The sequence below is a fragment of the Schistocerca gregaria genome, chromosome 2, assembly GCF_023897955.1.
Source record: "Schistocerca gregaria isolate iqSchGreg1 chromosome 2, iqSchGreg1.2, whole genome shotgun sequence".
Classification (NCBI taxonomy): Eukaryota; Metazoa; Arthropoda; class Insecta; order Orthoptera; family Acrididae; genus Schistocerca; species Schistocerca gregaria.
In genome coordinates, this window is record NC_064921.1 from 584272138 (window position 1) to 584344226 (window position 72089).

A 72089-nucleotide genomic window follows, 5' to 3' on the forward strand; every position below is an offset into this window, starting at 1 on the left:
TAAAGATAGTACATAGAAAGGTCAAGGTAAATACACACACATTTCAGATGAAATAGAGAGTTATGTTGCAAGAATGAAGTACCTGATAGATTGCTGAACGAAGAGAATGATTTCTCCGACGACTCCTACTTCAACAATATAACCAATTGATCTGACGATCGCTGCACCTCATTCTTGACATTTGTATGTTTATCCTTGTGACTGGAGGCTGGGGGACTCCGGCCGTTATATTACGTAAGAAAATGAAACACCTACAGCCATGTGATGTCATTTATTGTATGGCTACCAGTTTCGGTGCTTCAGTGCACCGTCTTCAGGCCTTGGCTGATGCTGAGAGGGATAACACTATTCGTATACACGATGCACCAGTGGTTAACACCTATAACTGGTTTTCGCAGACTACCTACAACAGTAATGTTGTCTCTCCACCCGTCAACCATCAGTTGACTGCAGATCAGGCAGGTCGCCCTTTTGTCGTAGATATATATTTGGCAATGAGTAGTGGACAAAGACACTGGTAAAAAGTTCATCCTAAACCACTGGAAAGATTTCATCCGCATTTGGTACGCGTTTTAGTTAAAATCTGGAATGAAATAGTGTGGGGGTAAGAACCACTTGTCTGCCATTCGGGTGAACGTAATAACGCGGAGAGAGAAAGGAGGAGGAGAAGATGGACAGAAGTGAGGGGGAAGAAGGAGGTGGGCACAGATCGGAGGAGGAGAAGATGGACAGAGAGAGAGAGGAGAGGAGGTGATGGACAGTGATGCAGGGGGGAAGAGAGAGGCAGAGAAAGGGGGGAGGAGGGGATGAACAGACAGAAGGGAAGGAGGAAATGGACAGAGAAAGGGAAGAGTAGTAGTTTCTATATGACTAAAACTACTCTTAGTAGTTGTAAAGGAAGTATTCTGAACACTAAATTAAGAAAGAAAAAGTACTAAGTGTTGGTGAAATGCGCATGAACCATCTTCGTTGTGCTGTCCACTACTAGTACACATAAACACCAATAAAGAGAAGAACTTAATACAATCAACTTCAGACTAGCCCTGGAAATCAGTTACAATATGTCTCATATCAGGTAATCAAAAAGCAAATTTAATGATCTCGAGTACGAATTATTTACAGCACGCACAGAGGCGTTTAAGCAAACATTCTTCCTGTGTTCCATAAGTGAATGGTACGGTAAGAAGTATTAATTTTTTTAAAGGTGGAATGGGCAGCGCCATGCTCTCCATAGTTGTTTGCAAAGTATGGATATAGACGTAGTGGTAATGTAGTTGCAGACAGATGTCGCTTCAGTTCATTAATTTTTGTATTTAGAGAAGTGGAAACAACGACCGAATGGACAGAAAAGAAATGAACTGAAGAGTAGAAATTCCCATTGTGTTTAAAACAGAAGTTTGCAAAATGTATTATAAATTTTGACTTTTGGCAAGGAAACATGGTCTTAAGTACGAAAATCATTTCAAAAAACCATACCAAAAATTCAAGGTTACCCACAGAGCAATGAAGACATAGATAACAGGAATTAATGAAAGTAAATAAAAAGTGAAGACAGGCCATTTGACCACGGGAAAGATTCAGTCGGAAGTCTTCATTATTTCTCTTTTATTTATTTACTTAATCTGGTCAACTTAGGAGCCAAAACAGTCTCTTATATGGCATACGGAGCGTTTCACATCACGGGGTCATTGTATAATGATAATAATAATAGTTTTGTGCATACTACTATCACTTTTATTAATGGTAATAAGTAAGCGTACTTTTGTTTTAGCACAAGTTGTGCTACTTTGTTTGAAGAATTCTGACAGGTATTCGTGCAGCAGTTTGTTCGTCATTAACTTGACGATACATCGGTGAAGGACTTGGACAACTTAGCAGGTTTGGTCTGCGCCAGAAGAATTCAGAGAGAATGGTTCAAATGGCTCTGAGCACTATGTGACTTAACATCTGTGGTCATCAGTCCCCTAGAACTTAGAACTATTTAAACCTAACTAACCTAAGGACACCACACACATCCATGCCCGAGGCAGGATTCGAACCTGCGACCGTAGTAGTCACGCGGTTCCGGACTGAGCGCCTTAACCGCGAGACCACCGCCAGACAGAATGCTAGAGGGTGCTGTAGCAGTGTCGTTGTTGTATAATTGTTTGATGAGTCTGTTCTTCCAAGTAACTGAGAAAACTTTTGCTGACAAGTTGTGGTCGAACAGGTAATACGTTACTACGGATGGTAGTGGATCAGTAATAAGTCTGATCATACGCACTAAGTTTTCATTATGCCCTGATGAACTGATACGATAGATGTTTTTGACGGCATTGTCAATAACATGCTCAAGAAAGAATTTTTCGTAGCTACCCCGCGAAATAATTAATAAATCATATTTTTGTTTACGGTGCAATGTTGATTGTCGATAAATTGAAATAACAATTAATTTTCAGTGCACAGACAGGGGAATAAACTGCATCTTTTACTTTGACTATCCCTAGACCACGGTGATTTTTTCACACGACAGCTAGTCTGTGTCTGAACTATAACCTTTTTTGCTAACTGACTACTGCGCACCTGCTTGTAAGCAGTAAGTTTTTCCACGATGGAAATTCTTTTGTAAGCCAACTGTGCAGCGTCTCTGACAATTAATTTGCCGAGCAGCAGTTTTCTTCTCATTCCTCTGGGGGAGCATTTTTATCATATACCCGACTAAGTCTGTCAGTAAATCAACGTAGTTTGCCGTTAATGTGCAGTACGAACGGTGGAAGTCATCTCTCAATTTATCTCCTGCGCTCCTGCCACAAGTTCGGCCCTTAAATTCTCTGCCAGTTGATTCTCGGGTATTGTAGCAGGTATGTCATGAAAATTATGTCCAGGGCAGACGCACCGGACGCGGGACGTATGAATTATTATGTTTGGCGCTTTCGTAGAAAACCTTACCTTCGTGGCTGTGACTATTTTCTTTGTGAATGTATCTATAAGATAAAGGAGCAACGCATTTACATTTGTGTAACTTCCTGAATTTACGGCTGTGGGGAAAATGGAACGGAGATTGTAACACCATCACTTTATACTGTTACTGCATATGTTGCAGTGTTATTAATGTCTGTTAAAAAAAATACGTATTTTTTCTCTAATTGTAGTAATGAAGAATATTTTATGTGTGGTTATGTATTTTCAGTAGTTGCAGGGGCAACAGTCTGGATGATTGACTGATCCGGCCTTGCAACATTAACCAAAACGGCCTTGCTGTGCTGGTACTGCGAACGGCTGAAAGCAAGGGGAAACTACAGCCGTAATTTTTCCCGAGGACATGCAGCTTTACTGTATGATTAAATGATGATGGCATCCTCTTGGGTAAAATATTCCGGAGGTAAAATAGTCCCCCATTCGGATCTCCGGGCGGGGACTACTCAGGAGGATGTCGTTATCAGGAGAAAGAAAACTGGCGTTCTACGGATCGGAGTGTGGAATGTCAGATCCCTTAATCGGGCAGGTAGGTTAGAAAATTTAAAAAGGGAAATGGATAGGTTAAAGTTAGATATAGTGGGAATTAGTGAAGTTCGGTGGCAGGAGGAACAAGACTTCTGGTCAGGTGACTACAGGGTTATAAACACAAAATCAAATAGGGGTAATGCAGGAGTAGGTTTAATAATGAATAGGAAAATAGGAATGCGGGTAAGCTACTACAAACAGCATAGTGAACGCATTATTGTGGCCAAGATAGATACGAAGCCCACACCTACTACAGTAGTACAAGTTTATATGCCAACTAGCTCTGCAGATGATGAAGAAATTGAGGAAATGTACGATGAAATAAAAGAAATTATTCAGATAGTGAAGGGAGACGAAAATTTAATAGTAATGGGTGACTGGAATTCGAGTGTAGGAAAAGGGAGAGAAGGAAACATAGTAGGTGAATATGGATTGGGGCTAAGAAATGAAAGAGGAAGCCGCCTAGTAGAATTTTGCACAGAGCACAACTTAATCATAGCTAACACTTGGTTTAAGAATCATGAAAGAAGGTTGTATACGTGGAAGAACCCTGGAGATACTAAAAGGTATCAGATAGATTATATAATGGTAAGACAGAGATTTAGGAACCAGGTTTTAAGTTGTAAGACATTTCCAGGGGCAGATGTGGACTCTGACCACAATCTATTGGTTATGACCTGTAGATTAAAACTGAAGAAACTGCAAAAATGTGGGAAATTAAGGAGATGGGACCTGGATAAACTGAAAGAACCAGAGGTTGTACAGAGTTTCAGAGAGAGCATAAGGGAACAATTGACAGGAATAGGGGAAAGAAATACAGTAGAAGAAGAATGGGTAGCTCTGAGGGATGTAGTAGTGAAGGCAGCAGAGGATAAAGTAGGTACAAAGACGAGGGCTGCTAGAAATCCTTGGGTAACAGAAGAAATATTGAATTTAATTGATGAAAGGAGAAAATATAAAAATGCAGTAAATGAAGCAGGCAAAAAGGAATACAAACGTCTCAAAAATGAGATCGACAGGAAGTGCAAAATGGCTAAACAGGGATGGCTAGAGGACAAATGTAAGGATGTAGAAGCTTATCTCACTAGGGGTAAGATAGATACTGCCTACAGGAAAATTAAAGAGACCTTTGGAGAGAAGAGAACCACGTGTATGAATATCAAGAGCTCAGATGGCAGCCCAGTTCTAAGCAAAGAAGGGAAGGCAGAAAGGTGGAAGGAGTATATAGAAGGCTTATACAAGGGCGATGTACTTGAGGACAATATTATGGAAATAGAAGAGGATGTAGATGAAGACGAAATGGGAGATACGATACTGCGTGAAGAGTTTGACAGAGCACTGAAAGACCTGAGTCGAAACAAGGCCCCCGGAGTAGACAACATTCCATTAGAACTACTGACGGCCTTGGGAGAGCCAGTCATGACAAGACTCTACCAGCTGGTGAGCAAGATGTATGAGACAGGCGAAATACCCTCAGACTTCAAGAAGAATATAATAATTCCAATCCCAAAGAAAGCAGGTGCTGACAGATGTGAAAATTACCGAACTATCAGTTTAATAAGCCATGGCTGCAAAATACTAACACGAATTCTTTACAGACGAATGGAAAAACTGGTAGATGCAGACCTCGGGGAGGATCAGTTTGGATTCCGTCGAAATGTTGGAACACGTGAGGCAATACTGACCTTACGACTTATCTTAGAAGAAAGATTAAGAAAAGGCAAACCTACGTTTCTAGCATTTGTAGACTTAGAGAAAGCTTTTGACAATGTTGACTGGAATACTCTTTTTCAAATTCTAAAGGTGGCAGGGGTAAAATACAGGGAGCGAAAGGCTATTTATAATTTGTACAGAAACCAGATGGCAGTAATAAGAGTCGAGGGGCATGAAAGGGAAGCAGTGGTTGGGAAAGGAGTGAGACAGGGTTGTAGCCTCTCCCCGATGTTATTCAATCTGTATATTGAGCAAGCAGTAAAGGAAACAAAAGAAAAATTTGGAGTAGGTATTAAAATTCATGGAGACGAAGTAAAAACTTTGAGGTTCGCCGATGACATTGTAATTCTGTCAGAGACGGCAAAGGACTTGGAAGAGCAGTTGAACGGAATGGACAGTGTCTTGAAAGGAGGATATAAGATGTACATTAACAAAAGCAAAACGAGGATAATGGAATGTAGTCAAATTAAATCGGGTGATGCTGAAGGAATTAGATTAGGAAATCAGACACTTAAAGTAGTAAAGGAGTTTTGCTATTTAGGAAGTAAAATAACTGTTGATGGTCGAAGTAGAGAGGATATAAAATGTAGACTGGCAATGGCAAGGAAAGCGTTTCTGAAGAAGAGAAATTTGTTAACATCGAATATAGATTTATGTATCAGGAAGTCGTTTCTGAAAGTATTTGTTTGGAGTGTAGCCATGTATGGAAGTGAAACATGGACGATAACTAGTTTGGACAAGAAGAGAATAGAAGCTTTCGAAATGTGGTGCTACAGAAGAATACTGAAGATAAGGTGGATAGATCACGTAACTAATGAGGAGGTATTGAATAGGATTGGGGAGAAGAGAAGTTTGTGGCACAACTTGACTAGAAGAAGGGATCGGTTGGTAGGACATGTTTTGAGGCATCAAGGGATCACAAATTTAGCATTGGAGGGCAGCGTGGAGGGTAAAAATCGTAGAGGGAGACCGAGAGATGAGTACACTAAGCAGATTCAGAAGGATGTAGGTTGCAGTAGGTACTGGGAGATGAAGCAGCTTGCACAGGATAGAGTAACATGGAGAGCTGCATCAAACCAGTCTCAGGACTGAAGACAATAACAACAACATGTATGAAGAATAGTGGTCCTGTTACTGATTCATACACAGGGTTCGATAGCTAGAAATGTTAGAGAAGGTAAAGCTGCAGATAAGTCCCTCTGTCTACAAGGTGTCTCTCCTTAGTCATCAGGCACATTTTCTCTGATGTTTCGACAAATATATGCAATTTCGTTTTTTTGCAATGTGTAGCTGGAATCCACCCAAACAAATACAACTTCTCGTGTCTAATGTTTCTTTCTCGTTACAAACAAAATAATTTATAAAGCAGAGCCGGCCGGTGTGGCCGTGCGGTTCTAGGCGCTTCAGTCTGGAACCGCGTGACCGCTACGGTCACAGGTTCGAATCCTGCCTCGGGCATGGATGTGTGTGACGTCCTTAGGTTAGTTAGGTTTAAGTAGTACTAAGTTCTAGGGGACTGATGACCACAGATGTTAAGTCCCATAGTGTTCAGAGCCATTTGAACCATTTAAAGCTGAATTTTGTGTGTGTGTTTGACAGAGAGGTCCCAGATTAGCCTAGTGCGGTATTGGCCTTTTAGGTATGTGTTCACACGACGAGCAAAATACAAATTATAACCAGTAATTCAGCAGGAACTGAGAAGTGCTTTTGTATGCCGGTAGCAGATAGTGCGGCGCAACACTACTCGGTCTTTGCTGCAGTACTGGTTATTCGTATTTTGTTCTTCGTATCAACACCTTTTGAATAAACGTATGTCGCACTAGACTAATGTGGAACTCCTCTGTCGAATGGACGCATAAAATTCTGCTTTAAAAATAGTTTTGTTTGTAACGGGAAACTAACTGACGCTTTCTGCTGACACTGGGCGTTGCTTGAATGTCGTGACGAGCACTATTTGATTGGCCTGTCTTAAGATACACAGGGCAGAAACAAAATTGCAAATATCTACCGAAACACTAGAGAAAATGCAACTGACGACTCTTAGGGCAGACTACCGGTATAAGAAGTAGTGCGCCAAAGTGGAAAGATTAAGAGCGCATAGTTATTGCACCAAGAGACGAACGGCAATCAGTGAGTAGCTAGCCTCTAGTTTAGACCAGGGGCGGCCAAGGACTCGGCTGGCGAGACGTGGCCTACCATGAGTGCCATATCACTCAGCCTCCCGCATATTTCACTCACTACTGTCTGAGTGTATGGAGAGGGAACAGGGATAACTGCGAACGAGCCACATTTTAATGCCAGTGCACTCGCACTGTATACGACTTGGTTTTATATTTCACATTTCTCAACAACACTGATCAGAAAAACAAGTTTTCATTATTATTTATTTATTTTTGGCATGCTGAAGACATAATAAAATTTTTATCTGAGACGCACTGCCTATGGATAGATGTAGACAATTTCACAGATTTTGGCACTCAGGTTGCCATATAATCGTGACTCTTAGTATCATAATCGAGAAAAGGGTCTTTCACGCAGATTCATTATGGAGACGTGAAAACTCTATCTAAGGAAAACAACGTAGACGTCATGGACAGTTCTGACGCAAGAGGATTTGTCTTTAAAACGAGAAATACCTTGCACATCATTCAGCAATATCCGCATAGGCTGAAACAGCAAATGGTCTCGAAAATAGCTTGAAAACCGATGGAAATGTGTGGTAAGTTTCTATGCGACCAAACTGCTGAGGTCATCGATCGCTAGGCTTATACACTAATTAATATAAGTTTAACTTACTCTTAGAACACACACACCCACACTCGAGGGAGGACTCGAACCTCCGAAGGGGGAAGCCCGCAAATCATGGCAAAGCGTCCCTGACTGCACGGCTACCCCGCACGGCGAAAACAGATGTAAGAGTGGCAGTGTCCTCAAAACGTTTAGGAAACTTTCCTTGTATTTCTTTCAAGGCCACAATGAACTACTCAAACCTCGCGTTTTCTTTAACGTGAGCTTCGGGAACAGGGCTGTACTTGTCAGAACAAGTCCCTTCAGCAAAGCGATTTTCTTTTTAAATGCATTCCAATTAACCCACAACAGTGTTGTTTCTCACCTTGCAACATGTTACTGTGGACAGTGTGGAGTCAAGCCCACTTAAAGTGTGCAGTCTGAAATCCATTCAGGGTGTTCTAATTTTCGACCTGCGGTCATTTTGCCTTCATTAATTCAACAATAGGGAGTGCCGTATCGAAAAATCGTTGTAGGCATGCTCCGTCAACGAAGCCCATCTGGTCAATCGTTGTAGTTTTTCGCTCCTTCTTTGTCAGCTAAATCTTTATATTTTTTCTACATTGTATTGTAATGTCTTTTCATATCACATTTCCAGTACCCTTTGCTTATGCGACTTCAATATATACAGGGCGTCCCAGTTATCTTGTCCACCCAAAATATCTCTGGAACAATAACGGCAATTGGAAAACGACTTTCACCGGTATAAATGTAGGGCTGGGGCCCATGAATGTACGTATTGGGAAACGTTCTAAAACGAAAGCATAAGTGTTTTTAACACAAACTTACGTTTTTTTAATGGACCTCCTATATTTTTTCTTCAACAGTACATTGCATGACAAAGCACATACACAATGGCGTTGATTGCATCGCAATATTCCCATTAAATCCCGAGATATTGAGACGCGAAGTTGACGCTTGAAACACCGGACATGCGCTGCTAGCGCACGTCCTGAGGCTCAGGCGTGAACCCCATGCTGCCCGTAATCGCGATGTGATTGACATGAGTAATCACACTTCCATACTTATCAAGAGGTCCGAAACGAATAATACGGTCTGCTGACATCCTGCATTAACGTCGTACATTCCAGCAGGTATTTATCCCATAGGCTAGGGGTAAAACGGTTCTGTAACATATCTGTGTACCGCAACGTTAGTCACAAAGTTAAATTCGCTTATTGTTAACCCGTTACTAAAAAGATAATGCCGTTCAACGTTAAAACTTTACTTTACTGTAGATCTAGCGCAAGTGACAGTTAATCATTCACTCGTAATAGTAAAATTCATGTTGATGGTTTTAGTGAAACGAGCAAGTGGACTAAAAGTCTTACCGTTGTTTAGGTAAAAATGTTTTGATTTGGGAAGTTCATGTAGGACACAGAAGATGAATGTAAACATGTTTAACCAATTAGGTTTATTATCACATATATATCAATATAATGTTTATCTAATGCGTTAAATGACAAATTGTTGCAAACAAATGTTTCTTAACATTACTGGGTAAAATGGCATTATGTAGAAACTTCCACTGTGATACCAGCACTACATACTAAACATAGCGTTCACATCTCATGCTCAAAGTGATGCCCATTGGCTTGCATACATAGGGTCACTCTGTGGATGAAGGATGTGCTACTTCGTGCTACTGTTTCCTCTTTGATGTCTGTACAAGCATCAATAATGTGTTGCTTCATGTCCTCTGGTGTTGTTGGTTAATGTTGGTAAACAGCATTCTTCACTGCTGCCCAAAGAAAATAATCCAGCGGTGTAAGGTCTGGAGAGCGTGCAGACCACCAAACTGGGCCACCTCCTCCAATCCAACTACCAGGGAACTTACGCTTCAGAAGGTGTCGTGTTCGTAAGGCGTTATGTGCAGGGCATCCGTCATGCTGATACCACATGACCATTCTCCGGTTCAGAGGTACGGTGTCCAAGAGAACAGGAAGATTGTGTCGTATTAGTCTGGAGTATTGTCTGCCATTTTGGATGCCATTTATAAAGGAATGTCCGATAATGGTATCTCCAATAATCCCACACCAAACATTAACTTCCCACGGACGTTGATGCTCTACCTGACGGTGCCATTTTGGATTGTCTGCGGACCAATAATGCATATTCCTCATATTGACAATTCCTTTGTTGGAGAACGATTTCTCATCCGTAAAGAGAACATCTGCAAAAAAATTTGGATTAGTCAGAAGTTTTTCCTGAGCCCACCGACAAAATGTTACCCTATTGCGGAAGTCATTTCCATGAAGGGCCTGGTGTAAATGAACATGGTAAGGATGACATTTATGATGTTTAAGAATACGCTGTGCACTTGATTTCGACACATCAACTTCACGTTCAATTTGACGTCTGCTGATTTGAGGATTCACAGCCATGGTAGCGAGCACAGCAGCTTCAGCACGTTCATCTGTGCGATGTCGAGGTCTTGGATTTAAGCTTCACGTTTCACGTAGACGAGATGTGAGACGACCAAACATCCGGCGCGAAGGCGATGGCTTGTCAGGGAATCGTCTTCTGTACAGTCGTTCTGCCTGAACAGCATTTCGTCCACCTACAACAGGGTAAAGTACAGGTATGTAGAGTAGGGTAGAAAACAGACATATTAACTTAATAATCATAATGTTCGCTAACAGTACTATCAACAAACAAGCAATCTCATAACGTATTTCCCGTCAACGTACATTCTCCATAGATCAACAGCATTTCTGCCATATCTTCATGTGTGTACATTACACTGTACAGTATAAGTTCCACAACACCACGTTTATTCACAATGTGTACTACCTCCGTGCCGTCACTAGATTACTCTGATGCACGACTGCACTGGCTAGCGGTGCACTGCACGCCAAAGCAACAACAAATGGGATGCTCGGAGGGTGGTGGAGTACAGGAGTTTTTCATGGGTCGCAAATCATAAACAAGGCGAAGTGGTAACTGTGGCAGTAGTGGGAACTACGTTGGACACTTGACTAGGTAGAGCCAGGCCCTGCGCGACAGGCACAATGGGTCATATAACGCTTTAGATAAACCTTATTTTGGGTGTGCAGGATAAATAAGACACCCTGACGGGTGTACACCGATCGGTACTAGTTCATATTGTGTACGTAGATACGTAAAACGTGCAAGAGGGAAACCATTATGTGCTTATGAGAGTTTATGGCAGCAGACCGTATTATTTGTTTCTGACCTCTTGATAAGTATGGAGGTGTGATTACGCATGTCAATCACATCGTGATTACGGGCAGCATGGGGTTCACGCCTGAGCCTCAGGACGTGCGCTAGCAGCGCATGTCGGGTGTTTCAAGCGTCAACTTCGCGTCTCAATATCTCGGGATGTAATGGGAATATTGCGATGCAATCAACGCCATTGTGTATGTGCTTTGTCATGCAATATACTGTTGAAGAAAAAATATAGGAGGTCCATTAAAAAAAACATAAGTTTGTGTTAAAAAACACATATTCTTTCGTTTTAGAATGTTTCCAAATAAGTACATTCATGGGCCCCAGCCCTACATTGATACCGGTGAAAGTCGTTTTACAATAGCTGTCATTGTTCCAGAGATATTTTGGGTGGACAAGATGGCTGGGACACCCTGTACACTGAGAATTCTCATCTCTGTCTTCTGTCATTCATATTCATTTTTACAGGCTTGTTACGATAAATCGCTAGACTGCCTCTTTTTGTACAAACGACCACTGGACCTGTGAATGTGCTTCATAAAACAACTAACAGCAAGGGTAAACAGCTCTGACACCGCGATTCGCCCGAACTGAAGAGAACTGAAGTTTGCTGTTCCACTCACATTGTTTGAATTCTGTTCAGCGCCTTGCTAATCTAAAAGTGGAATCTTACTGTCTCATTTGTTCAAAGTCGGTGTGGATTCGCACAATGGTAGCATTATCTCAACCACGCTGTCACCAGTCAGTTGTGTTGCAAGCTGTTGACAATTTTAAGCCATACCTCCGCTCGCATATCCGCCATTTGCAAATGTATCATCACTGATTATCGTTAAGTCTAGCCATACTATCTAATTTTTTTATCTTATCTCACTAGTCCTAATACAATGTAACACAAAGTGCGTTATGGTTTCCAGCTTCATTTGGTCCTCTACTTTGTATGTTGTTGTCAGGTCCTACGCAAAATTATGGTATGTCATTCTTATGCGAACAGTACTTAAATCTCTTTTTCACGATGAAAAAAGTCCTGTCACAATCGCCACATGTAAGTGAAACCACCGACTCCACGTGTGGTTGATTCGCCGAAGCCTTTTAAAGTGCAAGAAACGCTTATAACCGAACTTTTTAATGTTTTCATAGCAGGGAAACTATCCATTTTTGACTACTAAACTAGCAATATGCAGTTATTGTTGATATCTATGATGTTTAATATGGTACAGAATAATATTTTAAGTTACTGGAAATAAATTGCTTCGACACCCACAGAGCTACAAAAAAACAGCCTGCGCTGTTGTATCTCGTCTTTTTACGGGAGCGCAGTGCGCGACCGGGCCGCGTATTATCATCAAAAACATCGTACTCGCCAACCTCTCTCTTCTCAGGAAACTAAAGCCTTTTGTTCACTCAGTTGTGCACTGACATTTAATCTGCACTATATAACGTTTCCTATTTTGCTGACTAACAAAACTTCTTTACTGAGTTGACCATGTACAGCCTAACGGAATATTGTTAAGTTTTAGGCAACTAATTTCATCTTGGATCTCCCTCCAAAAGGTACAGAGGATAACGGGGCTCGATTTGCAATAATTTATGGACACAACAAAGGATATTACACTAAATAAACATTTTACTGCTTACCTGCTAGCTTTATCCTCGCCATAGTAGCGAACGGATTATGGACGACAGTCCATATGTAAAAAATATTAATTCTACGAAGGTTCGTCATCGTCGGTTCTGAAGGGGCATTTTAATTTTACTCTTTCAGAAGTTATTTAACTATTACTTAAAATGAACTTACATTATTACAATTAACTTTCAGTGTTCTGTTAGGTATGAAGATGGATGCAAGCGTGAAATCCTGACGTAGCTCAACGGTTATCATCTTTAAATTTAGCAGTTACGCTATTAATGAGACTTAAATAACTCAACAGTAAGTGAAAATAATCTAAATCTGAAGCATTAATTGAATTAGCAATGCGACCAGTCAGTTCTATATCCACACAAATAAATTTAAAGTTGTCTTTTCCAGCTAAATACACAACACTCTTTTATCGTCGTGATTCTAAAATCATTTTATACGTCTTCCGACAGTTTAGATTTACTCAAAATCAAACACAGCCACAATAAAATCAGGATTCAGTTTCTGACTTTATGATAATGAATGTAATACACTCCTGGAAACTGAAATAAGAACATCGTGAATTCATTGTCCCAGGAAGGGAAAACTTTATTGACACATTCCTGGGGTCAGATACATCACATGATCACACTGACAGAACCACAGGCACATAGACACAGGCAACAGAGCATGCACAATGTCGGCACTAGTACAGTGTATATCCACCTTTCGCAGCAATGCAGGCTGCTATTCTCCCATGGAGACGATCGTAGAGATGCTGGATGTAGTCCTGTAGAACGGCTTGCCATGCCATTTCCACCTGGCGCCTCAGTTTGACCAGCGTTCGTGCTGGACGTGCAGACCACGTGAGACGACGCTTCATCCAGTCCCAAACATGCTCAATGGGGGACAGATCCGGAGATCTTGCTGGCCAGGGTAGTTGACTTACACCTTCTAGAGCACGTTGGGTGGCACGGGATACATGCGGACGTGCATTGTCCTGTTGGAACAGCAAGTTCCCTTGCCGGTCTAGGAATGGCAGAACGATGGGTTCGATGACGGTTTGGATGTACCGTGCACTATTCAGTGTCCCCTCGACGATCACCAGAGGTGTACGGCCAGTGTAGGAGATCGCTCCCCACACCATGATGCCGGGTGTTGGCCCTGTGTGCCTCGGTCGTATGCAGTCCTGATTGTGGCGCTCACCTGCACGGCGCCAAACGCGCATACGACCATCATTGGCACCAAGGCAGAAGCGATTCTCATCGCTGAAGACGACACGTCTCCATTCGTCCCTCCATTCACGCCTGTCGCGACACCACAGGAGGCGGGCTGCACGATGTTGGGGCGTGAGCGGAAGACGGCCTAACGGTGTGCGGGACCGTAGCCCAGCTTCATGGAGACGGTTGCGAATGGTCCTCGCCGATACCCCAGGAGCAACAGTGTCCCTAATTTGCTGGGAAGTGGCGGTGCGGTCCTCTACGGCACTGCGTAGGATCCTACGGTCTTGGCGTGCATCCGTGCGTCGCTGCGGTCCGGTCCCAGGTCGACGGGCACGTGCACCTTCCGCCGACCACTGGCGACAACATCGATGTACTGTGGAGACCTCACGCCCCACGTGTTGAGCAATTCGGCGGTACGTCCACCCGGCCTCCCGCATGCCCACTATACGCCCTCGCTCAGAGTCCGTCAACTGCACATACGGTTCACGTCCACGCTGTCGCGGCATGCTACCAGTGTTAAAGACTGCGATGGAGCTCCGTATGCCACGGCAAACTGGCTGACACTGACGGCGGCGATGCACAAATGCTGCGCAGCTAGCGCCATTCGACGTCCTACATCGCGGTTCCTGGTGTGTCCGCTGTGCCGTGCGTGTGATCATTGCTTGTACAGCCCTCTCGCAGTGTCCGGAGCATGTATGGTGGGTCTGACACACCGGTGTCAATGTGTTCTTTTTTCCATTTCCAGGAGTGTAGAACCTTTTAAATAAACGAATCTGTTCAGTAACTATGGGAAGTTTCTGGCTGCAATATTCATTACAATTAATATATTTACATAGATTGAAAAAGGTCTAGCCTTACTTTTAATAACTACTGTGGTGCTGTAGTTGTAGGTTGCAGAATGATAATTGGCTAGCCTCTACACGTCCGCAGTAAGACGGAATTAATTATTTTGTACCACGTTGCTCGAGGTAGCTATTTTTCTTATTGTTTCATTGACTCCAAATTCCTTCATAGATTATGGTTGGATATTCTTGCTTTCCAACAACTGCAATTTCTATAGATGATCTTACGACAAATGGCTCTGCCACACTAACGTTCACTCGATTTTATGCACTTGAAGCGTTAAAAAATGTTAACACCGCGTGACAGCACAGCTATGTATGCTCACCAGTCTATCCTGCCTGCAACTGTTGTATTTTCGTTCCTTTTCGTCCTTTTGCGCCACCTAGCGCTAATGTTATTCACACAGCCCGAGTTTCTCACTTGCTTTACTAAAATTATTATACACTTCCAAATAAGCCATGAATATTACAGTTGTTATTTCAGTGTTACTATGATGGGATGTGCAGAGAATTCATAGAAATTCAAAAACACAAAAACAACTTCAACCGAGAAGTAGAAGGATTGAAATTAGAGAAGCATCCTAGGGCCAACTCTTTCCCACCACCTGCTCCTTAACATACGTCGGCGCGATTTCGCGATCTCAGGAACCGGTTGTCACGGAGCAATAGCTGCGTGGATACGCATAAGCAATTCGGCCTGCAGAAGTCTGACATTGCAATTGCTTTCCCAGTCGTTATAGCGTTTGACGATGTCTCCAGCATTGGGACACGGAACTTTGTCAGAGAATTGGCCTTGGACATCAGCTTAATGCCAACAAAACTTTAATCACCGATTACGAAAGTATACTTAGTGTCCGGCAAAGAGAATGATGAAATGTCACTCATATACTGACTAGTACATAGGAAGAAAAGAGAATTGTAAGATGGAATCTCTGAAAACACGTGATTGCTTCCCAGTCACACAAGACAGTTTGCGTAACACACGAGTCTATCCTACAACATCACTGGAGGAAAACCACTATTTCGCCATCAGTTATCAGCCAAGTGGCGCAGTGGTTAGCACAAGGGACTTACTTTCAGTAGGTCGGCGGTTCAAATCGCGATCTGGACAACCAGGTTTAGATTTTCAATGATTTCCCGAAATGGTCGGGATGGTTCCTTGTACTTATGGGTCTAACGACCTCATTGTCGACGGGACGTTAAATGCTAATCTTCCTTCCTTATTTCCTTCGGTTAATCACGTCCACTGATCGTCTCTACACGAGTGTTAGGAAATCATCTTGTTTTTTCCCTCAAGACTCTCATCAAGCTCCTGTATTGGTGACAACGGATTCTAATTATGAATTCGGCGCTGCTGCCGTATATTAGCGGTAGCTGACAGCGTCGCCATGTAGCTGGTTGTGCGCTTCCTTTCGGAGTGATCCCATTAGCAGGCCCGCATTTGGAGCGATGATGTACGCGCCCTGCCGCTGGCGAGACGGCGGGAGCTCGCTCCACTTGTTCCGCCCGCGCACTGCGCTACACCGCCGGACGGGCGCAGTTTGTCGCGCGGCCGTAACCGGAGCGTAATTAAACAATTAGGGCCGCCCCCGCCTCTCCAGAGGCGCGGCGGCCACCCGTGTGGGACTCCCACTCATGTCAGAGCAGCGGCGGCCGCGTCGCTGTGCTGCGCGCTTACACAGCCTGACACGCAACTGCAGTCTCCCAGAGAGTTTTGCACTTTCCTTTGGTCACATGTTATTACACAATTGTTTTCCACTTTCGATGAATAGTTCCGAAGAACTGCTCAATCCAACTGCACCGTTACATCAAGACATCTGCGGTGATATGAAAAGTTGGATCGAATCAGCATAATAGTAAACGTGGAAGAGTCATTGAACGGCAAATGCAGAAGTCTGATAGTGGATTGAAAATAAAGGATATACACAGGAGAAACGAAGCAAAGAAAATGAAATTGCACATGTAAGGAGTAGCCACAAAGCATGAATTATTACCACGAACAAATCAAGTTACATAATTACACTACTGGCCATTAAAACTGCTACACCACGAAGACGCGAAATTTAACCGACAGGCTGTGATATGCAAATGATTAGCTTTTCAGAGCATTCAAACAAGGTTGGCGCCGGTGGCGACACCTACAACGTGCTGACATGATTCCTCATAATCAACCGATTTCTCATAAACAAACAGCAGTTGACCGGCGTTGCCTGGTGAAACTTTGTTGTGATGCCACGTGTAAGGAGAAATGCGTACCATCACGTTTCCGACTTTGATAAGGGCAGATTGTAGCCTATCGCGCGATTGTATCGTATCGCGACATAGCAGCTATCTCTGGTCGAGATCCAATGACTGTCAGCATAATATGGAATCGGTGGGTTCAGGAGGGTAATACGGAACGCCGTGGAGATCCCAACGTCCACGTTTCACTAGCAGTCAAGATGACAGGCATCTTATCTGCATGGATGTAAGGGATCGTGCAGCCATGTCTCGATCCCTGAGTCTACAGATGGGGACGTTTGCAAGACAACAACCATATGCACGAACAGTTGGACGACGTTTGCAGCAGCATGGACTATCAGCTCGGAGACCATGGCTGCGGTTACCTAGACGCTGCATCACAGACAGGAGCGCCTGCGATGGTGTACTCAACGACGAAACTGCGAGCACGAATGGCAGAACGTCATTTTTTCGGATGAATCCAGGTTCTGTTTACTGCATCATGATGGTCGCATCCGTGTTTGGCAACATCGCGGTGAACGCACATTGGAAGCGTGTATTCGTCATCCCCATACTGGCGTATCACCCGGCGTGATGGTATGGGATGCCATTGGTTACACATCTCGGTCACCTCTTGTTAGCATTGACGGCTCTTTGAACAGTGGACATTACATTTCAGATGTGTTACGACCCGTGGCTCTACCCTTCATTCGATTCCTGCGAAACTCTACGTTTCAGCAGGATAATGCACGGCCGCATGTTGCAGGTCCTGTACGGGCCTTTCTGGATACAGAAAATATTCGACTGCTGCCCTGGCCAGCACATTCTGCAGATCTCTGACCAATTGAAAACGTCTGGTCAATGGTGGCCGAGCAACTGTCTCGTCACAATACACAGTCACTACTCTTGATGAACTGTGGTATCGTGTTGAAGCTGCATTGGCAGTTGTACCTGTACACGCCATGCAAGCTCTGTTTGACTCAATGCCCAGGCGTATCAAGGCCATTATTACGGCCAGAGGTGGTTGTTCTGGGTACTGATTTCTCAGGATCTATGCACCTAAGCTGCGTGAAAATGCAGTCACATGTCAGTTCTAGTATAATATATTTGTCCAATGAATACCTGTTTATCATCTGCATTTCTTCTTGGTGTAGCAGTTTTAATGGCCAGTAGTGAATTTTGTTTATTTGCAGGTACGTGTCTTCTCCAAACCTGGTAGACTGTAATGACATGGTGTGTGAAGCGCATCAAGTTTCGTCTGACCCGTCAGGGGTGCAGCAGTAGCGAGTGTACACTGCCTACCACGTTTGTGGAATCAAAACATGATTAATTCTGCCACATATTCGACACTTTGTAGGTTAACAACCTCCACAGAACGACAGTGTCAACGATAGGCACCCAAAATTCTTTAACAACAGGACTGAAACAAGTATCTTTCCCGGTTAATCAAAAAATGTTCCAGATAATGGTGCCTGTTTTGCTCTGGAATGCCAACACGGTGAGAGCATATTTCAGGTGTGTAGAATAGTATGGTGAATTTTATTTATTTAAAAGGGTCGTCTCATCAAATGATTACAGGACAGGAAGTACAATTTCATTCGTTATAGTTAATCTTTAATTCATTGATTCAAATATAACACCATTTACAGGTCAAGGGAAACTGTGTTGACAATTCACCGTGTCATGGATTGTTAAATTACTGTCTATACAATTACAAACAGAAAGTAGTAACCCAGTCATGAGATAAAATATCTGTCTACATTGACTGAATCGATAAAATGATGAGAGTCGCCAAACCCTGTGGGTTGTGATCGCCTTTATGTTCTATAACTGCCTTCTCAGGGGATGATGCTAGGAAGATGATTGGGCATCAAAGGTTTTAATTACTCTTTGCCAAATTAAATCAGGTGATGGCTCCTACTACATTTGCTATACTTTCCAAGATCTGTTGGTGGACATTGTGTGTGGTAGGGCTACGTGTGTGGCAACGTCCGCTGGCTCGCAGGAAGGTTGGGCCACGGTGACAGCAGCATTGGTCAGCGGCACTCTCTGTCAAAGGTGTCCTCGGCTTTCTCTCAGCTGAATGCAAAGCAGCGAAGATTACGTGGAATCTGCCAGCACGACATTGCGCACCTTGGCCAGGGTGGCCAGAATTTGTATCGTCGCTTTCTTAAAATCGTGGCTCAGTGACAGTGGGATGTCTGCCAAGCCAGCACTAGATATAGGCACAGTGTTTTGCTATATCAGTTACTCTAACCATCCTGTGATATTCCCGCATGCTCTTTAAAAGAGTAAGCTGACTGGCGAAGAGTTAATGTGCTTGCTGACGTAACAAGACACCGCTAGTTTTTGGTGGCAAGCCTTTCAATTGGTATATGATTTTACGTGCTGTTTTTGGAGGGGTTGTATGCGGCGATTTGTACACCTGTGACTGGTGCTAAGATCCGCAACCAGCCACTATTGGGAGCCATGCTGCTTGGTACTCTCCGCACTTCCTAATTTTTTTGGGAATCTGTGTAGAAAACGGAATTTCTCGTGGAACTCTATTCTGGACCACCGAAGAGAAGACGACGTGAAGTAGAGATCGCAGATAGGTCGAGCTAGTAGCAACCACTGTTCGGTAGCCCGGACAAAGTTTTTGTAAGTGCTGATCCAGACCGACGGTCAGCATAACTCTGGTTCGATTTCGTGACGTATCGGAACATCGACCAGGACACATCTTTTCAGGGTTGCCGGCAGTCCTAATTGCAGCCCGCAGCGCAGCCCATAGCTGATAGGTGACTCCACAAAATCGAACACGTCGTTTGGTAAAGCATTTGGCAGCTCCGGGAAAGGTAAGGACTCAGTTATTTCGACGCCCCCAATATCACGCCTTCCCGCACAGTGCCAACAGGAGATCTAATTTACAAGTGGGATTCTGCAGATTAATTATGTTACACCATCACTGTACCGCAAGTTAGCGAATTAGCAATCTGTTAGGACACTCAGCCCACTCACATTGGAGGAAAGGGAACTACAATCATTTGATAGGCCCCAGCTTCAAGTTTGCTAACTAACTATTCGTGGAAACTTGTTGTTTTTGTCATGTGTTTTAAGTGCCATGTATAACTATAATATTAGAAGATTAGATTCATCTGTGATTTAGATCAATAAAACTCATTATGATATCACATTTGAGGATTTGATTCATTTGTACCTTAAATCAATAAATGTCATTGTGAAAGCATACCCTTTGAAGACTGGCGTCATTTTTGCTTTAAATCAGTACATCTCATTGTGATGCTGAAGCCTGCTGTCATTTCAGCAATCATAGCTCCTTATTAGAATATGCTGCCTTTAATCACTTTTTTGGGGGGAGATTATTCAGTACATTGTACATAATGTAAAGGGCATCACCCATGAACGGCCATTAAGAAACAGGCTCCAATAGATTTTTTTTTATTCAGTATCCTAGTGCAGAATAAGGAGAGCGACGATTCTGCGGGGGTGTTGTGTATCTTCACAACATTGAGATATAGGCTTTACTCAAATCAGAGGACTAGTTTCAGAGCGCCAAAGGCACCGTTTCAGCTGAAGCCTCTTGAATGCTCTGTAGAAGAATACTGGTCACTGAACTCGAGGTTTGAGCAGCTCACGACCCTAGTACAAGAAATCAATTGTCAAAAGCGAACTCTTTTCGCGAAATAACCACACAAATTGTGAGTTACTCAGAGGAAAAGCAGCGTAAGTGCTATAAGTGCTAACCACAACAATTACCCAAAAAGAACAGCGAATAAAGCTCCGGGCTGCGCTGGATATCTTGCGATATTTCCACAATGGGATGTCTCCGAATGTGATCATCCTGGAACCCAACTCCGTCTGTCCTCTCTCATGTTCCTCACCGCTGCTCTTCGTTGTTGGTGGAGGGGAGGAATTCCGAGTTTTGCAACCGTGGCAGCAGAGAATTTCTCCTCACATTCAAAACTGCAGGGGAAACCAACAAATTTTTTTTCCAAAAGTGCTTGTTGTATTTCCGTAAACTTACTAAATATTGGTAATGAGCACGCTTTCATACTGACTGGCTGAAAATTCGTTTGGGTGGAAATTGAAGATTGTCACCACATTGTGTGCGGTAATGTGGCAGTGTCTCTTTCTCTGCCTATGCTTCTACAAAACGTCGAGGGCGTTTCTGGCTAACCCTGCAGGGACCACTTGTACTTCGTACAGCTCTGAGAAGGCGTCTTATTGTACCCTGCCCTGGGAGCACCGTTTCCTCTGCCAGCCTTCTCACGTGGCTCTGGTGTCTTTGAGGGACTTCAGGGAAACATCCCGAAAATCCATTCCTCGGCCACACAACGTCCTAAGCTTGCAGTTGGCCTTTCTCACCAAGTTCCAGCAACGCGGAATAATCGAACTTAACACTACAGCCTTTACAAGACATTTTCCTCCATCCAGAAAATTTCTGATAATACAAGACCAACAACTATATTTATTATCACTTCGCGACATGTGACTAACGAGCTACTTTGCAATAGCACGCCTTCATAGGAGCAAATTCAAAATGGCACACAACATTGTTCAAGTGCAGTAATTCATTTCCTGCATACAAAGGGAATCAACGCTGCAAAAGTCCATGCTGAACTGGTGCAATTACGCAGCAATCATGCAACAACATATGACACAGTTGTTAGTTGATGCAGACGCCTCCAGTTCGATTAAACAAATATGACTATGGCAGTATGTTCGAATCCTGCCTCGGGCATGGATGCGTGTGATGTCCTTAGGTTAGTTATGTTTAAGTAGTTCTATGTTCTAGGGGACTGATAACCTCAGCAGTTAAGTCCCATATTGCTCAGAGGCATTTGAACCATTTTGAAACGAATATGGAGAACCGGAAATGGCAAGAGGAGCGGAAGACGTGGTGCTCCAAAATCGGCGAACCACTATCGAGGCGACAGTGTGAAAACTTGAAATCAATCATGTATAAGTTTGCAACATTTTTCTCAACGTTTCGAACGTGACAAAAGGTTGCAACCCACTAGGTTCCCTGACTGCTCACACCCATTAGAAAACCCACGAGCTATGACCTTAGCGAATGTGCTGGCGCTGTGTCAGGTTATTCCAGATTACTTCTTTACTATCTTAATTTCCGTGAACAAGTGCGGGCTGTACGGCTATGATCGTTAGACTAAGAGCGAAACGAGCGATGGAAACATATTGGGATTCAACATCGTAGGAAAAGGCGAAGGCCAGACCATTACCAAACAAGATGACGTGAATGATGCTAACAACGCTTATAAGGGACCATTCGACACAGGAGAATACTACAAGGCTACCCTGACGAGTCTACGGAAGTCTGTTCAGACGAAGCGCTTGAGGACATTGTCCCTTGGCGTGATTCATTCCACTAAAACACTCCAGCTCGTTTTCCACAGAATGAAATTACACGTAATGTATCTTTGAGTTACTAAATTTTGTCTCACTCACCACATCATCTTGACATCGCACCCGGTGACGACTTCTGTATCCTCACATGAATGGATCATTGCTTGGCAGTTCTTTCCAGAATGTCTACGAACTGGAATATTTACTGAACAGGCAATATACAGATTTATAAAAACAAAGTAAGCTCTCTCTTTTGAGTTTGACGTCTGTTACTGTTAATTCAATTGTTCATCAAATGATTCAAATGGCTCTGAGCACTATGGGACTTAACATCTATGGTCATCAGTCCCCTAGAACTTAGAACTACTTAAACCTAACTAACCTAAGGACATCACACAACACCCAGCCATCACGAGGCAGAGAAAATCCCTGACCCCGCCGGGAATCGAACACGGGAACCGGGCGTGGAAAGCGAGAACGCTACCGCACGACCACGAGATGAATTGTTCATCGATCGGGATCTTAATAAAGACGACTTGCGTAAGGCCACGTCAGATACAGAAACCAAAGAGTGTAGCAGACACTGTACTTTCAAATCCAGGTCCTCGTCGAGTCTTCCACGGCCATAGTCTGGTTTTTCCGCAGAAAATCGTTCATGATATGGGTTCACAAAGTGACAAGATGCGCAACTGGAGAACGGCGCGTTAGATTAAAGCCACCATACCGACCAGGAATGATTCGTACGTTCCATCACCGTGCACACACAGTTGGTGAGAGAAATGGGGCGGTAGCTACAAGGAAGGTGTTTGTCCTTAGAGGGCTTATGTATATCCATACATATGGTAATGGCTTCACTCCAGCGTCTGAGAAACGTACCTTCTGTGCAGATGCTTTTGTATGTATGAAGGAGAAAGTGCTTGCCCACAAGAAAAAGGTTCTGCAGCATCTGAATGTGAACATCGTCTGGTCCTAGGGCAGAGGATCGGGATGAAGTGAGAGCATCATCTAGGGTATGTTCTGAGCCTCATCCACTCCTTTCAGATGACGGAAGGCAGGATGATAGTGTGTGGAGCTCGAAATCTCCGCAAAATAGCGGCCCAAGGTGTTAGAGATAGCAATAGGGTACCTTATGACGTCATCTGCCGGAAACTGGAGAATGGAACTTGGCCCCAGAGAGCCGTTGAAGGTTAGCCCGCATGACGGAAGTGGGAGTGGAACCGTTAAAGGAACTAGTAAATAAAATCCAACTAGTTTTCTTGGTAGAAGGAACTGTTTGTAACGAATACAGTTTGACATTGTAGGAATGCGATTAAAAACACGGAGAGCACGTCTCCGAGCACGAACTGCGTCGCGGCATGCCGGAGTCCACCGAGGGATCGGAATAGGTAAAGTGAAGATGAAGTGCGAGGAATGAAACGTTTTGCTGCGGTAAGGATAGCGTTGGTAAGTAGTCTACCTGGTCACTATAGGAAAAAGATTAGCCTTTGCAAATGTTTGCAAAAATTGACATAACTTCCTTGGAGATAAAATCGACAATCACTAGTTTTAAAACAGACTTATTATCCGTTCTCGTTGCATTTATTTTTTAAAATTATTGTAAAAATTAATACAATTTAGATGGACAATAAGTCTGCCCTGCGAATAGAGCTAGTCAGATGTATATTCATGCACATAAACGTGTAATACGTATATTAAATAATGTATGAAAGAGGAAGATACTGGAAATTTGAAAAAAAGCTGTTAATTACAAGTTTAGCGGAAGCATTGCACTGAACATCTGACACTGGGTGCTGTATCTAGCTTGAGAGGCAGTGTACTGGAAATTGGGAGCGAACATGTCCAGTAGTAGACTGAATTAATATTGATAATGCTGGTGCAATGTTCAGGCGCTTGACTAAATTGTCAGATAAGTTCAGGCTTATAGATGGATGGTTCTAAGAAGCAGCAGCGATCGATTACACATTTGTCCAATTAAATTTGTGTTTCCTATCGACTTGGACAGAACATTAATCACAAAATTTCTTTCTTTCTTTATTGAAGCAGTGAACTGATTATTATTAAGGTGTATTTAGACTCTGTAGTTGGTCAGTTGGTCAGTTTGACTATCTGCTACCGCTCGCCACTATTCGTGTTCTTTCAGAAGTTCTCAATTGATCGATGCACCTTGTGTGAACAAAGGCAAAAATTATGTAGTCGATAGTACTGAAGAAGTATGTTAAAGCTATTGCTATTCTGTGTTTACAGATATGACCAAGCAGGTGATCCTGGTAGCCCTTTGTTGGTACAAGCTTATTGCCTGCAGAATAGATGGATCACACGGTGATATTTGCAAGAAAATGACATGCTGTGAAATGACGCGCATTTGGATTTTATTGAAATAGTAAAATACTACGCATTGCGCTACAAATAAGAGGAAAGCGCACCACAGCGGATAAATAACCAGCGTTGGTAGGAAATACAAGTTATACCAAAATGTAAAGTGCTCTTGTCATAGCACAAAAAGGCGAATATATCCTGGGCAGATTTAGGGATGTAAAAGAGTGAAACTAGCTTCTCGAGAAACCTGGTAGCTTCAAAGACATTTAAATCAAAAAAATCTTGATATTTTCGCGTTTTTTTGCTCGTTGGCATTAGTACCCATGTCATGTAATGCAATGCATCATGTCAAATTAACTTGATACAAGATATCGTGTCACATAACATGATAAATGCTATCATGTCATTCAGCATAGCAGCTGTACATGCACCCTGGTTCTTGGATATCTCCCACTGCAGATGCATCCCACTCTCTAGAAGAATGTAAATGTGTGTCTACTTGTTCTTACATTCCTCACCACACAAGCAACAGGGGACGGGCTTGAGGGAGATATGTTCCTCTCGGGGGGAAAAATCAGCCCTCCCACCCAGAAATAAAAAAAAGTTTTATTGACTCCTCCTCCCTCCCGGAACAAATATACAACCAGAAATTTTATCCCTCCAGAGAAACTTTCGTAGCTATTTCATCTATGTTATTCATCCATATGATATTACATATTGTTTACTATGGCTGCAAAATCTTCTGCAACTTGGGTGCAACATCAGGGACTTAAGCATATAAACTGCAAGATGCAGGCGTGCCAACGCCTTGCAGCCGAGAGAGATCAGTCAGATGGGGAAGTAGGGTTAACTCACATAAAACTGCGGATGTGTCAAGATGTTTTGATTTGAATGTCTTTGAAGCTGCCAGTTAAGTCGAAATTTGGTTCCCCTATTATACGTCCCTCCTCTGCCCACAACATACTATACTTTTTTGTGCATTGATATGAGCGGTTTTCGTTCTGGTTTCCAAATTTTTCTCTACCGCAATTTAGACATTACACCGCCATTGCTCGGCAACCAACGTACGTGTAGATTTTCGTTGACCCGTGCGACAACTGATCTGGTATAAGCTTTTTTGTTGTCTTCCGAATCAGGGTGCTTGAGATGGGCATCATTAGTCTGGCTCCTCTACTGTTAACCTGCCTGGTATGGCTGAACTGAGCCTATCGTGGCCTCAGAGGACACAACCACACCAAGGCCACGTAGCCATGGAAGGTATTTAATTTACTTTTAATTTTTTTAATTTTTCGAATTTCTTTATTTTTATTATTTTGTTATTCTATTGTCTATATTTAAATTTTTGAATGGTTGTGTATTTCTTAAATGTTTTTTTTAAATTTTGTTTTATAGTTGCAAACGTTTTATTCACATACGCCCGTGACTGTATACGCAAACGTATGAAAAAAATCATAAATATTTATTGTTGTTGTTGTTGTTGTCTTCAGTCCTGAGACTGGTTTGGTGCAGCTGTCCGTGCTACTCTATCCTGTGCAAGCTGCTTCATCTCCCAGTACCTACTGCAACCTACATACTTCTGAATCTGCTTAGTGTACTCATCTCTCGGTCTCCCTCTACGATTTTTACCCTCCACGCTGCCCTCCAATGCTAAATTTGTGATCCCTTGGTGCCTCAAAACATGTCCTACCAACCGATCCCTTCTTCTAGTCAAGTTGTGCCACAAACTTCTCTTCTCCCCAATCCTATTCAATACCTCCTCATTAGTTACGTGATCTATCCACCTTATCTTCAGTATTCTTCTGTAGCACCACATTTCGAAAGCTTCTATTCTCTTCTTGTCCAAACTAGTTATCGTCCATGTTTCACTTCCATACATGGCTACACTCCAAACAAATACTTTCAGAAACGACTTCCTGATACATAAATCTATATTCGATGTTAACAAATTTCTCTTCTTCAGAAACGCTTTCCTTGCCATTGCCAGTCTACATTTTATATCCTCTCTACTTCGACCATCATCAGTTATTTTACTTCCTAAATAGCAAAACTCCTTTACTACTTTAAGTGTCTCATTTACTAATCTAATTCCCTCAGCATCACCCGATTTAATTTGACTACATTCCATTATCCTCGTTTTGCTTTTGTTAATGTTCATCTTATATCCTCCTTTCAAGACACTGTCCATTCCGTTCAACTGCTCTTCCAAGTCCTTTGCCGTCTCTGACAGAATTACAATGTCATCGGCGAACCTCAAAGTTTTTACTTCGTCTCCATGAATTTTAATACCTACTCCAAATTTTTCTTTTGTTTCCTTTACTGCTTGCTCAATATACAGATTGAATAACATCGGGGAGAGGCTACAACCCTGTCTCAGTCCTTTCCCAACCACTGCTTCCCTTTCATGCCCCTCGACTCTTATTACTGCCATCTGGTTTCTGTACAAATTATAAATAGCCTTTCGCTCCCTGTATTTTACCCCTGCCACCTTTAGAATTTGAAAAAGAGTATTCCAGTCAACATTGTCAAAAGCTTTCTCTAAGTCTACAAATGCTAGAAACGTAGGTTTGCCTTTTCTTAATCTTTCTTCTAAGATAAGTCGTAAGGTCAGTATTGCCTCACGTGTTCCAACATTTCGACGGAATCCAAACTGATCCTCCCCGAGGTCTGCATCTACCAGTTTTTCCATTCGTCTGTAAAGAATTCGCGTTAGTATTTTGCAGCCGTGGCTTATTAAACTGATAGTTCGGTCAGCACCTGCTTTCTTTGGGATTGGAATTATTATATTCTTCTTGAAGTCTGAGGGTATTTCGCCTGTCTCATACATCTTGCTCACCAGCTGGTAGAGTCTTGTCATGACTGGCTCTCCCAAGGCCGTCAGTAGTTCTAATGGAATGTTGTCTACTCCGGGGGCCTTGTTTCGACTCAGGTCTTTCAATGCTCTGTCAAACTCTTCACGCAGTATCGTATCTCCCATTTCGTCTTCATCTACATCCTCTTCTATTTCCATAATATTGTCCTCAAGTACATCGCCCTTGTATAAGCCTTCTATATACTCCTTCCACCTTTCTGCCTTCCCTTCTTTGCTTAGAACTGGGCTGCCATCTGAGCTCTTGATATTCATACACGTGGTTCTCTTCTCTCCAAAGGTCTCTTTAATTTTCCTGTAGGCAGTATCTATCTTACACCTAGTGAGATAAGCTTCTACATCCTTACATTTGTCCTCTAGCCATGCCTGCTTAGCCATTTTGCACTTCCTGTCGATCTCATTTTTTAGACGTTTGTATTCCTTTTTGCCTGCTTCATTTACTGCATTTTTATATTTTCTCCTTTCATCAATTAAATTCAATATTTCTTCTGTTACCCAAGGATTTCTAGCAGCCCTCGTCTTTGTACCTACTTTATCCTCTGCTGCCTTCACTACTACATCCCTCAGAGCTACCCATTCTTCTTCTACTGTCTTTCTTTCCCCTATTCCTGTCAATTGTTCCCTTATGCTCTCTCTGAAACTCTGTACAACCTATGGTTCTTTCAGTTTATCCATGTCCCATCTCCTTAATTTCCCACATTTTTGCAGTTTCTTCAGTTTTAATCTACAGGTCATAACCAATAGATTGTGGTCAGAGTCCACATCTGCCCCTGGAAATGTCTTACAACTTAAAACCTGGTTCCTAAATCTCTGTCTTACCATTATATAATCTATCTGATACCTTTTAGTATCTCCAGGGTTCTTCCACGTATACAACCTTCTTTCATGATTCTTAAACCAAGTGTTAGCTATGATTAAGTTGTGCTCTGTGCAAAATTCTACTAGGCGGCTTCCTCTTTCATTTCTTAGCCCCAATCCATATTCACCTACTATGTTTCCTTCTCTCCCTTTTCCTACACTCGAATTCCAGTCACCCATTACTATTACATTTTCGTCTCCCTTCACTATCTGAATAATTTCTTTTATTTCATCGTACATTTCTTCAATTTCTTCATCATCTGCAGAGCTAGTTGGCATATAAACTTGTACTACTGTAGTAGGTGTGGGCTTCGTATCTATCTTGGCCACAATAATGCGTTCACTATGCTGTTTGTAGTAGCTTACCCGCATTCCTATTTTCCTATTCATTATTAAACCTACTCCTGCATTACCCCTATTTGATTTTGTGTTTATAACCCTGTAGTCACCTGACCAGAAGTCTTGTTCCTCCTGCCACCGAACTTCACTAATTCCCACTATATCTAACTTTAACCTATCCATTTCCCTTTTTAAATTTTCTAACCTACCTGCCCGATTAAGGGATCTGACATTCCACGCTCCGATCCGTAGAACGCCAGTTTTCTTTCTCCTGATAACGACATCCTCCTGAGTAGTCCCCGCCCGGAGATCCGAATGGGGGACTATTTTACCTCCGGAATATTTTACCCAAGAGGATGCCATCATCATTTAATCATACAGTAAAGCTGCATGTCCTCGGGAAAAATTACGGCTGTAGTTTCCCCTTGCTTTCAGCCGTTCGCAGTACCAGCACAGCAAGGCCGTTTTGGTTAATGTTGCAAGGCCAGATCAGTCAATCATCCAGACTGTTGCCCCTGCAACTACTGAAAAGGCTGCTGCCCCTCTTCAGGAACCACACGTTTGTCTGGCCTCTCAACAGATACCCCTCCGTTGTGGTTGCACCTACGGTACGGCCATCTGTATCGCTGAGGCACGCAAGCCTCCCCACCAACGGCAAGGTCCATGGTTCATGGGGGGAGGAAATATTTATTATAGTGCACAAAATAACAGTAAACATAAATACGATACCGAATGAAATATCACATACAGTGTGAATTGTATGATAATGATGTATGGAAATAGTTTATTATGTAGATAAATTTATGGTATGACCATATTACACTTATAAACTAACATAAAACCTTATTATATCGCAAACTGAATGATTAGTACAAAACATGAACTATTCAAAAGCATATGTCTTGTTATTATCTCTTACCTTAAAATTCTTGTCATTGTTTATTTAAAGTATGCAGTAGCAAAAACTGAAAATTTGGATACAGCCACTAGAAAAACTTACGTGAATGATTTTGGTACGAAAATTGTAACAACCGACCTGAATTAACCATGATTACGAATGCCTGAAATAAGCAGAATTGCGAAACAATGTACACACAGAAAAATACTATCAACCTTTTTATTCTGATCGGAAATCGATGAATTTTGCTTGTTTTATCTGAAAGTAAAGTTTCTACAAAGTAGCATAGTAGTTGTTGAAGAAAACTCAGTAAAATATTTTCGATTGGTTAGAAATAAGATGTCGTTTTTCTGACTGTTATTTTTGAAGCAATTTTTGGGTCAGTCTAATTTTCTGCGTGGTCATCGATAAAGCTTTGAATGCTAGGTCAAACAGTATATCATTTTGTACAAGTCAGCGAATAATTGTGGTTTGGAACGTGCATTGTTTTACACGTTTCAGTGATTAAGCTACTGGCAAATGCATGATTTTTGCATGTGAAACTGTAACTATGAAAGATTTTTGGAAACGCTTTTTGTAATTACCACAAGAATATGTTTTTATTCTCATCTGCTTCACTTTAAACCGTATCAGGACTTTCTACACGCGTAAAACCGGATTTTACGTGCATTTTATGCGCAACTTTAGACCGATATATTCTGACAACGGATAGAGCTTCCACAAAACAACAGGACGACAAATAATTACACGTATTGATGAATTTTTACATCCCCTTACAAAATTTCAACTGATTTACGTAAATATGAAGCATATAAGTGGTGTGCACAAGAAAAATGTTTTTTACACGTAAAATCCAAACGAAACAAGATTTTTTTCAAACAGTTAAAACTTATCGTATACCAAGGTCGGATATATCGGTGGACCAAATTTGAAGTATCAGTCTTACTCCAGTCCGGAGTTATTTAAGGGTGACTGTTTTTGTACGTGAAATCAGAACTCTGGTGACATTTTCCATACAATTACATTTTTCATACAAATAGTTTCATTAGTTCAGCATTTCCGGCCAATTAAAATCTTTTGCAAAAGGAGTTAATCGATTCAGGCAATTTGCCTGGGCGCCAGCTCTGGTTTGTCGCTCAGATCTTTCTTAAATATACTTTAATATTGCTACAGGGTTGTGTTGTTTTGGGGAAGGAGACCAGACAGCGAGGTCATCGGTCTCATCGGATTAGGGAATGATGGGGAAGGAAGTCGGCCATGCCCTTTGAAAGGAACCATCCCGGCATTTGCCTGGAGCGATTTAGGGAAATCACGGAAAACCTAAATCAGGATGGCCGGACGCGGGATTGAACCGTCGTCCTCCCGAATGCGAGTCCAGTGTCTAACCTTTAATATTGCTACAGTAAGAGAGACGTTCGAATGGCTAAAGAAATAGCTGCTGGTCACGGCTAAACCAATAACTATTTACCCCATGTTCTTAGCTCAAAGCAAGAACCCCTCTCTCCCCTGTCTCCTCCACCCAAACCACGAATCTGTGCCTGGCCTTTCCATACATACAGGTAAACAACTGTTGCCTTGGAAGAAGGAATAGACACGTAAACTTCAAGATGAGAAAGCAAATGCTATTATGTGGTACATTAGATGATTTTTCATCAGTGCCTTAAAGAGAATATGCTAGTTCAATTATTATAAAATAAATAAATAAAAGGTACAAGTGCGAGTAGGACTCGAACTCGTGCTCTGACAGTTAAGTACAAAATTATGTACATAGATAGCCTGTCTATAGTTTTTGAAGAGTGAGTTTCCGAGTGTCAATATATGCGCATTAATAGCCGTGTCTGTTGAGTTCACTGATTTAGAGGCGAAAATATTTAGAATGCTAAGGGACCATTCACCTTAGCATTTGAAACCTGAGGAAAACGGGTTTTCAGAGACAGACGACAAAGTCATTTTATAAGGGTTTCATTTTGACTTCTTAGATTGATTTTCCTTGGTGTTGAGAGTTAGATTAACGGTAACGGGATGGTAAGGAATCTTTGAAACCGATTGATATACAGGGTGTAAGGTGTCAAACAAATATTACATTGAATCCCTAAAACAATTCCGGTTAACTCGATATATCACACGACATAGTTGCGTGAAACTGAACGAATTTTATTAATATGCTGATATAATACATAAGGCAGTAGTTCATGAGTATAAACCACTAACACTCACACTGGTTTAGTATTAAGAAAACATTCTTAATCGCGTTTTTAAATTTATTTAGTGCCGACCGGTTTCAGCCCGTCGCAGGGGCCATCTTCAGGGTGAACATACCGCTGGTCGACTGCTGGTGGCGTCACATCTACTAAGGCCGGTCGGCAATAAATAAATAAAGAAAACTCGATTAAGACTGTTTTCTTAATACTGAGTTAATTTTATATCAATCGCTGTTACTCCACAACCATGTTGTCCAATCATCTACTCACACTAGTAATTGCTCGCAAGTATTTTCCCTGAGCCGAGCTATGAGATGGAGTTCTGAGGGAAAGGAGAATTCTACGACAGCATGCTGTCCCGCGTGGCCAAATAAACTCTCGCCACGGGATACATAGCAGACACAATGAGATGCCGCCACGGCTGTGTAGGCCATCAGCAAAAGCCACCCCTTGCCCCTGCTTTTAACGTCGACCCTTTGGAAAGCTTTTCTACAGGAGCACGGAAGGAAATGCCAGATAAAACGTCTGGAGATAAAACGTCTGGTGAAACCCAACTCAAAACGTTGGTGACTCAATGTAGCCACGGGCGTTAAAATTTGCATGAAAGAAAAACTGTTTATCTCAGTATTACGTAGCAGAAGTAAAACTCTGCCCTACAAAAGAAACGACACCTGTGATAAGCTACGAAAACTCTAGTGGGTGGAGTTATAACAAAGTATGAACGCTCTGATTGGCCAGAAAGGAAACGCGTGGCCACCAGCTTTGATATAGGCAAATTGTGGACAGCGTAAATGGCTCTTCTCTGGCAGAAACAGTCGAGTGTTTGAGCAAGGCGACTCGCGCCGCGCTGAGGCGATTGCTAGAGCCATTACGTGAACACTTGTCCACACTCTCGTCTTAAAGCGTAAGTAGTTAAACTGCAAAGTCTCCTGGTAAGGAGAATTCTACTGAGCACTGATGGTTAACGCTCGCGAGCGATTGAGGGCAACAACGTACACGCTATTTCAGCCAAATAGAGTATACCATTCAAATGAAATTAGCAATGGAATAACCAGGAATCGCGGCTTCACCTAAAACGTAAGAAATGTATCCGACTGATGTTTAACAGTTGAGAGAGATTTAGAATAGATTCTCAGGTTTGCAGTTCTCGCCAACAGCCACTACTACTGCCGCCGATGCAAGGTAAACACACGTACTGTTCAAAATGGTTCAAATGGCTCTGAGCACTATGCGACTGAATTTCTGAGGTCATCAGTCGCCTAGAACTTAGAACTAATTAAACCTAACTAACCTAAGGACATCACACACATCCAATCCCGAGGCAGGATTCGAACCTGCGACCGTAGCGGTCTCTCGGTTCCACACTGTAGCGCCTAGAACCGCACGGTCACTCCGGCCGGCAAACACGCGTGCGCTTGCGCCATGCCAGCAATTGATATTCAATTGACACTCAGAACTGGGCTTGTCTCAGTCTTTCCTATTTTTTTTGTACGTTCTGCCATGTTGTTGTTGTTGTGGTCTTCAGTCCTGAGACTGGTTTGATGCAGCTCTCCATGCTACTCTATCCTGTGCAAGCTTCTTCATCTCCCAGTACCTAGCGCAACCTACATCCTTCTGAATCTGCTTAGTGTATTCATCTCTTGGTCTCCCTCTACGATTTTTACCCTCCACGCTGCCCTCCAATACTAAATTGGTGATCCCTTGATACCTCAGAACATGTCCTACCAACCGATCCCTTCTTCTGGTCAAGTTGTGCCACAAACTTCTCTTCTCCCCAATCCTATTCAATACTTCCTCATTAGAAATGACTTCCTGACACTTAAATCTATGTTAACAAATTTCTCTTCTTCAGAAACGCTTTCCTTGCCATTGCCACTCTACATTTTATATCCTCTCTACTTCGACTATCATCAGTTATTTTGCTCCCCAAATGGCAAAACTCCTTTACTACTTTAAGTGTCTCATTTCCTAATCTAATTCCCTCAGCAACACCCGACGCAATTCGACTACATTCCATTATCCTCGTTTTGTTTTTGTTGATGTTCATCTTATACCCTCCTTTCAAGACACTGTCCATCCCATTCTACTGCTCATCCATGACCTTTGCTGTCTCTGGCAGAATTACAATGTCATCAGCGAACCTCAAAGTTTTTATTTCTTCTCCATGGATTTTAATACCTACTCCGAATTTTCTTTTGTTTCCTTTACTGCTTGCTCAATATACAGATTGAATAACATCAGGGACAGGCTACAACCCTGTCTCACTCCCTTCCCAACCGCTGCTTCCCTTTCATTTCCCTCTACTCTTATAACTGCCATCTGGTTTCTGTACAAATTGTAAGTAGCCTTTCGCTCCCTGTATTTTACCCCTGCCACCTTCAGAATTTGAAAGACAGTATTCCAGTCAACATTGTCAAAAGCTTTCTCTAAGTCTACAAATGCTAGAAACGTAGGTTTGCCTTTCCTTAATCTTTCTTCTAAGATAAGTCGTAAGGTCAGTATTGCCTCACGTGTTCCAGTATTTCTACGGAATCCAAACTGATCTTCCCCGAGGTCGGCTTCTACAAGTTTTTCCATTCGTCTGTAAAGAATTCGTGTTAGCATTTTGCAGCTGTGGCTTATTAAACTGATAGTTCGGTAATTTTCACATCTGTCAGCACCTGCTTTCTTTGGGATTGGAATTATTATATTCTTCTTAAAGTCTGAGGGTATTTCGCCTGTTTCATATATCTTGCTCACCAGATGGTAGAGTTTTGTCAGGACTGGCTCTCCCAAGGCCGTCAGTAGGTCCAATGGAATGTTGTCTACTTCGGGGGCCTTGTTTCGACTCAGGTCTTTCAGTGCTCTGTGAAACTCTTCACGCAGTATCGTATCTCCCATTTGATCTTCATCTACATCCTCTTCCATTTCCATAATATTGTCCTCAAGTACATCGCCGTTGTACAGACCCTCTATATACTTCTTCCACCTTCCAGCTTTCCCTTCTTTGCTTAGAACTGGGTTTCCATCTGAGCTCTTCCATCCTTACATTTGTCCTCTAGCCATGCCTGCTTAGCCATTTTGCACTTCCTGTCGATCTCATTTTTTAGACGTTTGTATTCCTTTTTGCCTGCTTCATTTACTGCGTTTTTATATTTTCTCCTTCCATCAATTAAATTCAATATTTCTTCTGTTGCCCAAGGATTTCTACTAGCCCTCGTCTTTTTACCTACTTGATCCTCTGCTGTCTTCCTTACTTCATCCCTCAAAGCTACCCATTCGTCTTCTACTGTATTTCTTTCCCCCGTTCCTGTCAATTGTTCGCTTATGCTCTCCCTGAACCTCTGGTTCTGTCAGTTTATCCAGGTCCCATCTCCTTAAGTTCCCACCTTTTTGCAATTTCTTCAGTTTTAATCTACAGCTCATCACCAATAAATTGTGGTCAAAGTCCACATCTGTCCCTGGAAATGTCTTACAATTTAAAACCTGGTTCCTAAATCTCTGCCTTAACATTATATAATCTATCTGATACCTTTTAGTATCTCCAGGGTTCTTCCATGTATACAACCTTCTTTCATTATTCTTAAACCAAGTGTTAGCTATGATTAAGTTGTGCTCTGTGCAAAATTCTACCAGGCGGCTTCCTCTTTCATTTCTTAGCCCCAATCCATATTCACCTACTACGTTTCCTTCTCTCCCTTTTCCTACACTCGAATTCCAGTCATCCATGACTATTAAATTTTCGTCTCCCTTCACTATCTTAGTAATTTCTTTTATTTCATCATACATTTCTTCAATTTCTTCGTCATCTGCAAAGCTAGTTGGCATATAAACTTGTACTACTGTAGTGGGTGTGGGCTTCGTATCTATCTTGGCCTCAATAATGCGTTCACTACGCTGTTTGTAGTAGCTTACCTGCATTCCTATTTTCCTATTCATTATTAAACCTACTCCTGCATTACCCCTATTTGATTTTGTGTTTATAACCCTGTATTCACCTGACCAAAAGTCTTGTTCCTCCTGCCACCGAACTTCACTAATTCCCACTATATTTAACTTTATCCATTTCCCTTTTTTAATTTTCTAACCTACCTGCCCGATTAAGGTATCTGACATTCCACGCTCCGATCCGTAGAACGCCAGTTTTCTTTCTCCTGATAACGACATCCTCTTGAGTAGTCCCCGCCCGGAGATCCGAATGGGGGACTATTTTACCTCCGGAATATTTTACCCAAGAGGACGCCATCATCATTTAATCATACAGTAAAGCAGCATGCCCTCGGGAAAAATTACGGCTGTAGTTTCCCCTTGCTTTCAGCCGTTCACAGTATCAGCACAGCAAGGCCGTTTTGGTTATTGTTACAAGGTCAGGTCAGTCAATCATCCAGACTGTTGCCCCTGCAACTACTGAAAAGGCTGCTGCCCCTCTTCAGGAACCATACGTTTGTCTGGCCTCTCAACAGTTACCCCTCCGTTGTGGTTGCACCTACGGTACGGCTATCTGTATCGCTGAGGCACGCAAGCCTCCCCACCAACGGCAAGGTCCATGGTTCATGGGGGAAGCGTCTGCCATAACCTGTAGTTAAACATACTCATGATTATCATGCCTAATTGAACCAGAAACGCGAGATGTCCAATCTAACGAAAAGGATTCCTCAGCCGCTGTAGAGTTATGAATTGTTTTAATCGTGTACTTCTTCTTGATTGTTCTTTACCTACCCTCATTCAATTTTGGGTATTTTCATTGTACATTGTGTCGTAATTGACGTATCTGTCCCCAGGTCTATTTAATTTGTTTGTAGTTTCATCAACCCCCAGACATGGTCATCAACCATCTTGCCATTAAAGAACCCTATACCAGGAATTTCGCTTCACAGTGCGAAAACCCCGTATCTCTATTTAACCGTCGTGTACGTAATTTTGCTAACATTGTTATGTCATGAAGTCATACTTAGAGGAAAAATAAACCTTAATAACGAAAATCTAACATTTTAATTTTTTGCTCACATATAGTTATGCCTGAACGCGTACACAAACTTCTGTTAGCGAAAATTTTTCATTTACAGGGAGTGTAGTGGAACGGACACTGAGATCATTGTCTAATTATATCACCGTCCATACTGCTGCACTCTTCTGAACTCAACGTGTGTGAGATGGTATCTTCCTACCTCGCAGGCCGTAGGTTCAACAACAAATTCCTAAAACACTCACATAGCGTCCTTGCGCAACTGTGGTAGGAAGATAGATCAGAAGCAGTCACACACATGTTAGAAGGGATGGATTAAATATGGAAACACCTAAAGCGCAACAAATGACCTACGTGTACGAAACTCACTGGCATTCAAAACATCTTCCAGTCGTCTCGGAGTGGATAGATACATCCCTTGTGTGGCATTCTTCCTGCAAAATAGTGGCAAGTTCAGGTAACGATGGCGCAGGTTGATAGCGAGCATACATCCTTCTCTCCAAAGTGGAAGACAAAGACTAAAATACTGCGATCTGATGACTATGATAGCCAGGGGAGGTGCGACAATTCGTCCTCGTTCTCATAAACCCAAACCTGGACGATGTGAGCTTTCTGAACAGGGTTCTGTTGTTTTGGAACACATCATCACCGGTGGGGAACAAACATGGTACCATGGGATGGATATGATCAGATGAAGTGGTCACATAATCCTTGGCAGTAACTGTGGGTCCTATGGAATATCACAATATGGCTGCTTGAATCATCACCGACCCGCCGCCATCTTTCACCCTTGGGACTCTAACTCAACGATTGAAACAAGAGTCATTCGACCACAAGTCTATCTTACGTTGCTACATAGTGCAGGTTTTATGACACTGACATGTAAATTTCCACCTCTGATGTGTGGTTCTGGAATTCCAACTTATGGAGCTGCCTTCGTGAATGTTTGGTGCTTACAGGGTTCGCTAGTGCTACATTCACTTCTGCTGTAACGTTTATAGCTGTCATTCTCTTCAATGACCATCTCTAATGATCACACAACACACACTTTCGTTCGCGTGGTGCCTTAGTGGATGACGTTTTTCTGGTTTCTCTGTAAGCAATATAAATCCTCCATATATTGCCACGCGAAATACCAAACACACCATCTAACTTAATTATGGAAGCACCTACCATACGAGCTCCAACAACCTGCCAACGTTAGGCTACGATAAAGTGATCTCAAAAGTATGCAGAACACTGACCTGATCACCACGGACACAACCTACTGAGAAAATTGCACAGGTGCCTTTCGTAGTCAAATACAACAGCGCAACCTGCAGCCTTTACTACCATCACCATTCATATTCAAGGAAGCATTTCTCGCATTGTTCCAATTTTTTTATTCAACCGCTGTATTTGCTTCCTAGCTCTTGTAGTATTATCTCTGGATGTTCTGTGGTGAAATAATTATAAAAGTCACGTTCTTCTCTGCATTATTGAAGGACAGGTGAGTGAAGAGAGCTAGTATCCATTTATGACTTATGTGTCTTGACGGAGAAAACAATGACCAGTCCAGATTAATTCTCTTTGGCAGCTGGTTGTAGGTTATTGACTTTTTTCTAATGACAGCCAATTACTTTCTGAGGTGGACGTCGCAGGTATCCTGGAAAGGCAACACGAGAGTAAACTGGGAACAAACTATCGACCAAATCAAAGCAATCGAAAGACTAATTACTGTTTTTGACAAAAACGTATCCTGGGCGTGATATGAAATGTGTAAATCTACGTCATGAATTAATGCGTTACGTAGTATGAGTATATTATGTAAGAAGAGAAATGTACCGGTAGTTTCACCTTGAAGGTAAGAAGATAGTATTTCTTTCCCACATAATGTCTGTCCTGCTTTTGTAGGCATTTGTGGCATTCAGCCTCAAAAACTGTTTCGGCTGTAACGTGATACGAATTCTGGAGGCAGAATACTACGAGCTTTTAGTGGTAACTCCATAACGTCCCTATATTCTCCAGTGTATAAAAGATTTTGTGAGACATACCTAAAGTTCCGCAATCAATGGGAACAAGGCATCAGCTCCAAAGAACAATGTTTAAACAAATAAATCAGATAGTTATGTCATGATCGTTACAGTATGGTGTTCTGTGAAGTAAACAACGATCGAAATATAAAAATGATAATTTGTTAATGAATCACAGTAGATGTTAATAATTTTGCATAGTTGAATGGTTGAATAAATTTAGACTGCTCAATAACTACGATCGCCAGCTCAAAAATGAGCAAAAGTTAAATTTCACTAATGACTGACATAAGTTTGAAATCACGTAATAACTGCGAGTGAATAAGAATGCAGCTACTAAGCGATATGCACTCGTGCGAGCTTAGATGTTAAAGACGTGTGTAACATAAAATGTTAATTTGAACACTGATTATTTATAACTATGAACACCAACAATAGGTAATGACCAAATTTTATGGAAACTGTACTGAATACTTAACTCACGGTAATGCTGACTGTTTGGAAATTTTCCAAAAACATGACAGAAATTAATTACTGTTACCTAATGGTTACTTTTCAAATTAAGGGTGTAAATGGTTTCATTTACAGCAACAACCATTTAGCAGTGTCAATGTTACGAGGATATACGCACATGATATTATTTATAATAGAACATAAAATTACTCGCGGGACTGCTACGGTCGCAGGTTCGAATCCTGCCTCAGGCATGGATGTGTGTGATGTCCTTAGGTTAGTTAGGTTTAGTTAGTTCTAAGTTCTAGGCGACTGCTGACCACAGATGTTAAGTCGCATAGTGCTCAGAGCCATTTGAACCATTTGAGCCATAAAATTACTTTGGCTGCAAAAGTGTCATCATACTTTTATCGTTGACATATAAACTGCTTTGAAATAACTTTTGGTTTGACTCATTGTAATCAGTGTTAGTGTAATAATGCATGAAGAACTATAATTACTACTACCTCTATTTTCCGGACTTATTTGAATCATATTTAACTGTAAAATTAATTACCTTCTTTTAATTATCATCTGTACTTTCTCGGAAGTTTTGGTGAAGGAGTGGGACCCTACAGACAGTCAGTGCCTTGGTACAATTAGCTTCATTCATTAAGTTTAAGATTTGAATAAACATCGTTAGAATGTTAAAAGAGTTAACTACTACTCTGGCAAACCTTAGACACAACTACAAAATAGCTGGCTTCACCTTACTTTGCGACGAATTGCTTGGGGTGCAACGTAATGCTTTTTATGTTACCCATTGTTAGCAACAGATTCTTCTTGGTTAGCGAGCAGCTTTGACTTTTGGCCTAAAAGTAATCTTCCTTAATTACGAAACCTTATAACCCTGTAATGTGCGCTTGCACTCTCTCTTACAGATATTGCCTAGCCACGTATTACAAAACCACCTTCAGAACAATTTCCATTTGGCATTGGCGCGTCTACATTTCACGTCCATATTTCACCACAGACGATTTGCAACTGTTTTCTTTGCCTCCATCACTTCGAATGAGTGCGCTCGCATAAACGATGTTATTGATACACTAAAAGATATTCTTACGGCCCCAGTGTGCATTTGTCTGACATTGCCAGTATGTTTACTACAGAGCTTTGAGATAATTATTTCTAACATGTTCTTCTAGTATCGTATTACATTTTCATAAAAACTAATTACTGACAAAACCGGTAAGTACTTGTAATTACGAAAATGATTTTAAAATCATAGCATGAAATGACGCTAAAATACTAGAAGCATTATTTGGTAGTATTACAATTCAAACGGAACAGGACAAATACGAGCACATGTAGCTTATAGTCGGGTTTTCGTAGGAGCACTAATTTTGCGCCGCTCAGTACGTAATGCGCATGACATTGTTTCCCTTTCTCTCAACAGTGACGAAATGGTGAAGGAGTTTTCCGACAGAGCACAACGTGTTTCATGTCACGGTTGACTGGCCAACTGGTTGTGGACGAACCGTATAAGTTTTAAACAGGCAACTGCCGCAAGTCAGTTAAAGTTCGTGTGCAGAATTGCTACAAAGTATGCTACATATACACTCCTGGAAATGGAAAAAAAGAACACATTGACACCGGTGTGTCAGACCCACCATACATGCTCCGGACACTGCGAGAGGGCTGTACAAGCAATGATACACGCACGGCACAGCGGACACACCAGGAACCGAGGAGTTGGCCATCGAATGGCGCTAGCTGCGCAGCATTTGTGCACCGCCGCCGTAAGTGTCAACCAGTTTGCCATGGCATACGGAGCTCCATCGCAGTCTTTAACACTGGTAGCATGCCGCGACAGCGTGGACGTGAACCGTATGTGCAGTTGACGGACTTTGAGCGAGGGCATATAGTGGGCATGCGGGAGGCCAGGTGGACGTACCGCCGAATTGCTCAACACGTGGGGCGTGAGGTCTCCACAGTACATCGATGTTGTCGCCAGTGGTCGGCGGAAGGTGCACGTGCCCGTCGACCTGGGACCGGACCGCAGCGACGCACGGATGCACGCCAAGACCGTAGGATCCTACGCAGTGCCGTAGGGGACCGCACCGCCACTTCCCAGCAAATTAGGGACACTGTTGCTCCTGGGGTATCGGCGAGGACCATTCGCAACCGTCTCCATGAAGCTGGGCTACGGTCCCGCACACCGTTAGGCCGTCTTCCGCTCACGCCCCAACATCGTGCAGCCCGCCTCCAGTAGTGTCGCGACAGGCGTGAATGGAGGGACGAATGGAGACGTGTCGTCTTCAGCGATGAGAGTCGTTTCTGCCTTGGTGCCAATGATGGTCGTATGCGCGTTTGGCGCCGTGCAGGTGAGCGCCACAATCAGGACTGCATACGACCGAGGCACACAGGGCCAACACCCGGCATCATGGTGTGGGGAGCGATCTCCTACACTGGCCGTACACCTCTGGCGATCGTCGAGGGGACACTGAATAGTGCACGGTACATCCATACCGTCATCGAACCCATCGTTCTACCATTCCTAGACCGGCAAGGGAACTTGCTGTTCCAACAGGACAATGCACGTCCGCATGTATCCCGTGCCACCCAACGTGCTCTAGAAGGTGTAAGTCAAGTACCCTGGCCAGCAAGATCTCCGGATCTGTCCCCCATTGAGCATGTTTGGGACTGGATGGAGCGTCGTCTCACGCGGTCTGCACGTCCAGCACGAACGCTGGTCCAACTGAGGCGCCAGGTGGAAATGGCATGGCAAGCCGTTCCACAGGACTACATCCAGCATCTCTACGATCGTCTCCATAGGAGAATAGCAGCCTGTATTGCTGCGAAAGGTGGATATACTGTGTACTAGTGCCGACATTGTGCATGCTCTATTGCCTGTGTCTATGTGCCTGTGTTTCTGTCAGTGTGATCATGTGATGTATCTGACCCCAGGAATGTGTCAATAAAGTTTCCCCTTCCTGGGACAATGAATTCACGGTGTTCTTATTTCAATTTCCAGGAGTGTATACAAGTGTGTTCCAGTGCCAAGATAAACTGTTAATATTTATGCAGTATCAGAAACGTGTCGCTAACTTTTTCTGTTATTCGCGTACATCTGCACCAAATAATACTGTCCTTCTTCGTCCATTGTATGTTTACTGTCAGCGAACACAAAAGTTTCCATTTCTTTATCTGAGCACGGTCCATCAATACTGTATAGTATACTATCAGTTTGGTTAAAAATAACAACAATTTATTTGATCACTGTTTCCAGGCAGGATGTGTGGACAGAATAGCCAAAGGGCTTGTTTCAGATTCCGAAAAAACACAAATGAGTAAAGTATTTAAGTTTTGCGTCCATGCTGACACAGACTGCCTTGTCCCGTCCGCGAAGCCTAAAATTACTGCTCCTAGGAAAACATGGCTTAATCTTCATTTTACAAACCACATCCCGTCAATTCTATTTGCGCCACCAATATATATGTATATACAAGTTTCCAGTTTTGGGCATTTCTACATCGTGTATCCCGCCCATTAGTGTTCCATGAGCTGCAACGGTCGGGTGGTTTAATTGATGGCGACTCGTTACTCTGATTTACGTGGTTTCGCGACACCTCTTCGCTGCCTCTGCTCGTCGTCGCTAAATATTTTTTGCGTGGGCCCCAAGGGCTTCCTGTTGGGAATCACGGGTTTTTAACGATTTTCTGGATGACAAGAAAGGAAAGAAAGATTGTTACGGGTCTCACATGACAGCACCCAGCCATTACGCCCCCAGAGTTCGTTACTTGTTGCAGAGACAGGTGCGGACGATGTAATCCTGTTTCTGTAGCTTGTTCGCAGACAACTTCCACACGCCCACTTGATGACCAAGTGCAGTAGCAGTATCTGTACGCTGTCTCTAGGGAACGTGAGATTACCCAGCCAGGCACTAGCTGTTGTTGAAGCATGTCGGGAACATTTATTTGCTTACCTTTAACATAAGTGTCATGTTAGAGCGTATTACTAAAGTCGACACTATCCACAGACTCTTGTTAGATTCTGATATTACACAGTAAAATAAAATTCTATGCTCCTTGGGAGTCTATAATTTACTCCAGTAATATGTAGTGAACATTTTTTAATATTCAATTACTTCTCAAACACTGCAGTACTACGGTCCGACAGCTACCTTAAAAATATATCTTAAAGAGTTGTTTGTGGATCTGAGAATTCACCATGGGAACATAAGCTGTCGGTAGTCTCGGGATACCCAAGAGCTAAGTTCTTAGTGCACTGTTTTTCTCGCTGTGTATCTATGATATTCTATCTGCAATACAGTCTTGTAACTGTCGCTTACATGCTGACAACACTCAGTTTATCGAAGCAACAGTTCTGAGAACATTGCTGTAGCCATACCTGGTGTGAAGTATGACGATGGACACAAATCCTGCATCTTAAGCTACATCATAAGCAGTTCTAGGTCATCATCATATCACGCCACTATGTAATCAGCGAACATATGCGTCAACCAATTCCTCCTAAAATCTCTGATATCATCCAATTAACGCATCAAACAAATCTCTCTGTGTCTGGCCTACATTTAATATAGAAATTTGAAGAAAATTATGCCACCTAAAATAAAACGTAGTTAGTCCAAACCTTAGTCCTGCCTAATTTCTCAGCACGGTACAAATAGCGGCAAGTCCAGACGATTACAGCTTGTCATGGACGCTGGCTGAAGATGTGTCTGTAATTTACAATTGTCTGCTCGTCACATGCTCTATTTCCTTCATCGATTCCTTAATCACTGCTGTGCTCAGTACCTCTCCATACATATCAAATACGTAATACTCGACTGCTGCAATTTAAGGTACGATATATGCAATGTCTTTGCTGTTCATACGCATAGCAGTAAATCTTTTTCCATTTTCTTCATTTCAGCAATTCGGCTCTGGAAAAAACTACTTAGTAACATAAGCCTTAACCACTACCATTCTGTATTCCGGAGGTGATTAAAGCTTTATTTGTTATCATCGACATAGCTTCCCTCTCGGCATATCCCAGCTGTTTTCTTTCCGTCCAACAACGAATTAGTGCCTCTCGACATTTTCTTCTATCCCATATGCCAACCTTGCCACTTAATTTCCCATTCCTTTATTACCAGTCAACTACTTCTCCACATATTAATCCTTCCGTACTGCCCCTGCACACTTCTGTTGCTTATATCATTATTACCATTTGACAAACACGTAGTGAGAAAATTACTTAACAAATGCAGATAGGCTTACAGTTCTGAAATCCACTGTATTCATTAACAAAACCTATTATTATCATTAGTAAGTACTTTATATATAATATGTATGTTGGAAAGAGAATTATAGCTACTATAATAATAATAATATCTTTCTTCTTGTTATTGTTAATCACGTATGTGCCCAATTGGCCCACTTGAGGTACAATCCACTATTATCACTCCTGATGATTGGTCTTCATTTGTGTCCAGATTTGTTTCATCCATTCAGAATGAAGTCGCTTTCTTTCATCAGAGAACGGTGTTCTAGTCCGTTGTCTAATTTCCCTCTGACCAACTTTCAAGCAAAGATCTTTTGTCTGAATTTTTTTTTCTATCTGTAACGTCTGCCTGGGCTATACTTTTGGCATTACTTCTGTTTCCGTAGATTTTTACTATTTGTTTTGTCAATCTAGTGGGTGCCACTCTTTTAATGTGACCATAAAATTTAAGTCTTCGTTTTCTCATGTCACCATGTATGTCTGTGTATTCTTCTATTTCCTTATTACTTTCAGCCTAAAAGTTCCTCCACCAGTAATTTCGTGGTCTACAATTTTCCTAATAATCCTTCTTTCTTTTGAATTTCTTCAATATCCCTCTTTCTATTTAAATTTAAAGATTCTGCTGCATAAAGACATTCGGGTTTGATCACAGTGCTGTAATGCCTAACGTTACTGGATTTAGAAAGTGATTTTTTTTTTAACATAAATATTTTGTGTTAATTAGAACGCAGTTGCCATTTTTTGACAGTGATTTTCTTTTGCAACTTTCTCCAGACCGCTTTCTTCTATGATTTTCCCCAAGTATTTAAACTGAGAAACACTTTTTATTTTTCCATATTTTGTGTTAAAAACTTGGCGTTGTTGTTGCATGCCATATATCCCATTTTTTCGAAAGATATTTTTAGTCCTACTTTTTCCGCAACGTCTTTAAGAATTTCAATTTGTTTTTGAGCTGCGGTAATTTCCCTAGTTAAAATTTCCAGATAATCTGCAGAGGGCGAGGCAATCTACTGTAATATTATTTTTGCCTAACTTGATTGATTGACTGATCTACATTTTGACTCGACTTTTGCTCTCGCTATTCTGTAATCACCTTTTCCAAAATATGATTAATCAGTAATGGAGAGTCCATCTCCCTGTCTTACGCCAGTCTTTATATCAAATGGTTCAGAAAGTTCTCTCATGAACTTAACTTTAGGGCTAATATCAGTTAATGTTTGCTTAATCCGTGTTAGAGTTTTATTATCTAGCCCTTGCTTCTTTAAAATTTGGAAAAGAGGTTCACGTCTTCTCGGATGCTTGATTGTTTTTGAGTCTTTTAATTTGTTTAATTATTTCGACTTCGTCAGGTTCTTTAGCGTTAGGGTTGCTGTTATTAGTTTACCGTGGTTGGAATTTATTATCTGACTCTGGACAGTTTAATTGCTTTTCAAAATAATTGGCAAGTACGCTACAATTTTCCTGGTTGTTAAGAGCCAAACAACCATTTTCAATTTTAAAGAAGGACTTTGAGGTTGGTAACCCGTTAGTTTTGTTTTCTTGTATTGTTATTTTGGATTTTTTTAGATTTCTAAAACTTGGGCATTTTCGTAGTTTCTTTTACATTGTCGGATTAATTTCGATATTTCTTTTCTTACAGTTAGAAAGGCATTGCACGTATTTTCAGTTTCGTTACTATTCCCATTTTTGAATGAGTCATACCTAGACTTGAATGCTGTTTCACAGTCCCCTTTCCACCAAGAGAGTTTTTGCTTCTTTAGAAGCAGAATTTAATTTTGATCTGTTGTGATGAACTATTCTTTTAGGCTTTGCCAACTGTTGGATTGTTTTTATATTCGCGACTTTTTATTCTGAGAGAGGAGGCAGTGGCAGTGGGAAAGACACAGAAAAGTAATAAATACTGGAAGACTTCAGACGGTGGCTGTGTTATAGAACGAGCGAAGCAGGCAGTGGCAGTGTCAGAGAAAGACAGGAAAACAGTGGCAGTGGAGCATAGTTGACACTGACTGAGTAACACTTGGAAAAAGAGTGAAGGAAATAGTACCAGAGAGTGGGGCGGGAAAGGGGGGGGGGGAGGGAAGAGGAATAAAGAGAAAGGAAAAGTGGAAGAGGGTGTGAGTCAGTGACACTGAGAGACGGAGTCCATGAGGATGACAAAAAGAAAGAGAGGAAGGGCGGGCTAACGACAGTGAGAAGAGACAGCAACAGTCGGAAGGAATGAATGAGGTGATATCAATAACGGAGAGCAAGGGGAAATGGTGACAGTGAGAGGAGACTGTAATAGTTGGACAAATAGGACAGAACTAGGGGACTGACGCTGTGAGACAGGAGATAGCGAGAGACACAGAGAGATAATGCCTTCATCCGACGTCTAAACAGTTATACCCAGCCAGTTATTGGGCGACATACGGTTTAACTTGGAATCAGTACCATGGCGCAACTTGGGATTTTTAACATTAACAAACACTGAAAAAGGTGAAGGAAGAAGTCGCAGATAAAAATCCAAGGAGTAAATAGGGATGGAGGCCAAGATATCTGCATCTGTCCCCTGGAATTATGTAACTAATCAACTAGCAAACTTATATAGACCTGAATACACTATTACTAACCATTATGCGTTACAAAAAGACGAAACTGAATACATTTTCAGTGAACTTGTAGGAGACACCCTTTTATTTAGGCACGTAAACCACACCCTCAGCTCCCTCTTTCTGATCCCATAAATAGCTCCAAATGAAATGATTTGTGTCGCCAGTCTCATTACAAAATTTTCACCCCGTGAGACAAGGTTTTTTTTAAAAAAAAATATGGGAGAGGCCTACCTGATAATTTCGAAAACCGAATATTCGTTTGTACGATCGATGAAATGCAAGGATATCAATGCTCAAGATTGTCAACCGCAAATAAAATAACACAGACGCTTTTCATACAGGAAGATGATGGTACACAATTAAGAAGAAACGCCAAGACAAAATACCTGAAGATACTTAGACGGGGAAAGACGAACTCCACTGACGGGAAAAAATCGTAACTCCAAAAAATAATTAATGTAGAGGACAGAAATTTCGGGGGTATATTTGTCTAGGCCACATATTTAAGTCACTAACATTACAAGACCACAGGTTAATGAAAACGTGAGATACGCCATTGCAAATGTGAAATGCTGTTAGATTAATAACCGGTGTAACCGCCAGGATGTTGACTGCAAGCATGCAAACGTGCACGCATTGTGCCGTACAGGTGCCGGAGGATGTGAGTTTGTAGGATGGAGTGCCTTGCCTGTTGCACTTTGTCGTTCAATACAGTGACGGTTGTGGATGACGCTGGAGTTGTGGCCCAATGACGTCCCATATGTGCTCGATTGGAGGCATAGTATGGTGATCGAGCATGCGAAGGCAACATATCAACACAGTGTAGAGTATGTTGGGTTACAACAGTTGTATGTGGGCGAGAGTTATTCTGTTGAACCTTACCCCCCCACTCCCCCCATCCCCCCTCCTGGAATGCTGTTCATGAATGGCAGATCGAATCACCATACTGACGCAGAAAGCTGTAGTTAGGGTGCATGGGATAGTCACGAGATTGCTCCTGCTATCGTAAGAAATCTCACCCAAGACCATAACACCAGGTGTAGGTCCAATGTGTCTAGCACGGAGACTATTGGTTCCAGGCCACAAATGGCCTCCTCCTTAGCAACAAACGGCCATCGTTGGCGCTGAGGCAGAACTAGCTTTCATTAGAAGACACAACCTTGCCCTCCAGTGAGCTCTCGCTTAAAGCCACTGACGTCGCAAATGGTGGTGGTTTGGGGTTAGTGGAATGCACGCTACTGGGAATCTGGCTTGGGAGTGTCCTTGAAGTAACCTATTTGTAACAGTTCTTTGTGTCACTGTGTTACCAACTGCTGCTCGTATTGCTGCTGCAGATGGAGTACTATGCGCCAGAGTCATACGCTGAACACGATGGTCCTCCCTCTCGTTTGTGGCAGTTGGACGTCCGAAGACCAGTCTTCTTCCGAGCGTACATTCCCGTGACCACTGCTGCTCGTAGTCACGTACAGTGACTACACTCGTGATAAGTCTCTCTGTAATATCTCAAGAAGGAACATTCAACTTTTCATAGCCCAGTTACAAGACTCGCTCAGACTCAGCGAGGTGTTGATAATGACGTCTTTCTCACCTTAAAGGCATTCTTGACTGATAGCAATTCACCACGAAGGCAGCTGACGCTCACGATCGTTGCAGCACATGTTAAAAGGAAACCTGATTTTCATTCTCATAGTGGTACTACTAACGCCACTTTACGCGACTGGCGCGAAACTTGAACAGATATCACCTTTCAGATGTACGAACAGGCTTACCAACCCTGGCCTATTTCGCACAACTCCTTCTTAGTCTTGCGATTTCTTTCCGTTAGCGTTACTTTACAATTTTTATTTTTTGTGAGAACTGCTGTTTTTTTTTCGTCAGTGTATTAAAAAGAAACCTGTACGTAGTTTGAACCGGAAGGATTAACTGACCCTAAGTAACAACTATGCACATTCGGATCCCCTCCTGATATCTAGTTCTATAGGACTCAGGTCAGGACTCTCTGCAGCCCAGTCCATTACATGGATGTCATTGTCGTGTAACCACTCCGCACAGGCGTGCATTATGAATGGGTGCTCGATCGTGTCGAAATATGCAGTCGCCATCCCCGAACTGCTCTTCAACAGTGGGAAGCAAGAAGGTGCTTGAAACATGCTGTGATAGTGCCACACAAAACAACAAGGGGTGTAGGCCCCCTCCATGAAAAACACGACCATACCATAACACTACGGCCTCCGAATTTTGCTGTTGGCACTACACACTCTGGCAGACGACTTTCACTGGGCATTCGCCATACCCACACCCTGCCATCGGATCGCCACATTGTGTACCGTGATTCGTCACTCCACACAACGTTTTCCCACTGTTCAATCTTCCAATTTTTACGCTCCTTACACCAAACGAGGCGTCGTTTGGCATTTACAGGCGTGATGTGTGGCTTTTGAGTAGCCGCTCGACTATGAAATTCAAGTTTTTTCAGCTCCCGCCTAATCATAGTACTTGCAGTGGATCCTGATACAATTTGGAATTCCTATGTGGTGGTCTGGATAGATGTCTGCCTATTACACATTACAACCATCTTCAACTGTCGGCGGTCTCTGTCACTCAATAGACGAGGTCGGCCTCTAAGCTTTTGTCCTGCACGTGTCCCTTCACGTTTCCACTTCACTATCTCATCGGAAACTGTGGACATAGGGGTGTTTAGGAGTGTGGAAATCTCTACTGCAGATGTATGAGACGAGTGACACCCAATCACCCTACCATGTTCGAAGTACCTGAGCTCTGCGGAGCGCCCCATTCTACTCTCTCATGTTGTCTAATGACTACTGAGGTCGCTTATCTGGAGTACCTGGCAGTAGGTGGCAGCACAATGCACATAATATGAAAAACGTATGTTTTGTGGGTGTCCGGATACTTTTGATCACCTAGTGTATGTTGTCCACGACAAAAGAGAGAAGTGTGCTGACATAAGTAAATATTGTACATCAGTGAGGTGCAGAACACACTGTTCTTTCGTAAACAGGAAGGGGCTACGCAGTAAATATCGGGAGGGCAGTGATATCTGGAAAACAGAGCGCGGGCACTCAGGCAGGGACTGCCTTTGTTCGGTATTTATTACTCTGTGATCGCGACGCACCAGTTGAAAGTCTGCTAGCTTTAAAAGAGAAAGTTCGAAGAAAGAAATCGGATCAGACGGCTGCCAAGGGCTGCGGCCGGAAGGCGCTCGCGAGCCCTGCTGACCCGGAAGCTGCGGCGGCCCAGCAGCCTCGCTTAACCCCCCCCCCCCCCCCTGCCTTCCGAAACTCCCTCCCCCTCCCCACTACGCACAGCAGCACATCCTCCACCTCCTCCACACACCGCCCGTTTGATGGATTCGGAGTTCTTTATTCGGGCGCCGTTCCACCGCCGCTGCCACCTCTGTGTCTGTGCCCGACCATATATTTTGTCCATCATAAAAATCGTGCGTCGCACCGAGAGAGACGGGCTCCGCGGAAGGCGCATCCGTCTGGAGGCGAGGCGCGTGGTGTGCGCGGGTGGACGACCCGGACACGTGCTGGACTTCCTGGAAGGCGGCCGTCTCTTCCCACCCCGGCGTTATCTCGACAAGCCACAAATGACCGCCGCTCTCTGTGTGGGTTTTTTGCCCGTGACGGGATCAGCGGAAGCTCGGCCTGTGCGGTGTGGTATAGCGGCGGCGCTGCAGGGGCCCGTGGGGGCGTGCAGGCGGGGGTGCGGCGCTCCGCAGACAGCTGCTGCCGCCGCACGCCACTTACCTCCAGGTACATTTTATTATTCAGCTTGACAGCTGACTCTCACGTCACCTCTTATTCCCGCTGGAAGGCCTCACTTTGACGTGCAAAACACGAGAAATGAACCACTTCCGACTTCCCACCACCTGTCTTCACTCCTTTACTGTTTCGTGTTCTCTTAAGCCGTGAAAACGTATATGGACGAGGACCTGGTGACGCCACAGTGTGGAATTTTACATTTCATTTCAGTGTGAAGCGTCAAATAAAAAAAAAAGTGACGACAGATTTCTGGCCCGTGCAGAAGGACGTGGCCAATGAGATGTGGCGTCGGTTTTACGTCATAAGCAGAATATAGGAGACGACGTATTGTACGGAACTCTGTGTTTGGTGCATTTTTTCTTACAGCTCCGTGCTATAAATATAAGCTGTTTCAACGCACCAGCACATCGAGGCTCTCTCGAAAACGCTTCATTGTAGGCATGTTGTCTTATAATGAAATGGCAGTATACTGCATATTGCTAGATGAAGTCTTCCCATATTTAATACTTTTTTGTTATAACTTGTCTGCTATGGACGTATGCCGTTTCAATGGTACAGCACAAAGATCTATCAAATGCGTGTCATTTTTTGTACAGTTTTATGTTTAAATGTCAAGTGATATTTGTAGATAGTCTTCGCACAGCGTGTACCAAAAAATTGAATCGCACCTGCTGTGTCGAAGTTGTAGTGTAGTTCATACGGTCGTAAACTACGAGGAGAAAGGTACCAACGTCCTATCTAGCAGCTTCCAGTTCCTTTTTCCGCCTTTGTTTTATAAACGATTCTGAGTCTTTCTTATTAATTTAACAGAAGCATTTTCTGCAATAGTCGATGTTATTTCAAAAATTGTTCAAATGGCTCTAAGCTCTGTGGGACTTAACATCTGAGGTCATAAGTCCCCTAGACAGAACTACTTAAACCTAACTAACCTAAGCACATCACACACATCCATGCCCGAGGCAGGATTCGAACCTGCAACCGTAGCAGCGGCGCGTGGCCGGACTGAAGCGCCTAGAACCGCTCCGCCACTCCGGCCGGCAGGAAATATAGCAGTAGGTCTAATACCAATAATGGAAAAGGAAATGACAATGCGGTTGAACTGAAGCATGGACCTTGCCGTCGGTGGGGTGGTTTACGTGCCTGAGCGATACGGATACCCAAACGGAAATGTTTCTTTTTTATGTGTATATAAATTTAAGCCCCAAAAATTAAAATAAAATATGTAAAACTACGTAAGAAACGCTGTATTTTTGTATTAATTCCTTGTATTGTCCTTAAGTTTTCTTATAATGTAAAATTGTAATTAATTTTTCTAAAATGTGACAGAGCATACAGATGTTAAGACTAGCAGAGGAGAGCAACTGTACTTTTTAATTGACAAATCGTGCATCAGGCGCAGCCCAAGGGGCGACAACAAGTAAACTTTATTCGGTCAACCACACCGGAAAGAAGCGCAGCGATGTCTCTCGAACATTTTTCCATGCAGGAGGCTTCCATAACGGGAAAAGACCGAGGAAAGATGACAGTAAAGTTTTATTCAGTTGTCTGCTTGTATATAAACACGAGCAGTGTCTGGCTCGCTCTCTCGAAATCTCTATCTGCGCTCTCCTGAGGCCCGCTCTCTATTGATGTCTCCGTTCTTGTTTTTGTGTAACAGGCAGTTGAACTTGAAAGATATTTTCAAGATGTGTAAAGTATTCATCTATGTAAAAGAATCATCAGTATATGAATAACTGTTACTATCAATGATTCAATAACGTTAACTTTGCCTGCCAACAGCTAGGAGAACTGCAAGGCTACCGACAAATCGTTTGCTGGCAGCTGCCGAACATCATTGATGTTCGAACTTGTAGCGATCACTCGTTCGTCCCTGAGATCTGTTAAGCCGATCTGCAAATGCAATTTCCGGGCAGCACTTCTGTGCAACACGGGCAATATTAATAATCGGTATACGGCCAACAAACGATGTGCGCTCTTCGTCCACTTCAGCGGTATCAAGAAAGGTTGGACAAAATCTGAATTATTACTTTTCTTTCTCTTAGTGCTAAATTTCTCTGAGGCGTGTGATAATTTAAACTTATCATCATTTTTTTACTTGGCTTCTTCTTTTAATTACCGACACTCGAGTTAATTTCCTCTTATCAACATTTATTTTTTAATTACCACTAAAGAGCAACATACAAAATAGAGAGAAAAATTTCCTTTTTCCGAGAAAATACTAATTCAGTACCGTAGATGGAACCACAACGGAGGGCTGTCTGTTGAGAGATCAGACAGATGTGTTATTCCTGAAGAGGGGCAGCAGCCTTTCCAATAGTTGCAGGGCCGACAGTCTGGATGATTGGGTGATCTGCCTTTGTAACATCATTCAAAACAGCCTTGCTGTGCTGGTAATCCTAATCGTTGAAAGCAATGGGAAACTACAGCCGTAATTTTTCCCGAGGACATGCAGCTCTGCCCCGCCATTCAGATTTCTGGGCGGGGACTACTCAGGAGGACGTCGTTATCCGGAGAAACAAAACTGGCGTTCTGCGGATCGGAGCGTGGAATGTCAGATCCATTAATCGGTCAGGTAGGTTGCTGTTTTTCTTCAGTCCAAAGACCTGTGTGGTGCAGCTCTTCATGCTACTCTACCCTGTGCAAACCTCTTCGAGTAACTACTGCAAATTATATCCTTCTGAATCTGCTTAGTGTATTCGTCTCTTGGTCTCCCTCTGCGATTTTTACCCTCCACGCGTCCCTCTATTTACTAAATTGGTGATCCCTTTATGCCTCAGAACGTGTCCTACGAACCGATCCCTTCCTCTAGTCAAGTTGTGCCACAAATTCCTATCCTCCCCCATTCTATTCAGTACCTTATCATTAGAAATGTGTTCTACCCATTTAATCTTCAGCATTCTTCTGTAACACCACATTTGAAAGGCTTCTATTCTCTTCTTGTCTAAACTTTTCATCGTCCATGTTTCACATCCATACATGGCTACACTTGATAGAAATACTTTCAGGAAAGACTTCCTGACACTTAAATCTATACTCGATGTTGACAAATTTCTCTTCTTCAGCAACGCTCTCCTTGCCATCGCCAGTCTACATTTTATATCCTCTCTAGTTCGACCATCCTCAGTTATTTTGCTGCCCAAGTACTAAAACTCGTCTACTACATTTCCAAATCTAACTCCCTCAGCATCACCTGATTTAATTCAGCTACATTCCATTATCCTCGTTTTGCTTTAGCTGATGTTCATCTTATATTTTCCTTTCAAGTCACTGTCCATTTCGTACAACTGTTCTTCCAAGCACTTTTCTGTCTGACGGAATTACAATGTCACCGGCAAAACCTCAAGCGTTTTATTTCTTCTCCTTGGATTTTAATTCCTACTCCAAATTTATACTTTTGTTTCCTTTACTGCGTCTTCAATGTACATATCGAATAACATTGGGGATAGCCTAAAACCCTGTCTCACTCTTTTCAACCATTGTTTCCCTTTCGTGCCCCTCGACTCTTATCACTGCTATCTGGCTTCCGTAAAAATTGTAAATAGACTTTCGCTCCCTGTATTTTACCTCTGTCACCTTCAAAATTTGAAAGAGAGTATTCCAGTCAACATTGTCAACAACTTTCTGTAAATCTACAGATGCTATAAATGTTGCTTTGCTGTTCCTTACCCTAGGTTCTAAGATGAGTCGTAGGGCAGTATTGCCTCCCGTGTCCCCACATTTTTACGGAATCGAAACTGATCTTCCCCGAGGTCGGCTTCTACCAGTTTTTCCATTTTCTTGTAAATGATTCGTGTTAATATTTTGCAGCCGTGATTTATTAAACTGATAATTCAGTAATTTTCACACCTGTCAGCACCTGCTTTGTTTGGAACTGGGATTATTACATTCTCTTGAAGTCAGAGGGTATTTCTCCTGTCACATACATCTTGCCCACCAGATGGAAGAGTTTGGTCATGGCTGACTCTCCCAAGGCTATCAGTAGTTCTAACAGAGTGTTGTCTACTCCCGGGGCCTTGTTTCTACTTAGGTGTTTCAATGCTCTGTCAAATTTTTCACACAGTATCCTGTCTCTCATCTCATCTTCATCTCCGTCCTCTTCCATTACTGAAATACTGGCCTCAAGTACGTCGCCCTTGTGTAGACCCTCTATACACTCCTTCCACCTCTTCAGTTTCCCTTTTTTGCTTAGGACACTGGTTTATCATCTGGTCTCTTGATGTTCATACAGGTGTTTCTCTTTTGTCCAAAGGTCTCTTTAATTTTTCTGTAGGCGACATCTGTCTTACACGCACAGCTATATTCTTCTACATCCCTACATTTGTCTTCTAGACATTCCCGCTTAGCCGTTTTGCCCTTCCTGTCCATCTCATTTGTGAGACGTTTGTATACCTTATCGCCTGTTTCATTTACTGCATTTTCATATTTTCTCCTTTCATCAATTAAATTCAATAATTCTTGTGTTACCCAAGGATTTCTACTAGCCATCGTCCTTTTAACTACTTGATCATCTGCTGCCTTCACTATCTCATCTCCCAAAGCTACCCGTTATTCTTCTGATGTATTCCTTTCCCTTGTTCTTGTCAATCGTTCCCTAATGTCCTCTCTTAAACTCTCTCAACCTCTAGTTCTTTCACTTTATCTAGGTCCCATCTCCTTAAATTCCTACTTTTCTGCAGTTTCTTAAGTTTTAATCTACGGTTCACAACTAATAAATTGTGGTCAGAGTCCACATCTGTCCCTGGAAATGTCTTACAATTTAAAACATGGCTCCTAAATCTCTGTCTTACCATTATATAATCAATCTGAAACATTCCGTTGTCCCCAGATCTCTTCCACGTATACAACATTTTTTCATGATTCTTAAACCGGGTGTTAGCGATGATTAAGTTATTCTCTGTGCAAAATTCTACCAGATGGCTTCCTCTTTCATTCCCTACCGCCCAGTCCATCTGCTACTTTTCCTTCTCTTCCTTTTCCTTCTGTGAATTCCAGTCCCCAATGACTACTAAATTTTCATCTCCCTTAACTCTCTGAATAATTTCTTTTATCGCTTCTTGCATTTCTTCAGACTACATCATCTGCGAACTAGTTGGCATATAAACTTGTACTATTGTCGTAGGCGTGGGCTTCGTGTCTATCTTGGCTACAATAATACGTTCACTATGCTAGTAGCTTATCAATGTCCTATTTTTTATTCATTATTAAACCTACTACTGCATTATCTCTATTTGTACTCTCCTCCTGCCACTAAACTTTACTAATTCCCACTATATCTAACATTAACCTATCAATTTCCAATTTAAATGTTGTAACCTACCCGCCCGATCAAGCGATCTGAGATTCCACGCTCAGATCCATAGAACACCAGTTTTATTTCTTCTGATAACGACGTCCTCCGGAGCAGTCCCCGCTCGCAAATCCGAATGGTGGACTGTTTTACCTCCGGCATATTTTACTCAAAAGAACGCAACCATTTATAACTGGTACAGAAACCAAACGGAAGAGTAAGGGTCGAGAGATATGAAAGGAAAACCATGATTGAGAAAGGAGTGAGACAGGATTGTAGCCTATCGCCGATGTTATTCAATCGCTACATTGAAGAAGCAGTAAAGGATACCGAAGGAAAATATGGAGTAAGAATTAAAATCCGTGGTGAAGAAATAAAAGCTTTGAGGTTTGCCGATGACATTATAATTCTGTCAGAGACAGCGAAGGACCTGAAGGAGCAGTTGAACGGAATGGACAGTGTTTTTAAAGGAGGATATATGTTGCAGTAGTTACTCAGAGGTGAAGATGTTCGCACAGGATAGAGCAGCACGGAGAGCTGCATCAAACCAGTCCTCGGACTGAAGACCTCAACAAGAACAATGTCTTTACTGAAATTCTGGTTGTTGCATAGGACAATAATTCTTCCCCAGTGGAGTGAAATCATAACGTGATTTTCAGTATATATTAGAAAGTAAACAAAAGTTACACAATGGAAGCTTTTGTTATTATGAAACTTTATGTAAAATATATATACCTATCCCTTGGTTTTATCTAGTGCCTCATGTTTGCATCTTGCCGGTCAATATCTTTTTCACTAACGGTGACCAACTTCGAAAATCTCTCTTCAGTTCTAATAAAATGACGAAACGAATTCCTATCATGAAGCGTGTGTGATGACTACGTTACCTCACGTAGGTAGTCAAAGCAACATTTATATGTTCATTATGCGCGAGTAAACTGGCATTAGTCAATATACTTTACTATATTTAATTTAAACCAGAAAATGAGATGGATTTTTAAATGAGTCAACGTAACTTCTACCAGTACGTAGTTGAGATCGCTGTAGAAAGTTATGTTGTGTTCATCCACCAGCAGTTTGCTGTTCATGCGATCGAGGAGTCCATAATTCCAGAATCTTCTTCGCGATTTTCTCCCCTCTTCTTGAACGATCGATAACAGAGTGAAGGTAACTATTTTGTGCTCGTACGTTTTCGTAAGGAAACGATGTGATTGGCGTCCCAGATGAAGCTGAGATTTGCTGCTGGAGAGTGCTTGTGGTTGCAAATCACGATGAGGAGCATATTCTGAGAGATGTATGTCGTTTCAGAGCTTGCTGTAGTAACGACAGACACGTGTGCTTCGCAGTGAGAAACACATGCCATTTGAGAATGGATTTAAGGAAAAAGCAGGGTTGTTGTCAAAACTGTGACAACCTTTGTGTCAAGAAAACTCAAGCGATAATTCTGACCAACAGGCTACCTGTTATAGTTCGACTATAGTTATTGAATATGAAATTGGGAAGGCGGCCGGTGTGGCCGTGCGGTTCTAAGCGCTTCAGTTTGGAACCGCATGACCGCTACGGTCTCAGGTTCGAATCCTGCCTCGGGCATGGATGTGTGTGATGTCCTTAGGTTAGTTAGGTTTAAGTAGTTCTAAGTTCTAGGGGACTGATGACGTCAGAAGTTAAGTCTCATAGTTCTCAGAGCCATTTGAACCATTTTTTTGAAATTGGGACAAGCAGTTTTCTTTCTGGCACTAAAAACTTACTATTTATAGTCAGGTAATTGTCATTTTACCTTTTCTTGCCCTACGGCTTTATTTTGTTACAATCTGAATTCATAGTACTGGTTAAAGAATCTGCGACGTTCTAAAATGGGGTCAGGGGTGTGGGTACTATTAATGCCAGGATGGATGTCTCAGGATGGCGTGTGCAGGTTGACAAATCGCATATTACCAGTTCCCCGGCGGTCGTAGAACGAAAAAGATCTCAATTAGCGACAACAGTCTTTATTTGATAAGACGCCTGCACAGAGTGATACAGACAAGTGGTTGTATATTAGGGGGACACCAACTAACTGATCGTAGACCTCGTGCTGGGGAAAATGACTGATCAGGATTTGTTACAAAGTACTCTTTAAAACAGTTTACTGATCAACAATTATTTCTTTTCCTCAACAGCAACGAGGTACAAGGCTCAACTTAAAAAAAACACATTAAAGATTGAACTTGAGCTTTCATTCTTAAGAAAGTGCATTAAAAGTGAAATACCAGAAACTAAACACTGTGCATGTTCTTTGAAGATGTTTTTAAAAAATTAAAATTCATCGAGGTATCTTAAGTAAAGAACAAATATCACAACAAACTTAATAAATGCAGAAGCATTCTTCAAACTAATAACCACAACCCAAGGTATACAGACTTAGCTTAATGATCAAATCAGTGATTCTCAAGAACGTCAGGTTTCCTCGTAGAATTGCTTTTAGTACAATTTTACATACGATTTAACCGAGGCAAACATAATTTGAACATCATATAAAATATTCCACTTATTTCTCCTAAAGGTTGCTGTAGTATCTAAGGAGAAAAGAAAAAGTTACTGGCGACAAAAATCAAGTAAGTGCCACTAAATAAGTGGTGGTGGTGGTGGTTAGTGTTTAACGTCCCGTCGACAACGAGGTCATTAGAGACGGAGCGCAAGCTCGGGTTAGGGAAGGATTGGGAAGGAAATCGGCCGTGCCCTTTCAAAGGAACCATCCCGGCATTTGCCTGAAACGATTTAGGGAAATCACGGAAAACCTAAATCAGGATGGCCGGACACGGGATTGAACCGTCGTCCTCCCGAATGCGAGTCCGCCACTAAATAAATCAGATCTCGTTTCTGAATACCAAAATAGTGACAAAATGTGACTCTGAATTGGGCACAGGCCTCTAGGCCTTAAAATTAAATCGCCAAGACAACAATCTAGACTTTACTTAAAATTGGGCGCCCAAAATTAAAAAAAAAAATGCTTGAGAAATAAGCCAATTTCCACATGGAAATGAGTTGAGCACGTGCCACAAACCCTTTCATAATTACATTAAATGGAAAACGGGGGAGCGCAGCACAACTAAAACAATTGAAATACCCAGTGGCAGGCCAGGGCCCAGATGCTTCAAACGCAACCGACAGCTGGCAATAGAGACAAGTGATACTTTGTCAAAAACTGACATTTTGAGCACGTGGCTGTGTACAAAATATACACTCCTGGAAATGGAAAAAAGAACACATTGACACCGGTGTGTCAGACCCACCATACTTGCTCCGGACACTACGAGAGGGCTGTACAAGCAATGATCACACGCACGGCACAGCGGACACACCAGGAACCGCGGTGTTGGCCGTCGAATGGCGCTAGCTGCGCAGCATTTGTGCTCCGCCGCCGTCAGTGTCAGCCAGTTTGCCGTGGCATACGGAGCTCCATCGCAGTCTTCAACACTGGTAGCATGCCGCGACAGCGTGGACGTGAACCGTATGTGCAGTTGACGGACTTTGAGCGAGGGCATATAGTGGGCATGCGGGAGGCCGGGTGGACGTACCGCCGAATTGCTCAACACGTGGGGCGTGAGGTCTCCACAGTACATCGATGTTGTCGCCAGTGGTCGGCGGAAGGTGCACGTGCCCGTCGACCTGGGACCGGACCGCAGCGACGCACGGATGCACGCCAAGACCGTAGGATCCTACGCAGTGCCGTAGGGGACCGCACCGCCACTTCCCAGCAAATTAGGGACACTGTTGCTCCTGGGGTATCGGCGAGGACCATTCGCAACCGTCTCCATGAAGCTGGGCTACGGTCCCGCACACCGTTAGGCCGTCTTCCGCTCACGCCCCAACATCGTGCAGTCCGCCTGCAGTGGTGTCGCGACAGGCGTGAATGGAGGGACGAATGGAGACGTGTCGTCTTCAGCGATGAGAGCCGCTTCTTCCTTGGTGCCAATGATGGTCGTATGCGTGTTTGGCGCCGTGCAGGTGAGCGCCACAATCAGGACTGCATACGACCGAGGCACACAGGGCCAACACCCGGCATCGTGGTGTGGGAAGCAATCTCCTACACTGGCCGTACACCTCTGGTGATCGTCGAGGGGACACTGAATAGTGCACGGTACATCCAAACCGTCATCGAACCCATCGTTCTACCATTCCTAGACCGGCAAGGGAACTTGCTGTTCCAACAGGACAATGCACGTCCGCATGTATCCCGTGCCACCCAACGTGCTCTAGAAGGTGTAAGTCAACTACCCTGGCCAGCAAGATCTCCGGATCCGTCCCCCATTGAGCATGTTTGGGACTGGATGAAGCGTCGTCTCACGCGGTCTGCACGTCCGGCACGAACGCTGGTCCAACTGAGGCGCCAGGTGGAAATGGCATGGCAAGCCGTTCCACAGGACTACATCCAGTATCTCTACGATCGTCTCCATGGGAGAAAGGTGGATATACACTGTACTAGTGCCGACATTGTGCATGCTCTGTTGCCTGTGTCTATGTGCCTGTGGTTCTGTCAGTGTGATCATGTGATGTATCTGACCCCAGGAATGTGTCAATAAAGTTTCCCCTTCCTGGGACAATGAATTGACGGTGTTCTTATTTCAATTTCCAGGAGTGTAGGTTGACACTTACACAGAAGATTACAGGAACCAGCCACTTTTTACACTGCTATTTATTTATTTAAACAACGCCGGTTTCGAACCGACAGGTTCACCTTCAGGCGGTTAGTTCTCGTTTTACATTCGATTTCGCCTTTTGTTTCACCACCTGACGAAATTGCCTTAGGGTGGTGGTGTTTATGTCGTCTTCTATTTTTCTATCATCAGCAAACAAGCGCATGTTGGTGCCATCCTATCTTTCCACTAGGACTGCACCATAAACCTCAGAGCGGCAGGTGCCAGCAAGGAAGGCATGATGGAGGGACTGCCGCAACGCCGCAAAATGCGTAAAGCGTCGAGGCAAGCAACGACCATACGAAGGAAGGAGCGCAGACATGCAATCGCTGAGACGGCTCTATGTTGCTAAATGGCAAATCTGCCAGACTTTCTCACGCCGTAGCCAGATCAACTGTTGCCTCGACCACGAGGATGCACTAGGAAAGAAGGCGACGATGACGACTGGCGAAGTAGAGGCTGGAGCAGAGACAGAGGGACCAGTGGCAGTTCCCCCTGCCCGAGCGTGAGCGGAATTCTGCACAAATGGTGAGAGAGACCAGCAGCGGTGCAAAGGCGGGAGAAGCAACCTGTGGCATAGAAGACGCAGTACCGAGGAAGGACAACATAGGCACCAGACCGTACAATGCCACTAGCGAGGCAACTGCGTCCTTGAAAGCCGACTTGGCGAGAGAGAGGGTCGCATTGCGAGCTGCCTTAGTTGCTGAGATGGGGAGGTCTGCAGCGATTCTATAGCACGACCTCTGACCTGCCACAGAAGAGTTACCTGCCGTGCCATTGGCCCTAGAACACCAACCTTCGCTTTCACCACCTGACCAGTCAGGTGAATAAAGAAGATGCTGGCCACCCCATCGCAGGTGAGACACTGTCCTCAACATCCAATGGAGGTAGCACGCCGAGATAGAAGGCATCTGTGATAAAATCCTCTTGTGACTTCGCGCAGCCCCACATGGCCCCTGCCCGCAACTTGAAGAAGAAGTAGTGCAAGCAGCAGTAGTGGTCTAACGACCGGTTATTCCAACTGACAGCGAAACTGTGCCAGCGGAACCCTCCAACCCCCTGCCAGTAAAACCCTGACTGACTGTTGGGGGGGGGGGGGGGGGGTGCCCACAGCAAGTGAAGAAGCCGAGAGGGTCAATATCAGAGAAGAAGTTGCAGCCATTGTTGGGCTTACCGCTTCCGCCACTTATAAAGCACAGCAGCAGCAGCAGATGTGGCCCTACAGCAGCGCATTGCAGTTCGCTCACAACACTAGTATCGAGATGCGTGATACCCACTACTAACATAACGTCCCCTTGCATGATGTGTTGCAGCAAGTCCGCTGCTGTTCTTACTATCCTCTCAGATTGTCAGAGAGGTTTTTTCCCATGGCCTTGCCGTGACACTGTGTGCCTCTGCCCTTAATGCGCTGTTTCTTCATAGGTTTCCGTCCAGTACCTCGTGATGGGCCTGTGTTAATGGGTAATCATACCCACACGTACGGACAACATCAGAGGCCCTCTTACTGTGATAATCTCGGTTCAAATAACTGACGAATGAAGAGGTGGCAGTAGAACTCTAAAAAAAGTCTCCTTGTTTACTCACTTCGTTCCATTAAAGCACCTCCAGGCACTCCTGCAGAGGCGTCGGTCTCGAAGTAATTTTGAGCAGAGTGCAGCCAGTAGTACGGACCAGTGCCTGTTGGGAAGTCCGCGGGCGTCACTTGTCGGCCGGGGCTGAGCCGCCTAGCGCTGCGCCCCGGACGTCAAACGGCGATGGCGCGATTACTGAGCTTTCAGCGGGCCGGCGGCCGGCCATTAGCAAAGAGCGGCGCGGCGAGGCGAGGCACGGCGCGGCACTCCTCGTGCGAGGCGCTCTGAAAGCCTCGCATTTTATGTGCCCACGGCTGCGTAAACACTGCAGATTAGCCTTAATTAACGGCAAATATTTGCAACCTCCATTACCAGACAACAGCTGTTCGGATACGCATAAAGACACTGACAAATTTTCTTCTGATGGTTTCTCTGTCCGTTTGCTTTATTTTTCATCTGCATTCGCGTATTTTCGTAAGATGTATGTGTGGCATAACACGTACATCGATCGATTGGTGAATTCATAACTTCCTTAACAATATGTGAATTATTACAGAAATTACACTTTGATTGTGTTCCCCTGTTCGAACACGTACTTGTTGGGTACAAAGCAGCTATTCGTAAAGAAGGACGAGGTCATGAGTTTGACGTTCCATCAACATTGACAGTATTAGAGGCTGCGAGCTAGAGTGGTTTACATGTATAAACGGTTGTAAAGCGCAGTAGCAAGAGAAAGTGTACCATCTGATGCGACTACCAAAAGAGTCGTTTACCCGATTCTGTATGTCATATGTCGTATGTAAAGTGTGTAGCGTAGACACTAGTGCTATTGCACCTGTGGTGCTCGTCAGGAATAACGTCAAACGATCCAAATATATATTACAACATGTTAGTGGAGCACCTGTAGCCAACCTGGAGGTTATTACTCCCTCGGAGATAAAATATTCCTTGAAAGGTGGAAACAAAAACGATTCGATTTCAAATTCAGTCACGAAACTAAATTACTAAAAAAAGCCCCTGTTGTCAATAATTTGTTGGGAAAGATTAGTTTCGATTTTGAAGAAATGTATGAGTAGCCGAATAAATACTGAGATCCTGCCACTCGTCTTTAAGATATACAGAGACTGAAGTAAGACAAACCTGCGTCTATCGTAATTGTACGTTTTGGAAAAGCTTATGACAGAGTTGACTGGCATACACTCAAACTCTAAAGGTAGCAGGGATAAAGTATAAGGGATGAAAGATTTTCAGAAGCTTGAACAGATACGGGACTGCAGTTATAATAGTTGAAGGACAAGAAAGGCAAACAGTTGTTGAGAAGGGAACTGCATAAGATTGTAGCCTATCCCAGATATCATTCGATCTGTATATTTAACATGCAGTAAAGGAAATCAAGGAGACATTAGATAGAAAAACTGAGTTTTGAACTTCGCTGACGGCATTGCAATTCTCCCAGTGAAAAGGACTTGATAGATTAGTTGGACAGAATGAATAGTGTCTTGAAAAGAGGTTATAAATGAACATTAATAAAAATAAAAGAAGAGTAATAGAACGCCCTCTAATAAAATCAGGCGATGCCGAGAGGGTTAATTTAGACGATCAAGCACTAAAAGTATTTGACCAGTCCTGAGGTGAATGCCGAGAAATAGGCGGGTGCTGGGACAGAGAACAAAATAATGAGAAGCAGACGTAATATGTTGTTCACTCTGATTTACTTAACTTCAGTTCAGCAAGTCACTGTATTCTAACAGTTCCTTACTACAAGTAAGTTGTCGTAGATAATAACTCTGAGAGGTAAGGCTTACTAGTACGCTACAAATGCAGTGAGTGGACGCCGGCATCCGACTCTCCTGGCGTCAGAGTGGCGCCTTCTTATGTCAGCACAGTGGTGGCGCTACTCGCACATGCACCAGCTAGTGTGTCTTTGAGATGGCTGCAGGTTGGCCGGGCAGTCAAATGAGTTAATGCCAACCTCCTGATGGTGACTGCCTGGCGTGGTGTCGACAGTGTACAATATCACATCCCTGCCCCTCAAAATTACTTGCAGGCACCGTACACTTGGTACTTCCGGAGAGTCGGGGGATAGGAGGACGGGGGAGATCTTGTCACAGGTGCCACTGGGGAAGCAGGAGCCAAAACTTGAGCCGATGACAAGCTCCTGTCCGCACCTTGACATTCGTCACCCGAATGCTGAGAAACCACCCATTGGGTGCACAACCACACCCAGAGATGGAACATCTTCCATTGACGAAGGCGCAACAGTGACGGGGGGAGGCTTCACGGTGGCCCACCGGGAGGCGGTATGGCGAAGGGAGACCACCGCTTGTGACTGAGGCTGCTGGCGCTGCAGTGCCAGCGACGGCAACAGTGCTGTTTCGATGTCCTTTGGCTCTCCATCCGGCGCTGGCGGCGTGAGATCCGAGGGAAGCGTGGGCGGCCGAGCGTGTGGGGTCCCCCTGTGCAACGAACCTACAAATGAAAAATCTGTGGCAAGATCACGCAGGCCATACAAAAACGAAGATGATTGCAATGGCGCTTCAGTAATCCAGCAGGAGCCTGTAGAACATACAAAAAGCGCCCCAAGACTTTGGTGTTAACTCTTTGTTCCCAGCGCCTGTGTGTGCCAAACACTCTGGAAAAGACATTAAACTTAGAATTGTGGGGAGGGTGGGCCGACTGCTGTGGAGGATGTAGCAACTGATTCAGGTGGTTCAAATGGCTCTGAGCACTATGGGACTTAACATCTGAGGTCATCAGTCCCCTAGACTTAGAACAACTTAAACCTAACTAACCTAAGGAGATCACACACACCCATGTCTGAGGCAGGATTCGAACCTGCGATCTTAGCAGTCGCACGGTTCCGGACTAAAGCGCCTAGAACCGCTCGGCTACCGAGGCCGGCGTAGCAACTGAAGCTGTGTGCTATGTCAGCATCCATGCAAAGGTTCTGCTGGTGACTTGTTGTTGCGCTGCTGCGAATGGAATGATGAAACGAAGAGCACTAACGCCTTCCCCCATGTATGGGAAGCACATAGTTTGATCATCTGTTCCTAGAATATTCTGATGAAGCGTTCTGCTTCGTCACTACATTGAGTGCTGTCGTCACAGGTTGGTGCCACAATACTTTTGAAATTCTGCTGATGTGAAAGCAGGTCTATTGTCTGAAACCAACATTTCTGGTGGACCTTCCGTGGAATCAGTTATTCTGTTTGAGTGTCCATGCCGACTCATGTGCAATGGCGCCTGGTGAACTGCTTAATGGGTTCAATACCCCAATATCCTTTCTTTCTGAAGCAAACATGGCACAACCACATGTAACTGGTCATTGTCTGAATGTAATAGGATAACATCCTGCTGCACACAAAAGTTGTGCCGAAGAGCAAAATAATGACGTACTACTGGATGCTAACCTGCTTAATTGAATGTGGCCAACCGGTGCAGAAGTACTTCAACAGAAACTTCAGGTTTGGGCCCGAAGCCGTTGCCTGAGCAATCCGTCGATGGCTGCTGGGAAAATCCATTGCGCGTGTCACTGTCCAAAACACCAGTGTGGAAACAAGATTCCTCAGACGTGTCGAACGCCGAGTTAGTGCCGACTAGTAGGTGAGAGAGTTTCTACATTCGAAAGCTTAGCCATTGGCCTGTACATGATTTCGTACAGGTAATTGGAGAGGAGCAGACGCCAGCGCTGGAACTTTTCCACCGTGGTAATTTATAGGAGGGATGACGGATGTTTTCTGTGTCCTACAAACGACTGCATGATTATTCTATTTATTTTGTTTTAACGGGGGTAGGACGTCAAAGGGCGCGACTCGAAGCAAGAGAGACACCACAGGACATTTTAATTCCCACTGTCTATACTTTAACAAATATATTCATAAAACTTTGTCAGCATGACCAGGAAGGATTCAGGATTCACACTCATAGCAATGGAAGTTCAAAAACACAACAAAATAATTTTCTTTACTTGTGAAAGTTCATAATTTTTTTCATTTGCTACTGGCTGCATTTGTTGCTATAGGTACACTTTTCTTCGTAAGTAAGAGAGATTCTTCGATGAATTTTGCACAGCATACAAAACACACTTTCAGGTGCATGAAACTCTAGAATTTATTTAATTTATGAAAAAATGAATGAGCTGTTACATTTTAAACTTCATGTTTAGAAATAACTCAACTTACATAGTTAATTATCTTAATTTTTACCACAGTTTTTAATATATTTGGAAAATTCTAGAGTTTCATACATCTGTAAGTATGATTTGTATGCTGTGCAAAATTCATCGAAACATCTATCTTAATTATGAAGAAAAGTGTACCTATAGCAACAAATGTAGCCAATAGTAAGTGAAAATATGATGAAACTTAACAAGCAAAAAAATAATTATTTTGCTATGTCTTTTAACTTCCTCCGTTATGAGCGTAAATCCTGAGTCCTTCCTGGTCATAGTGAGAAAGTTTTATGAATTTATTTGTAAAAGTATAGACAGTGGGAATTAAACTGTCCCGTGCTGCCTCTCCTGCCCCACGTCGGCCCGTTTGACGTCCTACTCCCCTTAACTTGTGTATCTAAAGACCATTGGATGGCGTTAAATCATCAGTACTGCAAGAAATTCGATGCATATGTTGGATGTCGTACGTCCAAAGTAAGTGAAACACATATAGCCTTCAACACTCGACGTAAACAGAGGCGTGTTATAAGTTTAACTTGTGTATCCATCTTTTTGTCTGTGGCATGCAAACGAGAGGTCCGATTTTAATGAAGTGTTTTATTTTGGACGATGGTTTAATCTGGATGGCTCTTAACTAAGTTCCATGGAGGTCCGTTCAGCCATTTAAATTCCATCAGATAAATTAAGTAAAAAAGTTCTCCGCCAGCGAGATTTCTTGATATACGTTATGTTATACATAAGAGCAACATTAAGTTACTTAGTGCCAGATTGCAAAGCTAAAAAAAAATCCAAAGAAAAGTTCGCAAGAACTTATACTTATCTTTTACGGTTGACCAACAAACGATGACTTTTGTCATTTGAAGGCGCCCGTTTTAGCACCTACAAAGCAGAAGAAGGGTGATTAGCTAAATGTATACTAAAAACATAGTCAGTGAATAATGTGCGAATTAAACAAAGAAGCACGTAAATCGCATAAACGAACAAAATTTCAAAGAAAAGAAAAAAAGTCGGAATAGTAATCTCAGGTTGAAACTCAAAACCGCATGTGCGATATTGCATTACCAAATCATTACAAATATAATAATATTTATGAAAATATATCTATTGTCAAGATATGCGGATTTAGGCGAGTCATGATATCGTGTAGCAGTATCGCGTTTCGTCCCCGAAAGTATTTATGTGAATGTGGGAATAGAGTGTCGATCGTACCCTGTCTAGTAAAATATGAAGTCCAAAAATATGAAGTAGAACTTATTTTTAAAATTTTAAAAACCCTGACAGAAAAGAACCTCCAGAAAAATAATTTTTATTGCCCGTTTAAGTTTAATGTTAGTAGTAATATTCTGAGGCACACTTAGACGCCTCAGGGGACAGCCAAGTAAGTAAAAAAAGGAATACATCTAAAAATATTAAGTAGGACATTTAAAATCAATTAAGCTACCCAGACGACGTAGATAAATATCTAAATGACAATGTCTAATAGTTGAGTCTAAGTCTTGATTAATTTACTCCAAAAATTCGCAATATAGACACAACCGTGAATGACCCCTGCTCTCATATGACTGTCCTCACGCCACTGACCCGGGAGCCGCATACCGCTTACCGCGCGTCTAGCGCTCGCGGTTGCAAAAAAAATTGTTCAAATATCTCTGAGCAGTATGGGACTTAACATCTGAGGTCATCAGTCCCATAGAACTTAGAACTACTTAAACGTAACTAACCTAAGGACATCACACACATACATGCCCGAGGTAGACTGCAGCGCCTAGAACCGCTCGGCCAGCAAAGCCGGCGCTCGCGGTTTGATGAAGCGTAAGACAGGTTAATGCATGAAACTAAGTTCGTGCGTAATTATGTAGGATTTGATACAAAATAAATAGCTAACTATTCTTTTACAAACTTAGGCTAATTAAAGACGGATTGATTCTCATATTTTATATAATAAGAAATTATAGCTTTTCTAGCTATCTTGAGGTGTGGATGTAGACCGCGTAAGACTGAAAGAGATGGCGCCAAACGTCGTGTTCTGCAGTCCGCAGACTGGATGGTTGCTGCTCTCCATGCTACTTTGTTCTGTGCAAGCCTCTTTATTTTTAGGTAACTACTGCCACCTACATCCTTCTGATTCTGCTCACTGTATTCATCTCTTGGTCTCCCTCTACGTTTCTACCCCCCCCCCCCCCCCCGACACACACACACACTTCCCTCCAGTACTGAACTAGTGATCCCTTGATTCCTCAGAATCTCAGAATGTGTTCTACCAACCTATCCCTTTTTCTAGTCAGGTTGTACCACAAATTTCTACGCTCCCCAATTCTATTCAGTAATTTCTCATCAGTTACTTCATCTACTCAACCAATCTTCAGCATTCTTCTGTTGCACCTCATTTCAAAAGCTTCTATTCTCTTCTTGCCTAAGCTGTTTATCGTCCATATTTCCCTTCCATACGTGACTACACTCCATACAAAAATTTTCAGAAAAGACTTGCCGACACTTAAAAATCTATACTTGAAGCTCTTCATAAATGCATTTTTTGCGTTGCCTGTCTACAATCATATTCCCTCTACTTTGGCCATCATTAGTTATTTTGCTGCCCAAATTAAAAAAAACCCTCATCTAATATCTTAATTCTCTAGCTTCCTAATCTAATTCCCTCAAAATAATTTGACTACATTCAATTTCCTTGTTTTGCTTTTCTTGATGTTCACCGTACACTCTCCTTTCAGGACCCTGTCCATTCCGTTCAGCTGCTCTTCCAAGTCCTTTACTGTCTCTGACATTATTACAATGTCGTCGGCAAACCTTCAACTTTTGTTTCTTCTCCATGAGCTGGAATTCATGCTCCAAATTTTGTTTTGGTTTCCTTTACTGTTTGCTCAGTGTACAGACTGCATAACATGGGGGAACAGACTACAATACTGTCGCACTCCCTTCTGGACCATTGCTTCCTTTTAATGGCCCTTGGTTCGTATGACTGCCGTCTGGTTGCTGTACAAATCATAAATACTCTTTCGCTCCCTGCATTTTACCCCTGTTATCTTCAGAACATCAAAAAGAGTATTCGAGTCGACATTGTCAAAGCTTTCTGAAAATGTATAAAAGCTATAAACGTAGGTTTGCTTTTCCTTAACTTATCTTCTAAGAGAAATAGTAGGTTCAGTATTGCCTCGGGCGTTCCTATATTTCTCCGGAATCCAAACTGATCTTCCCTGAGGTGGGCTTCTACCACTTTTTCCATTCTTCTGTAAAGAATTCGTGTTAGTATTTTGGAACCATAACTTATTAAACAGATAGTTGTATAATATTCACATCTGTCAGCACCTGATTTCTTTGGATCTGGAATTATTATATTCTTCTTGAAGCCTGATGGTATTTCGCCTGTATCGTACAGCTTGCTCATCAGATGCGAGAGTTTTGTCATGGCTGCCTCTCCCAAGGCTGTCAGTAGTTCTTTGTTTCGATTTGGGTCTTTCAGTCCTCTGTCAAATTCTTCTCTCATTATCATGTCTCCCATCTCATCTTCATCTACGTCCTCTTCCATTACTATAATATTGCCCTCAAGTACATCTCTCTTGTATTGACCCTCTATATACTCCTATGTACTCTATGTACTACTCCTACCTTTCAGTTTTTCCTTCTTTGCTTAGCACTGGTTTTCCATCTCGGTACTTGATATTCATACAGATGGTAATCTTTTCTCCAAGGGCCTCTTTAATTTTTATGTAGGTTGCATGTATCTTTCCCGTAGTGATATATGCCCCTAAATCACATTTGTCCTCTCGCCGTTCCTGTTTAGCCATTTTGCACTTCCTATCAGTCTCATTTCTTAGACGTTTGTAATACCTGTCACCTGCTTCTCTTCATTTTGTTACTTTCGAATTGCAGTCCGCCATCACGATTAAATTTTCGTCTGACTTAACTATCTGAATAATTTCTTTTCTCTCATCATACATTTCTCCAGTCTCTTCATTATCTGTAGAGCTGGTTGGCATATTGTGGTGGCTCAGAGCTTCGTGTCTATCTCGGCTACAACAATGTGTTCACTATGCTGTTCATTTTCTTATTCATTATTAAACCTACACCTTCATTACCCCTATTTGATTTTGTATTTGTAATCCTGTTTTCATGTGACCAGAAGTCCTGTTCCTCCTACCACCGAACTTCAGTAATTCTCTATATACCTAACTTTAACCTATCCATTTCACCTTCTAAATTTTCTAACCCACCCGCCCAATTAAGGGATCCGACATTTCATAGAACATTCCGTAGAACGCCGGTTTTGTTTCTCCTGATTACAACTTCCTCCTGAGGAGTCCCTACCTGGAGATCCGAATGGGGATATTTTACCCAAGACAAGCCCTTATCATTTAACCATACAATAAGCTACATGCACTTGGGAAAAATTACGGCTGTAGTTTACCTTGCTGTCAGCGGTTCGCGGTAGCAGCTCAGCAAGGCCATTTTGGTTGATGTCTGAAGGCCAGCTCGGCTAGTCATTCAGACTACTGCCCCTGAAACTACTGAAAGGACTGCTGCCCTTTTTCAGGAGCCACACGTTTGTCTGGCCTCTCAACAGATACCCCTGCGTTGTGGCTGCACCTACGGCACGACTATCTATATCGCTGGAGCACGCAAGCCTGCCCACGAACGGGAAGTTCCATGTTTACGTGGAGAGAAGAAGAGGCTTCTGCCCTGAATAATTAAAGTGTGCTATTCTAGAGTGGATAGCTGCTGTTAATGTCTTATTTTATTTATTTACAGTGCAGTTCAGAGTCGTTCTCTTGTGTCGTTGTTTTTTAAATTTTAAATTTAAGTTTTATAGGGAGTTTAGGTTATAGAGTGTGTGTGTGAGAGAGAAAGATGTTGGGACAACAGGGTTGCGGAGAAACAGCGATTGCTGTAAATTAACTCAGTATTAAGAAAATAGTCTTAATCGCGATTTTTAATTTATTTAGTGCCGATCGGTTTCAGCCCATCGCAGGGGCCATCTTCAGGGTGAACACACCGCTGGTCGACTGCCACACCTCGGTAGACGTGACGCCACCAGCAGTCGACCAGCGGTATTTTCGCCCTGAAGATGGCCCCTGAGATGGGCTGAAACCGATCGGCACTAAATAAATTAAAAATCGTCGATTAAGACTGCTCTCTTAATACTGAGAGAAAGTTTGTGGTGATCTAGTGTTCTACGTCAAATGCTTTTGACCTGCTCACAGATATTTCTGTCAAGGACTTCGCTTTAATTGCATTAGTTTTACAATTAGTTTAATATATGGTGGCGAACTTGAATGGTTCTTTGAGCCTGTAAAGTATAGGCGAAGTGGACGGAAATTTATATTTTCTGGATGGTTTCTGACATGTATTGTAAATGAGAAATGGTGTAGAGGACACCAGTACAATCAGTTCTAGAGTGCACGACTAC